General features: G+C 28.4%; 2 protein-coding genes across 4 annotated transcripts; one reads left to right on the forward strand and one right to left on the reverse strand.

The window, feature by feature from the left end:
* Positions 1-11,122: 11,122 nt before the first annotated feature.
* On the reverse strand, positions 11,123-30,763 carry LOC110283244 (uncharacterized). Of its 2 annotated transcripts, none has more exons than XM_043041620.3 (9): positions 30,633-30,763; positions 29,167-29,255; positions 24,524-24,737; positions 21,039-21,176; positions 18,984-19,052; positions 15,112-15,522; positions 13,944-14,150; positions 13,118-13,192; positions 11,123-12,158 (listed from the first exon to the last, which is right to left on the reverse strand). In XM_043041620.3, the coding sequence occupies exons 1-9, from the start codon at positions 30,654-30,656 to the stop codon at positions 12,060-12,062; spliced, it is 1,326 nt and encodes a 441-aa protein (XP_042897554.2). In that variant the 5' UTR covers positions 30,657-30,763; the 3' UTR covers positions 11,123-12,059. The 2 variants fall into 2 exon arrangements, with proteins under 2 accessions (XP_042897554.2, XP_042897555.2); XM_043041621.3 differs by lacking the exon at positions 30,633-30,763 and adding an exon at positions 30,194-30,331.
* A 255-nt stretch (positions 30,764-31,018) lies between these two features.
* Pgant7 (N-acetylgalactosaminyltransferase 7) lies at positions 31,019-55,929 on the forward strand. Of its 2 annotated transcripts, XM_043041618.3 has the most exons (13): positions 31,037-31,401; positions 32,276-32,422; positions 33,910-34,145; positions 37,693-37,859; positions 38,583-38,790; positions 43,208-43,384; positions 43,963-44,080; positions 44,532-44,657; positions 45,981-46,199; positions 47,802-47,900; positions 48,944-48,970; positions 50,671-50,796; positions 51,947-55,929. In XM_043041618.3, exons 2-13 carry the CDS (start codon positions 32,291-32,293, stop codon positions 52,082-52,084), a joined length of 1,773 nt encoding a protein of 590 aa, XP_042897552.2. In that variant the 5' UTR covers positions 31,037-31,401; positions 32,276-32,290; the 3' UTR covers positions 52,085-55,929. The 2 variants fall into 2 exon arrangements, with proteins under 2 accessions (XP_042897553.2, XP_042897552.2); XM_043041619.3 differs by lacking the exon at positions 48,944-48,970 and having other exon boundaries at positions 31,019-31,401.
* The last annotated feature ends 5,019 nt before the right edge of the window (positions 55,930-60,948 follow it).

Genomic DNA, 60,948 nt, shown 5'->3' on the forward strand with positions numbered 1-60,948 from the left:
TTGCGAGGGGGTAGCTTGGCAGCACGAATTTGGTTTTCCAAGTAGGACCACAAATGCTCTATTGGATTAAGGTCATGTGAAATTGGGCCAAGACATAACTTGAAAGTCACTGGAATGCTCCTCGAACCAATCCATGACGATTCGATCCTTATGACATGGTGCATTATCCTGTTGGTAAACACCATCCCCGTAGGAAAAACTGTTGCCATGAATGGGTGAACCTGATCTGCAACTATGTTCAAGTAGCTTACAGACGTCAGGGATTGTTCTATGAGAATTATGGGTCCTAATGTGCCCCGTGAAAACATTGTTCCTGGGAGAAAAACCATGAAAACCCGGGCGAGCCCATTGTTATTGATGGAGGGTGGTCATAATGTAATGGCTCTTCGGTATATATATATATATATATATATATATATATATATATATATATATATATATATATATATATATATATATATATATATATATATATATATATATATATATATATATATATACTATGAATGTAATACATTTGAATTTATTGTTTCGATTGCCCCTTGCCAATACCAGCAAGCCTGCTTGGGAAACCAAGTAAATTTAAGGCAAAGGGTGCGTTTCTTGTCTTTCAGTGGCACCATCTGTGGCCAATAATACGATTTCAGTCACTCGCACGACACACCCCGTTCTTACAGGACAGGACCATCCATTCTTTTATCCCCAGAGCGCAATTTTGACCTGAATCAGAGAGCGATCAATCAATCTCCAATTCAGTATCCCCAAGGTATTGATTTATTATGGGAACTTTGAGGACTTTGTGACCCCAACAGATTTACCGTGCACCAGTCACCATTTAATACACGGGGTTTCTTCGGGTGTGCAGGATTCGAACGCCCTTTCTCACGAACACGAGTTCAACGTCCTACCAACCAGATTATTCCCACCCACGTTTGAACGTAATAGGTTATATTGAATGAATATATATGAACGAAATTACGATAATATATATGTTACACGAAATTACTATTTAAGATTTTTAAAGTTTTGTCATGATTATTCCTTTCGATTTTTAAATAGTAAATTTAATTAATTTAGCAATTCAATGTCCTATTTTAGTTAATAAAATAAAATGAGAATACCGAAGAAGAAAAATTGCAAAAATATCGTGGAAAAATACCAGAATATTTTTCGCCAAGCTAGCAGAAACTGAGGAGAACACCTTTACGCTTCATCACGAGCCAGACAAACAAACCGTAAAACAAAAGTATTGTATAACACACATAGGAAGTGACTTAGTCGATAGTCACTAAGACTATCCTTATACTTCCAATCTATTATTCAACTGTTTAATTTAATTGCCGATAGTAAGGAACTCATCCATAAAATCGGAATAACTGAAACCAAATTAAAACTATAATTCTCTAGAGACTGGTGTAGGACAAGTCTGTGTTCCTATTTATATAGGAAATCGTATTATTTGGATAGATAAGTTTTTGTGGATATAGTGAAAAGGATTGTTCGGAGCATATTTTATTTTTATATTTTCAGTCATTATAAGTATTATTATTAGTTTTGTTTCTAAGTAACTCTGCGTTCCTATTTATGCAGGAATTGCATTATATGGATAGATAAGTTTTTGTGGGTATAGTGTAAAAGGATTGTTCAGGGCATATTTTATTTTTATATATTCAGTCATTATAAATGTGATTATTATAACTATGATTAGTTACGTTTCCTAGTAAATAATACGAATTTTAGGTCACACTCAATTTTGATTCCGAAATAAAATTTATAAAATTGCAACATCAAAAACACCTAAATTTGAGAAGTAATTGGTAGGATCAGGCTGTAACAGGACAACAACAAAAAACTTGCTGCTGATACTGTCAGTTTGGCTGTAACATTGAGGTGGGTGGCGACACTTTTATTTTTTAAGCATCCATTTCACTGTTATTTTACACATTTAAGTCTGATTTTACAGTAAAAGGAAAATTGTTTATCCTCAAAATGATAAAAAGCAATTGGTATTAACGAAATAATTATTAAAATAGTTCTTTGCTGTTTGGCAGCTCGTTAAGTGGGCGATTGACATTTTATAGCCGTCGATGAACAGCTGATCCAATTTTTGAGGTTTACGACTACTTATGTTCAACTTCGTAGTCTTGCAATTTTGCACTCTATCCAGAAGACAAGAAAACTCCAGGATCATGAGAGAAATTTTCCTTCGTGGAGGATTTATTGATGGAACAAATCCGCATTTGCATTACATAGAGAGGAAAATCACGAAAACTTTCCACGGTTAGTCTGACGGCGAGGAGACTCTAACTCATGATCTATTTGCTATGATGATGATCTATTTACCATTAAAGATGTTTTACATCAATACTGAGGTCAGTGCAAACCGGGTGCGGAATTCGTATCAACGAGCCATCTCTGGGATTCCAACCCGGTTCACGCCATTGGAATGCGAAAGCTCTATCCCCTGAGCCACCACAGCTCCTGCGAATGACATTAAAATTATAAAGGTTAAAAAAAAAAGCTAGATTCCAGATATTTTTTATTATATCGTCAAGCTACGCATCGTAACTTAGCAGGCTCACTCAAACTCGGAAGGATGAACGTTTTTTACGCACGCTTAAGTAACAAAAGGATAAGTAACAAAAGGAAATATAGACTATGCATAAACTATTATGTACTGCCACTTTTTCCAGCAGTTTACACTTATAGATCACTTTTGGTGTCTGAGGATTAATGGGTTAAGATGTTCTCACATTCTTTATAGATCTATACAAATAATTGGAAAATATTTTTTTGGATTTCAGTTCTTAAAAGCAAATGACAGTAGGATGACTGCAAATCAGCGAGACCATGCGTGGTTTTTACTGCTCCTAAATGCTTTTTATCTACATATTAATTTAAGGAGCGGAGAGTCTGTTGCTCGACTTCTACCACTCCAATGTTCACTTAAAATACCGATGCCATGGGTTCAAAACAATGCTGACAATTACCTGTTGGTTCAACGTGGCCTGGGACTTGAGAGGAAGGTCTAGAGCAAGGGTAGCCAAACTTTTTTGATCGTCGACCCCTATATAATTTTTCGAAATCTCCATCGACCCCCACAAAATTAATTTTCTGTTAATTAAAATAAAACTCTATTAGATACTGTGTTTGTACATTTATTTTATGATTTTAAACATTTATTAAAGTAATAGTACATTGTGTAACAATAGTTTTATGAAAAATATATTAACATTGAAATTTAAATACCTTATCATTAAATAATAAATAATAATGCATAAATAGATATACTAAGTAAAGTGACTAAAAATTTACTGCTTCTTGATCAATGAGATGGGTGTGCCTGGTGTTTTTTTGAAAGGTTCGCTATATTGGGTTCAAAATTGGTCAATTTTAATTTTCGTAAAAAAATACAAAGTGTGCTATAGTTTTGTCGCGGGCTGTACTAATCCATATTATTAATGCTTACCTTCTTTTTTGTGCATTGATAATTAAAATTGATATCTAAGCTAAACGAATGGTTTTATCGAAACAATAACTAATTATCCAAAACCATGTAAGTTTTAATAATGACACTGCAAATATTCAACACAGTTTGCAACGATAGCTGAAACTGCGTATGATATTTGCATTTGTAACGTCAATGCTCGTCACACGTGACATTTAGACAAGCGCACGTATGCATATGACTTATAAACTGCGCTGAGTTCGTGCCACTGCGCGGTGGTACGTAAATACTTGTTTTACCCCAATAAATATACGTTTATTAATTTATGTTTTATAAAGAAACTGATATTGAGTCAATTATAAAAAAAATTCACAAATTTTACATACTTAATTAGGTATTTGTGATTTGCGTATTGAAAACTGTTTTTTTTTTTTCGACCCACAATCGACCCTTCCGATTCGGATCGACCCCCATTCGCCCCCCTGGCTCAGATCGACCCCCGCTTTTGTTAAATAGACCCCTGGGGGTCTATATAGACCACTTTGGCGACCTCTGGTCTAGAGGGAGGCACATGTGGCCAAGTTAAGCCCAATTTCTACTAGTCTCGTTTACATTTAAAATACTAATAATAATAGCAGCACTAGCAATGTGGAGTAGTAAAACAGTGAGTTCGAGAACTTGAACAAACTGGTTGTCACAAACAGTTCATTCAACAAATAAATAAGAAATATTAATAAATTTATGCATAATGGTACATTTTACGGCTATATTTAGAGTACTTAGCAACAACTTTTTTCTAATAACTATTAGTACATGATATATTAATATAGGAGATGTTAAATCTTCCATGAAACATTAAAGTATAATCATATTACTCTTGTCATGCAAAAATATGCATAACATATTTCCGATATTATATTTAATCCTTTTCTAAATAAATAAAAATTATTAACAAATCGGGTTTTTTTTATACAATCTTTAATTGAGTACAGTGCAGATTCCCCCTACATCTGTCTAACAAAATAGAATAGAATTTGAAAACAGTTACATATTTGCTAAATATTTTTATATTATTACATATATTATTTCTCACACTTTTTTTTCCTCCAACACACATAAAAGCTTAAGACTAAGAAAAGGAGCCGCGGCATTAAATTTAAAGAGATTAATAGCCAATACATGAATTCCTTAACTTGGCAAATAACATTTTAACATGTAAGGTCCCCAAAATAAAAAACAGACCACCCTGAATAAATTTTGATCGAATCGTCACTTTCTAGGACTCAATCTAAATGGATCGAAGGGGTGACCTCAAATATGCTAAATAATTAGTGCAGACGATATGTTAAGCTGCGAAATTAGACACAAAAACGTACTTTCTCGGAATAAGCATACCCTTTTTTAGACAGATTAAGATTTCCAACTCCCAAAATATAGGGGGTAGTCACAATCTGGGAAATATGGTCCCCATAGTTTATTCAGGAACCGTTAATGTTAATTTTACTCTTTGCGTATTTCACCATATCTCGGGAACTTTTTAAGCAAATTTTGAAAAAAATTTGCACAAAATTATAAAATACGTTCATCCAAAGATAATTCCATGCAAAAAATAAATTTTTGTAAGTATATACTTCGTATTATTTTATTTAATAATAGTAAAAAAAATTTAATTGTAATGTGTACAATTGTTTGCATCATTTTAAATAATCAAATTTTACGTAACAAAATACAAAATTTGAACGGAATCGGTCGAGCAGTTCCTGAGAAATTGAATTTTAAAACTACGATTTTTTTAAAATTTGATTTCTCAGCTACTATTTGACTGAATTCGCACAGATTTTGTATTTTGCCATGTAAAATTTCATTCTTTAAACTAATAAAAAAATTACATACCTTACAATTCAAATTTTTTTATTATTATTAAATAAAATAATAAAAATTTACTAGAAGTTATATTTTGCATGGAATTATCGATGGATAAACAAATTTTAGAATTATGCAAAAAAAATTGCAAATCGCTTTTTGCGTCTGATTTCGTAACTTAAAATGTCGTCTGCATTAATTAATTAGCCTATATGAGGTCACCCCTTCGAAGCATTAAGATTGAATCCCACAAACGTGAAAATCAGATTATTAGGATCCCAAATTATTTAGGATAGTTTTCTTTCTTATTTTTTGCACTCAAAGCATTGTATTAACATTTTTGATTTCTTGAGGGACGTAGGCGTCTTGTTGGTCTTGCCCCTGCAGCCACCTTCTTTGAGCCATTTCCAAAATTAGTAATTTTATTGTTTAAATCTTCATTTTTATTATTATTAATCAAATTTGATTCTTCATTAAAGCAGTTCAAGATTTTTAATATAATTATCTGCCTCCAACACTTTGGCGTGGAAATATGGACAATTGAAAATAATCATCATCTTCAACAATTTTCATTAATATATTTCTTCCAGTACAATTTCCCACTAACAGACGCTTCTTCTTCAACTAATAATGGTAATGAACATCTATGGGATAAATAAATCTACTAATTCCTTCCAAACCCTCAATAACTTTCCTTTACTAATATATTATTTTATTCGTATCTCTAAAATATTTTTGTGTGTACATATTTATTTAGATTAACTACCTCAAACATTTCTTTCGCAATGATGATGTTTGAGTTACGTAAACAAGTTTTAAAAATATGAATTCTGATAAAAATAGTTACTAATATGGTAACAAAAAAATACTAATAAATTGAGCTTAGTATTTCTTATTGGTTTTAATCATAGTGTTTATCCCCCTCCCCCAATACCATCAAGCTACCGAATATTTAGTGTCTTTCCAGTGAGTTAGAATTGTATAAGCCTTTTAAATCTTAATATACTTTTTACATAAAAGTAAGTAGAAATAATGCAATGACTACAAAGATATTTTTCAAGCGTCAATGTTTATTGTACAAATAAATTCATGTATGATTATCACAACAATTTAACTAAATATTTGTAATCAAGGTAGACAAATAAGGTACTGTCTCTTTGTAACAGCAAAACCATTTCGATGTATGGACATTTTTTGTAAAACTTAAATGCGGATTCTCCATACAAGGTTGAAAATATTTTCTTCAATTCGAAGAACAAATACGATATACAAATTTTTAACTAGCCGAAAATTGGAACTGATAAGCTGGTTTGAACAATAAAAATCTGGTCACAATGGTGAAACAAAAAGATACCCAGTTCTAATAGACACTGTTCTATCGTTAGTAATGTAGAATAGTGAAGGAAAATATTTTAAACTTACTATGCGCATAATCATTGAGTCATATAAAACATGTTAGAGAATGCACAATGGAAGGAAAAAAATCTGATTTAAAAAATTCATCGCTAATAAAAAATTATTGAATAAAAAAGCAAGACCGAAAAAATAGAGGAAACGGGGACTCATGCTTTTGATGAGTACTAATATGCTGCACATTTGCAATCCTGCAAAAAGATAGAATTAATTGAGTAACTCAATTGACAATAGGTAGAAGAAACTAAAACATTGAGATATCCTTCAAAAAAAATTGTTGCAATCTTGTGTATCCACCGTTCGTAACCATTATAACAATCTGTGACCAATCATTCCTAACTGCATATCAGATAACTATATTTTGTATTCCCCACACATTTGGAGTAAACATTCGTTTTCTTTCCCCCAACAGATTCATAGCATTTTTCGGGCCTTGGAAAATGAGGAGCTCTTAAAAAAGAAGTGTTTCTTTTTTTTTCCTTCTTGAATATGGAATATTCCAGGTAGAGAGTGAAGACTTTGTCCAATCTCTGTTATTTCCAGTTGAGTTAGCAGTGGCGAATTTGTTAGTAAGTCGTGTTACCTTAAATAATTTAATTTTAACTACTATTTTATAAATAAGTAAAAACCGAAGTAATAATACGAAATTTTAAAATTGCTGATCTAAGTTGAAAATATGATAAATTTAGCAGATAAGTGTATTTTTTGAAATATTAGACACATTAAATACATCAAAATCGTTATACTGCTTTTTAAACAGTATTATACTGTTAAATTGGATTTACCTATGTTTTAAAATAAGACTAACATATGGTCATAGATATAAATTACTATCAAATAAATAAATCATTAATACTAACTGATAAATGGTAGAAAAACAGCTCAATCTTATAAAAGCTTAAACAAAATAGGCCTTAGAGCAAATTTCGAATAAGAAGCTAGTAAAATTGAGTAGATATTATAAATGTCAAAGGTTCAAAATGTTTTTTTCCTTCATAAGAATTGATAAAACTAGCAGGTAGAAACATTAATTCAAAAAAATATTTACTGAACTAGAAAAGGAAACTCAATTCATAAAAAGTACATGAATATAAAATACTTATGGCAATTATTGGGCTATTGACTATATGAAAAAACTTTTGACATAGACTAAATTCAGCTAAAAAAATTGGCACTTGAATGCAGGACATGTTTTCTTTTTTTTTTTTTTTTTTTTGGACATTTTGCAACGTTAAAGTATGGGATTTTTAAGCGTATATCGATCGTCAAGACCACTCTATTTTCCTGATATCAACACTTGTTATTTTGTTTGGGCAATAATAAAGACAAATACTGTGCCAATAGTCCAAAAAAAAATAGTTGTACACTAAATTGCCATTCAGGATGTCATTAAAAGCATTGATCTCTAATTACTTCAGCCTATTTTGCTGTTCGTCTGCTTAACATCATTGCTCTTGATAGCAAGCATATCAAACTAGTCAGTAACTAGATCTGAATATCTGCAGTTATTTTTATAATTTGCATTAAAAAAATTTAACTCAATATATTGTGATTTTTTTTCTGTTTCATGTAACTTTGTTACCATATAGGAAGTACTAACTTAAATCTTTAATTATATTTACTTCCTAATATAACAGGCTTACAACTCATATCATTAAAATACAGTATACACTATTGCATATTTAAGTAAAATATTGAGCATTCGAGTACGTAACCCATGAAAGAAAAAGTCATTCTTTTCTCTGTATGAAAAAATTATAATTGATATTAACTATGTATTCGTTGCATTTGTGACACAAGGCTTCTTCTCACACCATAGAATCTGACATGAGTAGAACTGATAAACACTGACCATCCTTAATGAACATCAATACCAAAAATTTTTTTTTTTTTTTTGAGCAATAATTGTTTTGACTAACAAAATTATTTTAATATAACTTTATCCTATAGTTCTTTTTGTTTGTACTCTAACAAGTGTATTTTAATGAACAGTTACTGTCTTAATGTGACAAGTAGAAGAAAATGTTGTACTTGGGACAAATGTAAACTTTTTCTTTCTAATACAGAATGCAATAATTTAAATGGATTAGAATTTTGTGAGAAATACATTAAACTTGCCTATTAATACTTTTGAGGGGCAACTATTACTATCATATGCTACTCCAAAAAAATTTCATTTGAAAATTTCATTGGTTAGAATATGCAGAAAAATAATTTTTAAAAAATTTTATTTTTAATTTATTTATTACAATTTAAGGCAGAAAGAAATCTTGCCACTTTGCTATAATTAGTTACACAATTACCCAAAAATCATAAGCATAGGAAGAATGGCATTCCTAGAAAATGACAGGAAAATGTCCTATTCGAATTTATTGAGCAATTTTGCATAAGAATAAATTTAGAACTTATTTTCACGCAGAGCAGCAGAATCTCCGCAACTAATGTTTTAAAAATTAACGAATTTACTCTAGAAACATTTGTTTCATGACACAAAATTAATCTGTTTCCAATGACATTTAAAAGAAAATGTATTTTATTCAGGAAAATAAAATTAAAACAGTGTTCATTAATATTGTTAGGTAGCAATCTAATATTTATTTTTCAAAAAATGCATTCCTAAAATAAATTAATACAGTCAAACATGTATATTCATATTTAAACCAAGTGCTATTTAATCATAAAATTTGATACTTTCAAAATGGTATAGTACAACCAACCTAATCTACCTTGCCTGTTTAAATAAAACTAAAAAATTGGATTATCTTAGATTCATATTTATACAATTCAGTCACTATAGTATTGATGCAAAATTATTTAATCTAAAAAAGTTGTATTAAAATGAAAATCAAATTAAAATTGATGAGCCAAAATAGGGTAGGGTAAAAATTAAAGGCTTTATTCATATATTATTAAAATTTAAAAAAAGCATATAGAAGATGTCCTTGAGTGGCAGAATGGTTAAGACATCTAAATCATAGCCGAAAGAATGGCAATTCTACCTCAGCTTAGGAAACTTTTCAATTTTCATTTCACAATACTAAAAAATTTATTATACTCTATTTATTTAAATTTTCAAACTATTTATTAAAAATTTTAGATCTTATATTTTTTGTAGGAATGGATGAATATTTTGAAAAATTAAAAACTGTCCTCACTGGGACAGAAAAGCTGTTCTCTCAACTAGAAGTCAGATAGCTTAACCATTCGGTCAGGCATGTATATCTTTTGTATACTTTTTAAATTTTAATAACAAATTAGCAAACTTTGACTCATTCTATCTTGACCTAGTGGCAGCAAATTTTTATCTAACCCTAAATTTTGTACAATTTTCTTTAAAGAAGCTTGGTCATATTTCAATAGGAATTTGTACCAACATTGTTGGGAACATCGACAATAGTTTCTTAATAACAAGAAGACCTGCATATTCACAGAATCTTTGTATTAGTCATTTGACAGTTTTGATTTCACTACATTGTGAGGCAAATTGATAAATTATTACTTTTTAACTTTATATTATTTAATTACATTTCAAATCTCATTCATGTTAAAAATAAAAAGTGCATTACACAAATGAATATCTTGACTTTCATAATGTTACCCTCCCTGTGGCAGAATTTTTTCGAGCTTTCTGCGACAATTCTTTCAAGTACTAATACCCTTCCGAAAGACATTTTTAATAGTAGCAAATATATATGTTACTAATTTAAAGTAACAGAAGCGCTTTCTGTTTACGAAAAAAGCCTTCATGTATAGAATAGAACAGTATATTATTTTTTTAAAATTATAAAAGTAAGAATTTTTTTTAAACCTAAATACAAAAGAATATATATTCTAATATTATTGGCGATATTCTCCTGTTCTAAAAAATATTTGTATAGTTAACCTTTTTAATATTTTTGCCATTTGGAAATTACTTTTTATAATATCAATCTGAAATTCTAGCTAAAGCCAGTCATTCTGGAATATTTTTATTTTTAAAAAAAAGTATAAAAAAAATCACGAGCATTTATTCCATCTCCTATGCACAAACTTCCTTGCTTCCAAAATAAAAAATCTTTCTCCTAGAACTCTGTAATCTTCTGCGCCCATGTCGCCACGATTCTGCCAAGGGGGATACTCTTATATTATAATATTTCCATACTGAGATTCAACTTGTTAAATTCCAACTGAGCTATATCACTTTTAATGATTTTTAGTTTACACATTTGAAAAATTTGTAATCAAGAAAGTTAATGAGAATTTAGTGTTTTATTGATCATTCTAAATGCCTTCAATTCAGTTTAAATTGTCCTTTAAACCCACATTTTGTCTTCCATTTATATTATCAACAATTTGGTTAGTTTTATGGAGACTTTTTATTTGTAATTTGTAGATAAATTTAAATAACTTTAAGAATAATTACAAAATTGTTAAGCATTTTTAATTCATTAACTGCATACATTGCATTTATATAAAACTTTGAAATATAACACTGATAGATATGTAGCAAATTTATCAACAATGTAAAAACACATGCAGAAAAATATCCTAAAAATATATTGTTTATAAAATCAACAGAAAGAAATCTGGTTAAAATATAATAATTCTCATCACATAACAATGGACTGCATACTAAAACTCTAAATAAAGTACTTGTGTCCTTTATTTTCTGTATTCTTCTGATTTAATAAATATAACGATTTCTCAAAAACAAAGGATTTTAGTGTCTTACTCACTTTCCCTACTTTTTATAACAAAAAATTGCATTACACTCATATTGCTAAAAAAAAATTTCAGCCATATTTCTTGGCATGAAAAGTAAGTTTCAGCATTCATGGACACATTCCTTCAAAATAATTCAAATTGATATTAGTAAAATATTTTCAGGGGAACATTATGAAGAACTTTTTGGCAACCAAAGCTATAAAAGAATGTAAAAACTTAACAATAAGACAACCTTATTTTTGTTTTTAAAATGTTTCCAGGAGCAATTGTCTCTGAGGTGAAAAGTGAAAGACACAACATTTTTTGTTCTAAATAGATGAAAAATGCCAACACTTCCATTTGCTGCATTACTTAGTCAGAATAATATAAGCATTAAAACTCAATATTTTAAAAGATTATACTTAGTCGCTAGCATTAAATATTAGTGCTGGCGAATAGAAATTTTGCACCCTGCTTACAAGGGCAAATATAAATCACACAATTAAACGAAAGTATATTTCTACATGAAGCTCTGAAGTAGTTTTTTGAAGTAGTTCATTTATCTTGTCTTTTTGCAATATATTATTCTATCAGAAAGAATACAGATTTTATATTTAAAATGTTCAAAAAGCAAATACTACAGAGAAATTAGTTATTCTTCATCAGAACTGCTACTACTACTACTCCATCCACCCCAACCTTTCTTGTGCTTATGCTTGAAAATCTTTTTTGGCTTCAACACTTTTCCCATCTAAAAATAAAAATAAACTACTGTGAAGCATGAAATTTCAGGGAAGTCTTTTCTTTTAAAGCCTAAGTAAAATAGATAAATAGTAGTTTTTCTTAAAGAACTAATAAACCAATTTTACAAACAAAGTGAGAAAAATTTAATACAGGACTGCTATGATTTTGGAAAACTTCTAGTGGTAGCTAAGTTAAGGATTTAATGCGTGCTTCTTTGAATTATAAATTGAATTTAAAAATATTTTCCACACCAGTAAGTAGAATAAATTATTGAAAAGTTATGTGAAATGCCATTTTCTTCCAGCTCTCGCATGGTGAAACTTTTAAAATGTTGGCAAAATTACCAAAATTTCTGAAAGTTTTTAGTTTTAATTGTCTACCACTCCATTACATAATTTTCAAAAAGTTAAGTACTTTGCAGCTCTGATAATAACATAATGGATTTTGGAAAAGGATTTGAAAAGTTTGCGAAGAAGAGCAATCAATAAAATATGGAGAAATTTTTTGCACAAATGCTTGCTTTTTCAAAAAAAAAAAAAGAGCAAAAGAGTACTAATATCTTTAACAATAGTGAAAGTAGATTTTAAAATAGAGTATTATTGCACATACTAGGTTAAAAAGACAGCATATAGCCGTAATATAGCAAAAAATTCAAACTTCAGAGAAAATGGGTGAAATTATATTAAAATAAACCTTCTGCTTCAACAATCCAAATATTACAACTACCCAAAGTAGACTGATCCAAATTACTTCTGATAATCAAGGTCCCACTATAGTTTAACATGGTGTAAAAATATTATATCTCACAGAATTTTTGTCATTACTACATTAAATAATGAAAAGAAATAATAAAAAGGGAAAAGGAATTTAGAAACTTATTTCTTATCATGAAATCATCTTTTGACAAATGAGTTTGACGATTATGAAAAGACTAACTACACTGTAACAAAAAAGGCTTTCACTTACCATATAAGCTCCAGCTAAACCAGCAGCTCCTCCAGCTAAAGCACCACCCATAGGAATTGGACTACTACTTGAATGCTAGAAATAAAATAAAAAAATAATTATTTTAAAGCTAAATTAAATCGATGAAAGAACTAAATGAAAATTCAAGATTCCCACCAACAAAATTTCCAAATTTGTATTTGCAATATTATATATCATCTTGAAGGTTTCAATAACGTAAATATGAGTAAACGTAATATATTTTGATTCAATTCATAGAATGTGGAGAACGATGTTTAGAAACAGTATTAATACTAATTATGCAAAAAGAATTATGATCTCTTACATAATAAATGGAAGAAATATGATTGATTTTGTAAAATCAAGGCAATTCAAACATAATAAAATTTCATTCAAATACCATAGCTTTACATTTATATCAATTGATTAGTATGTTTACATTATTAAAGAAAAACTTCCCAATATTAAAAAAGCTCAAAAGCTGCTGAAACATCAAAACACTAACATTTTTAAAAATTGTTTATTAAATTCAACTTATTATAGAGAGAAACTTTTTGCATGAAAATGAATATACAATTTTTTTACTTCAAGTCTTTGAAAATGCTTTTTTTTAATTATTGTTATTAAAAAAAATCGAACTATAAAATCTAGTTCATATTTTAAAGGAGTATGAAAAGACACACTTTTTATTTTTAGTAACGACCTTCTAAAACAAAATAAAATGCTATTTTCAAATAGGTACAATAATAAATAATGTAATTTTAAGATAACTGCAAACAAAAATGAAGTACAATAATTTCTAAAATCAATTTTACTTTGTACTCACGCCATGCTTATTTCCACTAACTAAGGATCCAACACCACTTAGCAATCCTGCTGGTCCCATACCATGTCCACCAAACCCATGTTTATTCTTCTTCTTTTTATGCTTTCCACCCAATAAGGCAGAACCAGCAGCTCCAGCTAAGGCAGCTGCCCCAGCAGCAGTTAAAGGACCAAGTAAGCCGCCACCATCACTCTTTTTTTCTTGACCCTAAAAATCACATATTAAGTGAGTTAAAACGTAAACCACTCAAATGACTATACTACTGAATAGTAAATATTCATGAATCATAGAATAGATCATAGATGATCATAGTCAAAGAGCCATAGAATAAAGCATAGCAATAAATATTCAATCCTAAGTGTTAAAACACAGATGCCATTAATAAGTTTATAGTTTTGAATTGTAAATACATAATGATAGAATTGTAATGAAAAGTTTATACAAGAATCATGCACACACTTAGCTATTTTAACTTATCTATAGTGTCAGATTCTTTTGGGGGAAAAAATTAAAACATGAAGTTTTTAATAATTTATATCATTTATTTGATATTATTATGATATTCATATATAAATTGAAAAATATTTATAATAGAATATTAAAAAAGATTATTTTTTTAACGAATACAAGTTTAGTATTTTGGTGAATTACAACAATTAGATGGTTGTACCATGATAAAAAAAAAATTAAAAAAGTTTTTATGTTTCAATAAATTATAAATGATGTTATATGGCAAAACGTTAGTTTAGAGAAAAGGCAAAAAACAATGAGAACTTGTAAAAAGTTAAGGTACCTTTATAGTTAAAAATTTAAATACTAATTTAAAAAATCCTGAAAATTTGATCCATACAGCTGTTATGATGCAGATGGTTTTCAGAACTTTAAATGATCAAAGGTGGTTAAATTAGATCTCTTCCAACAAATTGAATTAAATTAATTTTATATTCCTAATATCATTGATAATACTCTATTTAGCAATATTTCTCCATAAAACATCACTGACATAAATAACTAAAAAAGGAAAAATAAGTTCAAAATAATTTGAAATAAGACTGCTTTTCCCAGCATTTAACAGAATATCTGAACATATCTTTAACAACAAATTTCTTGAGTCATCAGTTTTAAAAATTTCATATAATACTTAAAAACAAATACTAAATATGCATACTGGATAAACAACAGAAGTTCCTGGATATGGACCTGGTTGTGACGGATATGGGTTGGATGGATATCCCTGAGGATTTGACGGATAACCATGAGAGGGGTTTGATGGATATCCCTGAGGATTTGATGGATAACCATGAGAAGGACTTGATGGGTATCCCCCTTGAGATGAAGGATATCCTGAACTAGGATATGGATTACTACCAGGTGGCGGACCGTAAGGAGATGGCGAAACTCTGCCAGATGCTGGAGCATAAGGATTATATCCACCTTGAGAATCATATGCACTTGGATACAAACCACCAGAGTTTGGAGGAGCATAAGGACTAGTTGGTGAAGGTCCAAATGAAGGATTAGGGGGATATGGTAATGATGGTGAAGCATAAGGTGAAGATGGCCTACCAGCTGTTGGTGGCTGTAGGAAAAAAAATAGTATTAACAGAATGAATTTCATGCAATGTGTCAAAATTTATGTTTGAAAAATGTAAGACAACAAAAAAAAAGCAGACATAATATCTTAATTTTTAATCAAGAATACATGCTCTTCCAAGAACAATAAACCAGTTTTCTTTTTTTAATTTATGTCATTAAGTATCTCCATTCATAGAAAGGAGAATTCATAGAACACAAAACTACTGAGAGAAATGTTTCATTGGCTTTTAATATATTAATATGAAATGGGAAAACAAAAGTGTATTAAAGTAATATACCCATTCAATATAACTATTGTATTTAATATATCAATGAGTTTGAAAACCTGGGTTAATAAAGAATTTAACTTTTCTCTATTCGGAAATTGTGGTAACCAATTCAATCAGGCGATTGAAGATGTGAAAAAGTTCATTAAGATTTTAAGGTTTCCTTGCCAACAATGTGTTTTCTATTTTAGGAATGAAATTAGCTACTCTTTTAATAATAGTCTGTATTTCCATTTTTATAAAGTGTTATTTTAATTAATTTAGACATTTTTTAACATCTAAAGAGAAATGTGTAAGGTATTAAAATAATTTAAAATGAAAGCAGGTCCTATATTTAAGTACGAGGGCGTTTCGAAAAGTAAAGATAAAATGGATCGCATTCCTTAAAAAAACATTTATTTAGAAAACGTCAGTTACATCTTATTAACTCGATTATTTATTATTTTTCGACATAATCACCCCCGTTATCCAAACATTTGTTAAGTCGGTGCACAAGCTTTCGTATCCCACAGTCATAGAAGGTTGCCGCCTGTTGTCGGAACCATATTTCAACTTCATCTTTGATCTCATCATCGTCGTGGAATGATTTTCCAACAAGATGTGACTTCAGGTAAAGGAATAAATGGAAGTCGCTGGGCGCAAGGTCCGGGCTGTATGGCGGATGGTCCAATACTTGCCATTTGAATTGTTTGAGTAGTGCTTTGGTTACGAGGGCTGTGTGAGGCCGAGCGTTGTCATGAAGCAAGCGGACTCCATTTGTTAGCATTCCCCAGCGTTTGTTTTGAATTGCCCTTCTAAGACGTTTCAAAGTCTGGCAATATGCAGCAGCATTAATTGTCGTTCCGGGAGGCATAAATTCCAATAGAAGAATGCCTTGTCTGTCCCAAAAAACAGAGACCATGATTTTTTTCGTTGAAATCGAAGTTTTGAATTTCTTGGCTTTGGGTGAATTCGAATGGCGCCATTGCATTGATTGTTGCTTGGATTCAGGCGTATGGTGATAAACCCATGTCTCGTCACCTGTCACAATGTGATCAAGGAACTCATCACCTGCTTGTGCATAGCGCGTGAGGAAGTCGAGTGCAAAGCCCATCCTTTTCTTTTTGTGTTCTTCTGTTAACATTTTTGGGAACCCAGCGCGCACACAATTTCCTGTACCCTAACTTGACAGTCACAACTTCATAAAGAGTTGTCATTGAAACTTCCGGTATGATCTGACGCAATTCTTTCAATTTGAGACGTCTATTCGCACGAATTGCTTCCTCCGTTCTCTGAAGAAGGGCATCACAGATCACAGATGGCTGACCTGTTCTTTGTTCGTCATGAATATCGGTCCTACCTTCAGAGAAATGACGACACCACTTCGTTACATTTTGTCTATTCATAACGTTCCCATAAACAGAAACAATTTCTTTGTGAATATCCGCTGGTCTCTGACCTTTTGCATGGAGAAAACGTATGACGGAGCGCACTTCGCATTTGGCGGGATTCTGAATCACCGCAGTCATTTTAAACACGATTTACTCCAACCAGAATCAACGTTGAAATGCCGAACGACCGCGAGGAGAAAGCTAACGGTTCAAGGTTAAAACCTGTGTTGCCAACTTGCTCGCCAAAACTTTTCTTTTCCTCTGGCGTACGGTGTATCTTTACTTTTCGAAACACCCTCGTACTTAATCAAAAAGAGAGAAACAAATGAGCCATCTTTATTTAAAATTATTTTTAGTAAAAACAATAATTTTTCTACCTGTTTGCTCATGAATTCTACCTGCTTGCCTACGGATATCTCAGGTATTCTTAAATTTCATAGATATTACAAAAAATAAAAAATAGGGTTAATAAGCGTAAAAAAATATAAAAAGGAAATACAGTAGAGCGCCGATTATCCGAACCCTACGTCCAATTATCCGAACCATGTCCGAATTAACTTTTTTTTTTCAAAGTTTAGAATACTTATTAACTTTTTGACAATTATTCTAAATTTAGAAGAATAAATAATATCCACTACATCTGAAGACCATATTTAATTTACAACCCTTTTTAGCAGTTTTCTTATGGTAGCCAATACATACATGTATTGTTATTCAGTTAAACCTACATACCCTTTTAGCCCTCTTTAACTGAAAATTATCTTCAAAGAATGCGAGCTTCAATTTGACAGTCTACAATGGTTAAAATGAGGAAGGAGTTCATGAATAGATATGTGCTGATGTTCTACAATTGGGGGATGGGTACTTGTCACTTATGGTTAATGATTAGTGATTACAGTGCTTGGAATCTTAAATCTTGGAATAAAATTCTTAACAAAAAAATTAACGAAACTGAAGTTTCTGAACCAGTAGATCTTCCAGATGAAAAGATGCCAGGTAATACAGCAGAAGAAATAGACACTGAGCAGAAGAAATGTCGAGACACTGAAAACAACCCAGGATTTTAAATGATGATGAAATTGTCGCTAAAATTTTAAATGAAAATCAGAACTCCGCAGACGAAGAGGAAGAAGTAGGTGATCAAATTCAAGATAGTGGACCTTCTCATATAGAAGCATGCAATTCATTAGATATTGCAATGAATTGGCTGAAACGTCAAAATGATGTTGATCCAGTTCAGTTAATTTATTTATAAAGAATAAGGGATATGGCTGCTCAAAAAAGATCATCTTCTTTGAAACAAAAGTAACTGCTTTATTTCGTTTAAAATGGAAAATAAAGAAAAATGTGGTAAAATCAGTAATTGATAAAAAAATATATATATAAAGCTGAAATATGATAAAAATAATACAAAATGTTTAAAAAAAAAGTTTAATAAAAATAAATAAATATTTAAAAATTGAAAAAAAAACTTTTAAACACGCCAGAGCTATTTTAGATAGTACTGCCAGTCCTAAGCCTAGAAAAAGTGTGAAGGGAAGTTAGTGCATAAATAATAATCATTTAAACTAGATTTTAAACAACTTCCCAATTATCCGAACTTTTCATTATCCGAACCACGTTCAGTTCCGAGCAGTTCGCATAATCGGCACTCTACTGTAATAAAAAAAAAAGGAGGGAAAATTTTACGTGTATTATCACATAAACTGCAATAAGAAGAAATAAAAGACACATAAAAATATTTTGTTAAGACTTTCCATTAAATTCAAACTTTCATTTACACAGAAAACATCTAAGATAATACTTACTCCATAATTTGGTGGTCCACTAGGGTCAATAACAAAACCTAAAGGCTTACCAACACTTTCTACAGGTCTCTAGAATAAATAATTAGAAATAAGGTAAGAAATACAGAAACTTCAATTAAATATATATATTATATAATATACTGTATACATTTAATTATTAATACATTAATAATAATTTTTAATGATAATTATATTATTCGATATAATGTATTATAATGCAGTTTTTGAGAAAAGTAATTTTTTCTCATTTTTTTTTTTGGAGAAGACGAAGGGAAAATTGAATAGTCCTTAATCATTTTAGTTAACTGAGCAGTTTTAATTGGTGCCTGGATAAACGGCACATTATAATTAAAAATCAAACGCTTAAAAGAAATAAAAACTAACACTTTAATAATTTTTTATGTTCCCAAAATTTCAGATCTGTAAACAAAATTAAATAAACAAAATTGATGAAAAAAATCAAATATAAACAATAAGAAACAGTGTAAATAATAAAGGGAGAAAACAATTGCAAAAGTAATGAAATTCAAAGATGGTTTCATGAGTTATCTTGTTTGTACTGACTTGTTGGGTTTAATTAAAACACTCTGAGGGACTCCCATGAGTAGTACAGACAGTATTTAAGTGAAACCGTCATTAAATACAAAAAGGATATAAGTTGATTTCATTTTATATAAAAATATCTTTAAAAAATCTTTTCCTACATGTAAATTAAAAAAGACAAAGTCAAAAATTTGAGTCTATCTAAAAAAAATCTCAAAATTAGAGCAAAGAGTGAAGGAAAAAAAAACATACATTTATAATCCCAACAAAGTTAACTTAAAAAAAGGTTAGTTTTTAAATTAGATTATGGAATGCTAAAATATATCAAATTTTTTTTTCTTTTTTTTTTTATATTGAGGGGTGATTGTGAGCCCAAGTCAAAATTCTGGAAAATTTCCTGAGTTTAAAAAAAACAACAAAAAAAAACAGTTTAAATTGAAAAATTAGAAAAAAAATTTAAACAAGGTTTTTCTCCTCTTTCTCAATATTTCTTAGTTTACTTAAAATATATTTAAAATTTTACACATACCTATACCATTTACACATATCTATGATGACCTGGAGAAGTAATTCAAATTTACAAACATGTCTTTCTTTTCTGAGTTTATGATTATAACAACTATTTACTGATAAAAAATTAATATTAATCATGAATATAAGCTTATAAAGTATCTCTCTGGCTCCCCCTTACAAACAAATAAAATAAACTGTGTTTTTAAGTTCCACCTTTGAAAATTTGATTTCCGGAAACTTCCGGATCACTGTTAAACAAAAATGAGGAAATCCGGATTTTTTTCTGGAACACAATCAGCCCTGTGTATTGATGTGAACCAGGTAGAAACACACTTGAAAGTTGAAAATGGACAAATAAATATTTTCAGATTCAACTGAACTTACAAAATCCTCATTATTCAATGTAAGATAGCTAAAGCATTACAGTAAATGTTTAAAGTTTTGAGCCATTCTGTTAAATACTTAAAAAATATATTGAAGATTGATTAAAAGTCACATCTGATAGTCCAATGTGATAGATTTAAGAATTTAATGTGCTTGTGTTCCAGATTAATATTCGTCAGCACTGTGTACAAACTATTTAAACAGAATTGTACAGAGCTTATTTTAAAAAATGTTGAGCAAAAGTTTATTTTTAAAAAAATGTTAAATGTAATTTTAAATTTTAAAAAAGCCATTATTGCATGCTATTTATGTATGGGAAAATAAATTTGTGATTTTTGTCTGAAAGGAACTCTAATTTCAAAGAGTAATTCATTTAACAAATAGAAATAACTAGGTTTAAAAAATTGCTAAGAATTGAATATTATTATCTATGATACTGCATTGATGTAAACCAGGTAGAAAGAATAGATTTATAATCATAAAGAATAGATTTATTATCTATTTGCTTGCTCTGTAATTAAAAAATATGCATCTAAACAAAAAAAATTCATAAACTATAGACATGCTTGTCAAATACATAACTTCTTTTAATTATATAACACAATATCAACTTACTGATGCCATAGTTTGTCTTGCTAAACCTTCAAAGATTATAGAACTAATTGTTACATCTCCATTTATCCCAATATGGGAAATTTTCTCTAAAGGAAGTCGATAGTTAAATTCAGTAAAATGTTGCCCATTTACTGCAATCTGAAATCAAGAAAAGAATTATTTTGCAAAAAACTATAGAAAAGCATTTTGTAGAGATAAACAAATCGGAAGATCATAAACAAGTACTAATGATAAACATGAAATATATAACATTAACATAAATAACGAATTATATGCTTTATGCACAAAAATATCTAATTTTAAATGCTGATTTTAATAGCAACTTCACATAATCTCAAAGTTTTAATTTTTTATTCATAAATATAGGTTTGTAAACATTTCAAAATTTTTTAGCTGAGACAAAATATGTTTTATAATGTTAGACAGTGAATAAAGAAATTATTCACTGTCTAACATAATTTACACTGTCACATAAAATGTAAGATGTACAATTTTGCATCATTTTAAGTAATGTAATTTTACATAACAAAATGCAAAAAATAACCATTCAAAAAATAACTTTTAGCAAATATTTATTATTTTCTATTATTTTATTTATATATTATATTATTTATATATTATATATTTTTATTTTTTATTATTTTATTTGGTCAAAAAATTTTAAACTGTAAGGTATGAAATTTTTTACGTAGCCTCAAAGAATATAATTTTACATCACGAAATAAAAAATGTAAGCGAAATTGGCCAAATAATTCCTAAGATATCAAATTTTAAATATTCGACTTTTTTGAAATTCATGTTCTCAGGGACTTTTCAATCGATTTTGCTAAAATTTTGTATTATCTGTAAAAATATGTTCTTTAAAATGATGCAAAAATATTTATACCTTACAATTCAAATTTTTATCGACCATTATTAAATAAAATAATATAACATAATTAATATTCACTGGAAGTTATTTTTTGCATGATAAAATTTTTTTTATTTGCTTAAAAAGCTCTCGAGATACAGCAAAATAAGAAAAAAGTAAAATTAACATTAAGGGTTCCAAACTTTGATGCACTCTCCTGACCAAGCTATGGGAACCCTATTTTGAGAGTCAGAAATCCGAATCTGTCGAAAAAATTTATGTTTATTGGGAGAAAGTGTTATTCATCGATCCATCTTTTTATGACGCCAACAGAATTGGCATTCCGCACTAAGAAAATAACAGACTAAAATTTAAATGTTTGCAAAAAATTATGCACCTTTGATAAGAATTTTGAATTCATTGGGGGTAACCTTTAAGAATGACCAACTTCCATCAATGACCATTTTACTTAGGAACGAAAAGTTGTCAAATTTTTTCCCCAAATCCCAAGAGGTTTCACTATACCTCACATTTTACAAGTCAAGAACTGCTGAGAATTCTTTATTCAAATGTCAGCTTCTAAATTGGCATTCATTGGGGGTAACCTTTAAGAATGACCAACTTCCATCAATGACCATTTTACTTAGGAACGAAAAGTTGTCAAATTTTTTCCCCAAACCACAAGAGGTTTCACTATACCTCACATTTTACAAGTCAAGAACTGCTGAGAATTCTTTATTCAAATGTCAGCTTCTAAATTCGTGAAGTTCAAATTTAAATGAAAAACAAATTCCCAGATTTTAGACAATTTGTAAATGAAAAATACTTTTTTGGTTTCATGTGATTTACCCCCAACAATTTAATTAATTTAATTTAACTTTTTATGTTCAATTTTCATAAAACAAATTGTTTGTTGATAGGTCATGATGTACTAAGTATTTGATGTAAAAAAATTTATAATTTTAAATTTAACTAACATTTAATGAGAGTTTTTCTGAGAAATTTAAATTCATTTTTTATGTCTGACACCATGGAATTGCTCAAATATGTTTGCTCATAAAACAAAACAAAGAATAATATAGAAAGATGAAAAACATTTTCAATTTGCATAAATTACATGCTGACGTCATAAAAGCACTATTCACAAGATTCTGTTTTAAATTAAAATACAGCAAAATCCAACAATAGGGTATATGTGCACCCTTCTTTTTCAAACAGAGTGTGATCATGCTTGTTCCAAGGTGGTCTACCACTTCAGAATTCAGTAATCGCCGTTTTACTTCTAGAGCAGTTTCCAAATCTGTGAGAGTTGCTGGAGGGGGAAAAATGAGTACACACAGCTCAACCGAGCGCATTTCAAAGATTTTCAATTAAATTAAGATACACATACGCACAATCAACCTCACTCTCCAAATAGTCATTGACAATGGCAGCTCTAAGAGGAAAAATGAAAGTAAAACCAATTGGTGTAACATACAGTTTCTTAATAGGGTCTAGGACTTCATCCCAATACTGTACAGCCATCATCCAACACTGTACAGCCAGAACCCCGTCAAGAGTTCTGCAGGTTGATGCAGTTATTGCAATACCTGCCCAGACCATCATGCTTTCTTCACAGAAAGCATGATGTTTTATTGTAACAGTATGGCAAACATGTTACCAATGTCGATATCATGTCCCAATGGCCACTATAATCATAAAAATCACACATAGGGAGGTAAATTTTTGACTCTGTTGGGCTATAACAGCAATATATTGATCATAACCCTTGGACGACCAGCTACAGGTCATCGGATAACTATTTGGCTGGTTTGGAGTTGATTCCATAATTGTGAAATAGCAGAGTGATAGACTCAGAAGAAAAGAGTAACATCTGAGATACTGTTTTGCTTCAATGCTTCCTACATTGCACCAATGTTCATAATCTTCCATTTGTTTACTGTAAGACGTAGAAACAAGCTTAGCTTGAAAAAAAATTTAAAGTATATTCTAAACACCTTATATCCAAACTTAAATGCAATTTCTGAAAAACCTAAAAAAGCCAGCTTCTTTTTCTGTTGCTTGATTTGCGTATTTGTTGACATGAAACCATGATAGGTTGAAATCTAACAAATTTGCTTACTTTCTTCCACCTCTGCAACATTTTACAGTTTCTTCATTTCATATTAGCTTCCAGAAATAAGCATCTTTCTCTCTGAATTCAACTTTTGGAAGTGAGTGTAGGATAGTCTGCATTCATAAAAATTTACATACCATAGATTGCACAAAAATTTATAATAAAATTTCTTTTTCTTTACACATCTAATAAAAATCCCTGTAAGACAACACACACTCATAAAATTTTTAAGTTCATATATTTCTCATAAGCTTCATAAACTTTTTTATCAATAAATCGTAAATGATTATTCTTTTTTATATCACAAATTGTTTATCTGCCTAAGAAATATTATCTGTGGAGGCAGCTTACACATCTATCTAAACTGTTCAAATATGCCAATCTCAATATGTAAAGTGAAAATAAAATCAAACAAAGAATATAAAAATTTAATTCGGCATATAATTGCATAAAGTTTTTATAACTTGTCAAATTTTATACAAGTAAAAAAAAAGAGAGAGATTAAAATATATAACTTACTTTAAAATGATCAGGCTCTACTAATATAAAAATTTCAAAACTTTGACAACTACTAAAAGGAAAAGGCGGTCCGTGACTTTCTTCAGGACCCCAATTTTGATTTTCTAAACTGTTCCGAACAACTCGTGGAGGAGAAGAGAAAACTGGGCTTAAATGCAGAGCAATATCATTCCTTTGAATCCCATTGGAACCATTTTGAAGATTAATAGAAAAACTAAAATTGAGGAAGAAATTTTCAACTAATTTTATTTATTCTAAATACCTAATATGTAGACAGAGGATTATAAGCACTAAAAAACGGACAAAATATGCATGCAAATATGCACTAAAAAACTTGAATATATGTTCTTAAAACTAGAAATATGCATTTAAAGTAGAAATTAAAAGTTCAACTTATTTAAATATTACTACTTACTTTTTCCAACAAACACAGCTAAAACATTTTTTTGTTAAAAGGAAGAAAATCAAAATATTTCTTACTTGAATCTACACATTTCTGAAGAAAAAGCCTAAAACTGAATTTTGATAAATGAGAGAAGAAAAATCATCGCATTTTCCGGAAAGATTTTATTAAACTGAATAATTTTTGTTGCAATACACAACTAAGTGTTTTTCCAAATTTTCAAGGGTGAATTGATGTCGCCGGTCATCAAAGATCATTTTGAAAGCAGAAAATGACCTCTCCACGTCAACCAATGTTATTGGACAAAACTTGTACAATTTCGTACTCATTGGTTTTACTTTCTCTGGAAGATCAGTTCCGTTTCCATTAAGAAAATCATTTATCTTCTTCACTGCTGCAAAACCCGAATTTTTGTTTTGAACAAAACACCATTTTTCTTTTACTTTCCTCCCAACCGAGTCTGGAAGAGCATTGATGCACTGTTGAATTTTTGCAATTTCGGATATGGCCTCAGCCAGGGGAAGACCTCGTGTTTCGAGATTTGTTATTGCTCCACTTAAGAAAGAAAAGTGTGTGTCAATTATGGCCAAGTCCTTCCGCAAAGAGATATCCTGTAGTAATTATTTTGTGACATAAACTGAAGAAGCACAGGAACTGTCAATTGCATCTACAACTGACTTTATTGCATCAAAATTATTAGCGTAAAAACGAGCAGCTTCAATCCATGTACCCCACCTAGTTATCACAGGCTGTGGAGGTAAGGGCAAATCAGGATACATTTCTTTATACAATTTTATGCGCACAGGTGCCTTGAGAAAAACTTTGATACTAGAAATTAAATCATTCACAGAGGAGAATACTTCTCGAACAGTCTCAGTCAGTCTGTGAACAGCATGAGCCAAACATGTAATATGAAGCATTCTGGGATAAAAAATTTCCAGTGCTGCTGCAGATTTGACCATATACGGAACGGCATCACTGACAAAAATCAAAACATCTTCAGAACCATCTCTATCAGGCCATAATAATCTGATATAATCATTGACAAACCTTGCTATGGTTGAATGATTGACTTTTTCAAGGGCTTTGCTTGCTAGAAGATGTGGTCAAGTAGGAATATTATCCATTTTTCCACAAATAAAATGAGCAATATAGCGACCGCACTTATCTGTCGTCTCATCGACTTCAATCCATATAGGGCCATCTCCAATATCTCGTCGAATATCAGTCAGTACTTCGTATATATCGGTTGAATGTAGTTCTTTCTTAAAGTCGATTCATCGGGAATGATCTGATTGGTACAATATTTTTTTAAAAACTGTCTTAAGTTTGGATTATTCAACTTTTTTTAAAGGAATATTGCTGCTTACTAAAGCTTTGCATAAATCACTAGAAAAATCACTTTCCTTTTTAGCTGCTTGAACAGGAATAGTTAATAAACTTTGAACAAATCCTTTTGTATTCTGCTTTTTCTTCGCGGAGTGAGCATTAGTCTTTATATGTTGATCGATTTGGTACTTTTTTTTCACAGGAAATGTGTTTTTGACAAATCACACAAAATACTATTTCCCCATCGGCCGTAAAGTCCTTCCCATAGTCCGAAATCCATGTCTTCATTAAATTTGATTTAGTCGACTTAATTTTTGGCATATTATAAAATTCAGCAGTCAAAAATCACGTTCGAAGCTTCACTAACTACGTATTCAACTGATGGATGTCGAAACTATCTATCGGATGGACTATCAAAATATGTTAGAATAGCAGCTCTCTCCGAAAATGTATTCACTCCACCTTTTAACTAATCAATCACAGGAAAGGGAGGTCATTTTCAACCTACCACAGAAGCCTTATTTTTCCTACACAGATTGACAATTATTTATTCCAGGAAAAGACATCCCTTCATAGAATATCTGACCATCCCTTTCTGAGGTTTCTATGACGACTGTCTGTTTGGGTGGGTCCTTTGTAAACCCCTTCCCGACACACACCTCATTTCTACATCTTTTTCATGTGATTGCAATCACCCCCAGCAACATCAATCCAGCTGACCCTTTCAGGTGATAAAGAATGACAAAACAAAATTTAAAGCATTCCTTATGCTAACATAAAAAGAATAGTGATATGGTTTTAGGAGGGAAAAGCCATAAAATGCTGAAAATATGCATTTATAAGAGCAAATATACCTTTTTATGCATTTATATGCACAAATGACAAAAAGTGCTAAAATATGCAATTGCATATGCACGTATGCAATTGCATATTATCTGCTGTCTACTAATAAGTATTAAAAAACTAAAGAAAATAAACAAACACTGCTAATAGTCATACCTACCTATAACAAAGAAACACTCTATGTGGTAAATTTGCTAGTGAATTTTTTCATTGCATAAAAATTATAAGGAAAAATCTGTTATCCACAGGATTAATTGAAGTTAAGTTTATAAATTCTTTATTTGTTGCCTAACAATATTAAGAAGTTTAATAAAATGAGTAAGTGTTAAAAATGGCTTGAACAAATTTAAATGTCTTACCAAAGCTGCCAACTTTTATGGTCATAAGAAAATCATTTTTAAATTGGTAGAATAATAGTAATTAAAGCATGAAATTTTTTTTTAAAAACTAAGCTATTTTACTATAGCAGATAGGTATAACTTGTTAACTTATCAATCTAAACATACATATTTAAATTATTGATTTGTTGTGGAAGGTAAAAAAAATTGCTTCACTTCAAAAATCAAGATTTATTGATTATCCCATCAACCATATAAAAAAAATCAGAATCGTTTAGGCGCTAATATTGGATTACCATAGGTTACAATGCCTATACTGTGAAAGCCTAACCTACTCTTTAATTTTAAAATAAACTTGCATTGAAGTGAGTGTCTTTGTTGAAAAAAGTTATTTATATTTGGCATATATTTATATCAGAAAAGATGATGCAGTGGCATATTTTCAAAATAATGGAATCATTGCATCAAAATGAATTTTGCTCAAAATTGATTCATGACAGTAGGAAAATGAGTTTTTCTTTTGAAATTTTTTCATTATTTAGAAGCATTTATATTTAGAAATAGTTCCAGTTTTATAAATTATAAATTTTCCAAGTTCCAGTATTATAAATTTAGAAATAGTTCCAGTTTAAATATTTGTCTTAAATTATGTTTGTATTTTGCCTGTTTCTTTATAATCGATTACTATGTGAAAGTGAATTTGGCTCGGTGTTGACAAAAATACAGATCAGAATAAACAGTTCGTAGAATGATATATAACTACCCATAATGTTGCTAATTCCTCATAAATTTTCCCCTCAAACTGCACATGTTGGCAGCTGTGTAGTTCTAAAAGTTGAATGATTTGTATTTGCATAACTGTTTTATGAATGAGAAGCTTAAGCGTGCTTAATTTGGTTATCAGACATTAGCTTAATTCCAATATTTTTCAGTTAAAGCATATTTTTAAAAAAATTAATGCAAAATAGGCAATTTGTGAACATACATTGCTAAAATTATACCTCTCATGCTAATAAATTTTGTTCACCTCTATATCACAATACATTTTTTTTTTTCTTTCTTTGCGCTTAAATTTTTACTTTTACATATAATACAACTGAATTCGTAATTTAGGCAAAAGTAAAAGCAAGTTGTTGCAACATTTGCACTAAAAGCTTTATAGATTTATTATTATTTTTATAGATTTTTAATGCTTAGAATTGTTTTCTTAAATCTTGGACCTAGCTATAGAAATTAAATATATGAGATATTCTTGCATACATGAAAACAAAAAGGTCTATTTAAAACGAAAAAAAAAGAGTAGCTTTTTTAAACTTTGCAATTTGATTGAATTTAACATAAGATTCATCTTTAAAATGACAATGTCATTCTCTTTGAAACCTAAAAGAGTTAATTTAATTAAATCATCAAGATTATTGTATCTTTAATTCGAATAGCATCTTTCTTATTTATATGAATTTTGAAAATTTTTAGGACAATGTTCTCACATGTGCTTCCATTATAGTTTGTCAAAAAAAAAATAATAATAATAATAAATAAAACAAAATAAAATACATAAAAAAACTATTTGCAATATTCAAAACAAGTAACCTTACAGTAACAAACATTAATTCAACCAACAGTTTCTATTTTCAAAAAAGTTTTGACTTAATAACTTATTATTTATAAAACAACTTTTTAAAAAATTAGTTAGTAAATTCTTAAATTAATTAAAAACTAATACAACATACCATGATGCACCACTTGGAACTGTTCCAGAAATTTTGATTAAGTTTCCACTTTGGAGGGAGCCTGGTAATGGACCAATAAAGGGTATGGACTATAAAAGTAAAAAATGTTTACATCAAGACAATATACTGAAATATCTGATAATTTTCAATTAACTTAGAAATTATAATTGCTCATAATATCTGTGATATTATGATGTTTGATAACTACATTTATTGATTTGTTATACTACAATAATTAAACAAAATTACTACAATAACAATAATAAAGATAAGGGATATTTCCATAGCCTGATCTGTTGTGCCAATAGGGTTTTAAACTTGCAATTTAAAAAAAAAAAAAATTGAGATTTCTGGGTGTTGGCTGTAAGGGGAGACTTCCATATCGTGATCTGTGGCAGAATAACCGCCAAGTCTTAGTAACTTCCGGGCAGTGGCCCGTGAGAAACTAGAAAAAACATCACAGAAAGGGATCAACTCGAAAGGTATAACTCATAGCCACCCCTGGGCAAACATCTACATGTTTTTTTTTTAAGAAAAGTGCAAGTTTAAAATCTATTTGGCATATTGGCGATTGAAGTTGGCGAGACAGATCACGATACAGAAATATCCCCGGCTATGAATTATACCCATCAAGTTGGACCCATTCCCATCAGTTTCAGGGATATTTCCTTATCGTGATCTGTCGCGCCAACTACAATCGCCAAGGTGCCAAATAGATTTTAAACTTACAAATTTAAGAAAAAAAACATTTTGATGTTTGCTCGGGGGTGGCTACGAGTTATACCTTTCGAGTTGGTCCCTTTCTGTGCTGTTTTTTTTTAGTTTCTCGCGGACCACTGCCCGGAAGATTTCAAGACTTAACGATTATTCTGCCACAGATCACGATACGGAAATCTCCCCTCAGTTTCCACGTGCCTAGAAGTTGAGAAGACTTGGCCATTATTTAGATAATTATAGACTTGGCGATATAAGTTTAAAAAGTTTCATCTCGACTTTCAGACAAAAATTTAAATTTTGAATTGCTTACCTGGACACACCTCATTCGCTACTCATTACAAGCGTCTAAAAAAGGTTGATATGCAAAAAAAAAATTACGAGTGATAATTTCGGACGTTCATTGTGGCATTTTAATTATATTGTTCATCACATAGAAATTAATATTTCAGTTGTAAAACTATTTATTCTTTATGCTTATTTAAATGTCTCTTGTTAAATAAAGCATTTTATAATATTGTAATATTTTTGTAACAGAAGGTAAACTTCAAGTAAAAATATTAACAAAAAAAGCACACATTTTTAAACCTAGTCTAAACAACTGTTTATATGAATATTTGGATTTGGAATTAATTTTTTCAAAAAAGCAGCAAAATATAAACAACTTATTAATAAAACTAAACTATAATTTTTAACAAAAACAAATTCCTATTAGTTTATTTTTCTAAATAATGCTTGAAATATTTCCTTACTGGGTTATATATGTTTGAATCCATATTTGATTTGACATGTATTACGTCACTTTGTTTATATTTGAGCTGTAAAACACGGTTAAAGAGGATTTCGCGTAAAACAAATATGAAAACTTAATACTTACTTGGATTATTTAATAAGGTAATATTAATCATGCAATGCCTGGCATAAATAAAAAATTACATGACCTTTTTAGGAAAATTCCAAAATGCGTAGGAAGTTAGAGATTTGACTAATTTTTCTTCATTTTTCTTTTCACGAAAAAAAATTTTAAAAATATTATTAGACCATATTTAAGATAATTATAACACGTGACTTTACTTAATCTATATTTTAATTAATTTTATATATGTAAAAAAAGTTTTTTTGCTCACCGTGATATTGTGTGATAACCGTGTCGGCTAAAGTTTCGTATTGTTTATTATTTTTATGAGGCTGACAGCACAGCTGTTATTTTTATTTCAGATTTATGTTCGATCATAATACTATTGTACAATTTTATGAGATATAAAATAAATTTAAGTTTCTAATTTTACATTGGGTGTGTGACATAATTTTCATATGCATTTAGGAGCATATGTTTTTTGTTTTACAGAATGAATTTAATCTGTGTTAGAGACCCTAAATATTCAAAAATTTAATTGTCTTAGTATATTTATTTTCGGTTGGAAGATTATTCTCTAAAAAAGTTTAATATTGAAATTAGTGTACCCACCTGCTGTAGCTACTCTTATTACATACCATTTTTTAAAAAAACGTGGAACTTCTGTAAGTTAATAACACATCATGATATTTCAATGGAAATATTTTAATTAAAGAATCTAATATTATTTGTATTGCTTTTGATTGCATTTATTATTTTTTTCTTTAATTTTCTCCGTGAGTGTTTCTTTGTTTAATATGCATCCTCTAATCTTAAAAGATTGTTTAATTTTCTAATTGTTTTGTGGTTTTTTTTTTAAACTTGCATTATTACTTGATATTTAAAATAGAATGGTTTTGTTTTGCTTTTATTTTTAATTTTTGGTATGCAATTTAATTTTTTGGTGTAAATTCATGGTTTAAACACAACTAAACTGAGTTTTTTATGTAATTATTTCTATATACACATTGTAACATTGCTCTGCCTGGAGATCAGTAGGCAATTCTTGTAAAGTTTTACCTAATATGTAAAATTATCAATAATTTTTAAATAAATTAAGTCTCTTTTTTTTTTGCAAAATATGTTCAATTTATAATCATGCATCCTTTGTTCAATTTTAGTTAGCATACGTTCTAAGAAATAAATTATTTGAACGCATTTGATAAATAATTGACTGGTCTTCAAAAAAAATAAAAAATTACTGATATCCTATCAATTACATTTTTGAGAAAGTTTTGTTAACTTTATAAAATCACTTTTTAAATTATGTTTTACATTGTAATAATCAATGACTTGAAGTTCTTAATAATTTAATGTACTTAGAAAATTTTTGTTCAGCTATTTTTAAAAATTTTTGTGATTTTATCTGTTTTCAAAATTATTTGATTTTATCTATTTTTAGAATTCTTTTATTATCAAACTGTTAGAAATATTTGTAATTTTATGTACCTACATTATTAGAAATTACGTACTTATCATTCTAAAAATATATTTCTTTAGATTTGAAAAGAAATTATGAAAGTGGTCAGCCTTCGAAAATCACGCTTACTGAAAGTTCTTTTAGTAATTGTAGTCTTTATTTTGCTTGTGGCTTTTTTCATTCCAAAACCTAAGGGTGTTGCACTATTGAGTGGAAAAGTATCTAAAGTAATAATTATTTTCTTTGTCTTTTTCTTATTTCTACTTAATTTCTGTTTATTCTTTAAATTTAACTTCGAAATAATGTACTTTATTAAATAATTTATTAATTGTTGTTGCTTCGAATATATTTATTTTGAATATTGTGACATTATTCTATTTAAGTATGTACTGAACAATGACTCAAGTTCTAAATTTTCTTTATTTTATTACACTAGAATTATTTTACAAATCTAAATTATTATAATTGCAGTATGTATAACCTTGAATTTCTGGACTTCACATGGTTTCAAAAAGTTAGAATTTTAGAAAATTCCAGATTTTAGATATTTTACCTAAGCAAATAGAGTTCTTAAAGTCATATATCTAAAATTGCCTGATTCCAAACGAATCCTACATTTTTTTTCCTGACAATTTTTTGAATTTCAATATGATTTTTTAGAACTTGTGTTTTAGTTCGATATTATGACACTTGAATTTTAAATTGTGCTATTGCGTAATTTAAATGTTTTTGAAGCTCTTGATTCATGACGATTAAAGCATAATTTCATAGTCTTGTTCGTTCTTTCAACAATTATCTTGCTGCATTTCTTCATGGTTTTTAAAATCACAATTTTTTTAGAAAAATATTATTGTGACACGAAAGAAACTTTTTGAAACATTAAGATGGTAATTAATTTTTGCATAAAATTTCGAAGTTGAATGTGAGGAATACTAACCTGAATTAAACTAATATGAGCCACCGAATAATGAAATAAAACTAAATTGCCAAAATAAACTATTCATTAAAAGCTTTAAAATGAAAACTAAATTAGAACATACTTCAGCTTCCAAAATAGCTGAGAAAAGGAACTATGCGCCCTGAAGCTCACATAAAGGCTAAAGTAAACACGTTGTTCAAAAATCGCTAATCCAACTGACAAGCAGGCAAAATATTCTAGTTAGCAAGAGTTTCAGAGCGCATGCGTTGCAAATCAATAAATAAGAAAAGATTTCTCCTAACGTGTCATTGTTAGATTATTCATCTACAGCTGAGCATTGAGAAATATTTTGTTTAATCTCAAGTTTAAATATCAAGTTTAAATATTTAAATATTAATTTTCTGTTCAACGAACTTAAACTTTCAGTTTTAGCTAATCACCCTATTGCATATAGTTACAAGTATAACTGATCTGCACATGATTGCAAAGTTACTTTTTATATTCTTCTTAAAAACTAATAAATAACTTATTAATAAAATTATTACTTGAGCTATATTATAAACAAACAAAACAAATTGACTTAAGCTTCAATATTGTTTAAATATTCACTCAACTTTAACTGTCTCCTTTATAAAGATGTATTAAAAAAACTTTTTAAAATATTATGGTGCCAATTAATTTAATTTTTTAGAGATAAATATATTATTAATGTATTTTATTTATTGAAATTATTATAATTTCAAAACTTTTTATGCTAGTAAAATATTGGTAAATATAAAAGAAAAATTTTTTTAGAGCAAATTAGTTCCACCACGTTTGGGACCCATCTTCAAAGAAGGTGTATTAGGAAATTTTGAACCTTCTCCTACAGAAACTATTCGAGAAGGACCTGGGGAAAATGGTATGGCTCATTATGCACGATCTGAAGACCAGAATGAAATATCAATTGCAATGATGGAGTATGGAATAAATATGGTAGTCAGTAATCAAATATCTCTTGATCGATCTATTCCTGACAAAAGGCTCCATGAGTAGGTTTTCTTTATTTCTTTTAATTCTCATCCTATTCTCTTTTTTTTAAGGGTTTCTTTTTAGGAATGTTGCTAGAAAAAAGAAAAGCAGTTCATAATTTTTATGTATACAGATAAAGATAAATCAAATATAATTGTAGCAAATTGATTGATTGTAATTGTTTGATATTTCTCTTTTTTATTTTGTTTTAGGTGTATTTATTTTCAATGCACAAAACAGAAGATTATGAGTGAGCTTTTTATTCTGGACATAGATCAAAATATGTGTTTAGGAAAATGGAGACAGATTTATGTGTTTTAATAAATGGTCTCAAATCAAAATGCGTGTTTGAAAAAATGGACATGGCATTTTGTTTTATTAAACTTTTCTTATGAAAATTGTTCTTTTTTTAAAAATAAACTAATGGATCCAAAAAATAAATCTTTTTTTTTAAAGTTAACAGTTTATTTCACAAGGTTATCACAGGTTCTATAAATTAATACTAATGGTATCAAATTGACATTATAAGACTAGATTTTTTTTTTCAAACAACTTTTATTGTTTTGTGCACTATTTAGTTACATCTGTAATATACCCAGCCACCCTGATCATTGTAATGATTTTGATTAGTGTTTTAAAAATGTTAGGAAAAGTCATTACAAAATTCTTTATTTTGTTATTAAACTTAATGAAACATTGAAAAGGTGCATTTTTTGCTGTTTCCATTTTCTCAAACACTCATTTTGAACTAAGTCCTTGCATGAATATGCATTTCAAGCTGTTTCAATTTTCTTAAACATGCATTTTGAGATGTATTCATTGTTTTAAATGCATGTTTTGAGTTGCACTTATTTTCCTAAACATGTATTTGGAGCTGTGTTCAAAATAAAAAAGCTCACCAATGAGATGTGTTTAAACTGCTAAAGAAATTTATAATTTTTTCTCAGCTATTTCAGTTTGTATAGAATACGTATTGTTAAATATTTTGACACATTAATGATAGAAGAAATAAAAGAAAAGAAAAATTGGAAGAGATTTTTCCTATTGATAACAATTTATACACTATCCTATTGATAACATTTGACTCTTAATATAATAAATTTAAACTCATTTTTACCACCATGACATAAATTACTTAAACATATCAAAATCCTTACAATGATGCTAATAGGTTCTGCAGAAGTTTAAAAAGTTCTGTTAACTTGTATTGAATTAATAAAACTTTATTAGTTGAGTAAGAACTAGATAATAGCTGTCACATTTTAAACTTTCTTGTACTCCATTAAAATTTTAAATATTATGTGTGTATGATAATTAATTTCTTTTTCTTTATTGACTATTTTATTTAAAAATTATTATATTTATTTTAATACAACTTTTATCCATTTAAACATAATATTTTAAAGTTTTTGATATTATGCATCATATAGCTTCAAGGTTGTTGCCTTTATTTCTTTCAAAAAACAATAAAACTTATTGTCTAAGAGCTATTGCGAGATTTTAGTAAAATATTTATTTTAAGGATGCAACAGATGATATTATTAAGTACTAGTTTGAAGACAAAATATTATAAACATAAAGTAGGTATCAAATTTTTATTTCCTGCAGCTGGATCTCCACACACAATAAGGAAAATTACTCAATATTCCAATTTTATTTAACAATTGACATTTTCAACAAAATGGATGGTAAATAAAGAAAATATTGAAATTTAGCTTGTCAGTAAAAATGCACAACTGGGAAGAAATTTGAGCCTTACGAGAGGCACATATTTCTAAATTTAGATGCTTCAAATTTTAGATGCTATCAAATAGTGAAAAATTCATAATTTGGTTATTAATTAATATAAATGATTGCCAAGACCATTTTTCTTAATGCTTTGAAATGTGTTGGCGAAAAAGAAAATTTTAAAAAATAGTAATGCCTTTTTATTATTAAAGACCAAAATATTTTAGCAACCATCCAACTGTGTCTGAATTCTAGGCAAATGTATTAGGCTGAGGTGGAGGTAATATTAAAAATTGATTGATTTCCACTAGCATGTTAATGTTGATTAATAAAAATATTATTGATTTACCAGTTCGTTTATTGGAAAAAAGAATGAAATGATAATTTAATTTTTAAATAATTGAAAATTTTATTCATAATTTCGCCTAAGATTTAAAAAAAAAAATAACCCTTCATGCATCAAAAGTTTGTTAAAAAGTTTTCGCCTCCCCCCCCCTTTTTTTTTGCATTGAACAGCTAGTTGAATTGTAATTTTGTGACATAGCTAAGTTAACTGTTAATCAAGATTAAAACCAGAACATAAAGTTTTTTCCTCATAAAACCTCATCTATGTTCTGAATATAAAGAAAAACCAATTCTGAATCTTGCATAGAGGTTTTTCTATTTTCAAACATACGTAAAGCAGAACTTGTTGCACAATAGGACCAGTCGAGCCTCTTTCTTTTGCTTTCCTCAATGAAGTAGATATCCTACAAAAACAAATTGAAAGAAATGTTACATTCCACAAGAACAAATTGTTAAGATAAGGCGTTCGACATTCTAACTCCTCATAAATCGATCACTCCTTATCCCCCCTTCTGCTGGCCCGACCGGTGGTCCTCTTGCTGTCCAAACCCTCATCCTCCAGCATCCACCATGTAAAAGGGGTCAATCACTAACGATTTGTAGCTTACAAATTTTCAATTTGTTTTTGTGGTATATCTATTTCATAGAGGAACGAAAAAGCTGTTAGTTCTCAGTCTTATGGGGTAAACATAAACATTGTAACGGAAAAAAAGTGAAGCTCTCTCCTCTATGCTTATCACATGTGGGCAGTCAGTTTAGTATCAGCTTAAACTTTTATAACTTAAGTTTTTCAGCTATGAGAATTTAATTAAAAAAATTATCTGAATATTTTCACAAGAGAAATAACTTTATAATCATGTACTTATGAAAAACAAAATTTGATATTTAGGAAGCATAGGGAAGGCAAGTTTTTTTCAACCAAAAACTAAACTCAGTGGCGCTGCAGCCCATAGAGGGCCTAGGCCTACTGTGCCCATCTCAGTTTTCATGACCTTGGGCTCCAGGACACAGGAGCAGATGTTTTGGTCCGGTGCTCAGCCGAACTCGAAACCCCCAGTGTTTAGTTCCCAAGCATACTTGGTACTCATTTATCGACCCACTGAAGGGCTGAGTCAATCCTGCCAGGCCCAAGGATCGAATCCAGGACCTATGGCAAGGGAGTGTGAAGCGCTACCACTCAGCCACCGGGCATCTTTTTTCAACCAAAGTTGAATAATTTATTTTTTAACATCAAACAATCTTTTTCAAAAGTATTAAAGCAGTTTATTATCACTATCAATATTTAAATGATATTATTTCAGAGTTATTTACTTAATTGAAAGTGAAAACTAACTAGCGAATATTGAAAATAAAAATTATTTTCTATTTGGTGATAGTTTGATGTTGAATTGTGGTAAATTTCGAACTCTCATGCAAAAGTAATATTTATTAAAATATTAGTTTATTGTATATGTTAACTTTTTGAATGTATTTCATTTGACATTTACTTTCCAGGTGTAAATATTGGCATTATCCGAAAGATTTACCCACAACTAGTGTCATTATTGTTTTTCATAATGAGGGATTTTCAACATTACTGAGAACTGTTCATAGTGTTATTAATCGATCACCTCCAGAATTTTTAAAGGAAGTTGTTTTGGTTGATGATTTTAGTGAAAAAGGTAATTTGCTGAAAAATAGTTATTTTTGTTGATTTATTAAAAATTTAGCTCAATGAATTCTTTTTATCTTGTCTAATAAAGCTTCTTTTTTCTTTTTTTTTTCTTTTTTTTTTTTTTTTTGTTATTACTAAAAAAAAAACTAAAGCAATGAAATATGATAGCTAAAGGTAACAAACATATTAAATAGTCACTTTAAAATGTAACAGTTTTTCTCAAGATAAATATCCAGTTCAATGTAAATTTGAACAATTAAGTCAATCAATTTTATGGCAAAGTAAAATTTAGTCTAATGATTTATGTATTTTTTTATTTCTATTTATTTATTTTATGTTAAATTAATATAAAAGCTGTTTGCAATTTTTTTCATAAAAATACTTAGTTTTAATGTTTTTTTAAAGACTTTTTCATGTTTTTTTTACTTATTACAGAATCTGATATTCACTCTTTAAGTTTTTGTTCATCCAAGTTTTAAACTAGTTGAGTTCCTAAGCTCTATTTACAGTATTTAGTGCATTTATTCAATCTTTTCAAATTTTAATAAATGAAATTTTCTTGAAAGAAGAAAGCAAAATTTTCAAATGAACACAAGTTTATTGATAATTTGTTTATTTCATAATTGGGAGACTATGATGTTAATATCATGAAGACAATATGATAACATTTGTTATTGCGCTATATTGGTTATCTTTTTATTATTATTATTATTGTTTAAATTTTCACTAGAAAACCTGAAAGGGGAATTGGAAGATTATATTCGACAGTTTGGACAAAAAGTACGCTTAACAAGAAATAAGCAAAGAGAAGGATTAATTAGATCAAGAACATATGGAGCAGAATTCTCAAAGGGTGAAGTTATTGTTTTCCTTGATGCTCATTGTGAAGTGAATGTTAATTGGTTGCCACCATTGTTAGCCCCCATCTATACAAATAGGTTAGTGATCATTTTTCATTTCTATGTTGTGCTTTTAATTGTAACTGAAGTGTGTTGTATTTAAAACATAAATTTTGTTTTTCTTTGAATTATTTTCTCCTTGTCTTTAAATTTTCCATTTCTTATTATTTACTATATTTTACTTAGTTTCTCGCAAGGCTTGAGTACGCCATTAGTGAAGGAAACCAGTTCCATGTCTTGACCCTTCCCTCTCCTTCTCTTCTCGGTTGTATGGGAATATTCTGCGATATTTTCCTCTTCCATAGAATTTTTTGTATTTAATGGTCAAAAATATTTTATAAAATTTCCATGACGCTTAAGAACTATATTTAATGCAGCATTGAGTTCCATATAGTTTCAAAACCTAAAAGTTTTTGACCTATTTAAAAATCAAATTGGAAACTAATGTACTTCCTTTCCCTATGACTGTCCATGAAAAGTTTTGTCATAGATACAGAGTTCTGCTCTGTGCCATCTATACCCCATTTCGATCACCAGTTCTAATGAACTATTGTGTTGTACTATTGCTGTTTATGCTTTCAGAGTCTAATGATTCATGATTGAGGCATTATTCATAAATGTTCTTAACAATGGCTTTGATTTATTCTATGCTTTGCATTCTGCTTCAACAAATTGCACATTTGCATTGCAGGTTTTTGTAGCATATATTATTTATATTTTAAAAAGCAAAAAAAACAACCCTGCAAGCAATTTTAAAAGCAGTATATGTTGTTTATTGAGAATTTGCCCTAGGATTGATCTTCACATCCCTGCGCAGTAGTGTATACTTCAAGTCTCGTGCATACACAGTATATCTGCCCAGTTCTGTGCACTTACAGATGATTACCCACTTCGGGAACCAGGAGAACCTGAAATTCTCAAGGAATTTGAAAATATTATTTAAAAAATTCTCAAAGAAATATATACTCAACTCTGGAATTTTTTGAAATATCATCAATTAACAGTATTGTTGATCATATTCACTTCAATGAATATGATATTATCATTATACGCAAACTGTTTTTCACGTTATGTAACTACTTTCAAAACTTATCTAGTAGTACTTTTGTTTGTTTTTCGTGTCATCAATGCTATTTGAATAAATAATTCATTTTCAAACAGTTCCTATTTAAAATTTAATTTTTTTTAAATGTTGGAGCAATAATTGCTTTTGAAAAACCGTTTATTTTTTTTTTTTCCATTTGAAGCCTGTAACTGGGATGAGATTTTTCCGCTTTTTTACTTTTGTCGCTTGAATTTCAGCCTTTTTATTGAAAACTCTGATTCTCTAAAAGTTTCACCTTTTTTTAATAAATATTCTGTTTTTACAGAAAATTCAGCCACTGAAATAAATTAATTATATAAAATTCAAACTACATAGCTGCCAACCCTTCTGCATTTTTGCTTATTTTAGCTATTTTCTCCACTTTTACGTGCAGAAGATAAGATTTTTGCACATTTTAGCTATTTTCTCCACTTTTACGTGCAGAAGATAAGATTTTTGCACATTTTTACCCTCCCACCAGATAGCTTGCATTTTCGTTATTCAGGCGTCGCTTCTTCAAACAGGCCTTTTAGATGTCCCAAACCCAGAATCTGCTAATATCTCGATTCTTATTCACAGGATTTTAATATCAAACATAGGTTTGTGTATTTACGTGATTTAGAAGTTGTGTGTTGCAATTCTTATTCACGCTATTTAAATATCGTACATTATGATTCTTATTGAGGTTTAAAAATCCACTATCACGATTTGTATTTATTCATTTTTAAAAACCTATGTATGGATTCATATTCACACGAGTTTAAAATCAAATGTCGTGATTCGTTCATACGGTTATAATATCAAACATCGATTTTCGTATTTATACGTGATTTAAGAATAAGGCATTTGGATTCTTATTTGTGCAATCTAAAAATTACTCATCGTGATTTGCATTTAGGGGATCTAAGAATTGTGAATCGTGATTTGTATTAACGCGATTTAAAAGTTAGATATCGCAGTTTGTATTTTCTCTTTTTTGAAATCAAATATCGAGTTTCATATTCGCGTCATTTCAAAATCCATTATCGTGATTCATACTCACGCGATTTTAAAATCTGAGATCAGTATTTGTATTCACGCGATTTTAAAATCAATTAGCTCAATTTTTGTAAGAAGTAAGTTTATCTCTTGAACTAGTTACTATAAAGGTGATTGTTTTTCGATCGATGATTATTAGTATATATAGGCATTGCAACATCAGAGGAACTGGAAGAGAATACATTCAAAACTTGCATTCTGTGCTTGCAAAGAAGAATGTTACACAGGCTGGTAAAGAATGAAAAAATAGGATTTGTCAAAAGATGTTCGAAGAAGGGCTAACGTCTAAATTAATCACCAATCTGTTTGTGTCAGTTTTGCTATTACCACAAAAATATATAAAACTTTTCCAAAGTGGAGCGCCTCTCATTCACAAGCTGCATTACAAGCAATTTGACCTTGTTAAAGGATTTTTTGCTTTTTTTGTGAAACATAAAGCATTTGCAGCAGTCGGATATTTAAAAAAACAAAGCAAAAAAACTGACATAAAGATATAGCAAACAAAAGCAATCATTTAAAAAGTGATTCACATTTTTTTTTTTTTTTTTTTTTTTGGAAAAAGAATTAACTCAGCTCCAAAATTTAAGAAAAAAAAAAAGCTGTTATTTATTCTATAAAATACAAAATTCATATCAAATAAAATATAATTATGTAACCAGTTGCTGATTATCATGCAATTTTTCAAACTAAAATAGCAATTTTTGTATGTTAAGGAGCTACTATATGTTTCTACTTCACAGTTATTGATATATTTTCTTTTCTAAATTATTTAAAAAGTCATGTTACTGATATATTTGCTATAAATCATCTAATAGCATTTATTAAGAGAAATGGAATGTAAATGTATGTTCTCAGTAGTTTTAATTTGCTAAACTAGTTAGTTTCTCAAGTAATATTTGTCTCCTTTATGTGAACTGAAGTAAAATATAATTTCTAGCTTTATTTTTTCAATTGATAATTTTACTTTTTACTAAATCTTAAGTATCGATGTTATCATTCATATATTAATAAATAAGTACACACTTTTATGTCAACACATACTTAATTATTATCTTAAATTGTCTGGAATTTATTATTAAACAATTGCACTCTCGTAAAATTTACTCACGTGGAAATTCAGCTTTTTTGTCTTTTGGCCAATCTCATCCCTGCTGTAATAAAATTAATAATAAAAGATTTTTATGGAAATCATAAATATTTTTGTTAAATAACAAAAATTTTAGGCTTGAAATTATGAACAATTTTAATTTGAAAAATTGAAATTTTAACTTAAATTTTTTTCTACTGTACTTAGAAACAAAGTCTTAATACATATTAAAATATTTGCAAACGTTTCAATTTCTTGAAAATTTATGTAATTTGAATCTTAACAATATGCAAAGCTTACTAATTTTACTCTAGAAATCTCAGAGAATTCGATTTTGTCTTGAGATTGCCACCTTCAGTTACCATAGTTTCATTCTGCTAAACTGGATGCAGAAATAATAACTGGATCAATTTGATGCAGAAATAATATATTAAAACAGCCGAAACCATTGACCTTTGAAATAGTTTTAGTACTGCAGATCATCGAATTGTTTTGTACAAGTTCAATTTTCATGAATTTAAAAATTTGATTATATGACCAAGGTTCAAAAGTAGGTATCGTCTTTCAGACTACTAGTTAAGCATTGTAAAAGACATGAAAATCTTGTAGCTTTTATAACAATAAGATTTTTTTTTTTATATTTGATGCATAAAAATTATTATTGCATAAAATATTATTAAATGAGGACAAAAACTTTCCAATTGTGAAATTGATTACCTGATAACTTACATTTCAAATGTAGACAACTATAAAAGTCTTTTGAGTGTCCTATTGTGTTGCTTTCATGAGCATGATTCTTGCATTTAAAAACTGTAATTTGTTCTCATCTAGCCCCACATAGTAGTGGGTTTTTATTTATTTATTTTTATTGTTTTTTTAATGAAAAGCATTCCTGTATAATGAAGAGCATTCCTGTATATTCCTGTCCTTTCTCAATTAATTTGACATATAAAATAATTTCTCATAACTATAATGCCAATAATATATATATAATACTAATGTAACGCTTTAATGTAAATAAATTTAGCAGAATTTAGAATTTTTTTTAGAATAAAAAATGTTTGAGTCAAAATCAAAAGGGCAATGAAAGTATAGCTATTTTCTGTTTAATTCTATTATCAATTTGCATGTACAGTGAAATTTTAGCTAGCTTACTCAAGGCAAGAAATATGTTGATATTTGCTCTCTCTTATATAGTGTTTCATTTTAAAAATCATAATTTTTAAAATTTGCTTGAATTCTTGCAGAACTGTAATGACTGTACCAGTGATTGATGGAATTGATAAAGATAGTTTTGAATACCGACCAGTCTATCAAGGAGAAAAACATTTTAGAGGCATATTCGAGTGGGGAATGCTCTACAAAGAAATCGAAATACCTAAAGAGGAAGAGCGAAGAAGAAGATATCATAGTGAACCTTACAAGTTTGTCATTGTTAACTATTTATTACAAAATTTATTAGTCATACATTTCCTTGTAATATAAGAAAACTATTATAACAACTTTTAAAAATAAATTACTGGAAAATTGGAATAAATTATTTCAAATGCTCAAAATTATTTTGAATAATAGTTTACCTATTGCTAAATTATTTTAATTTTTTATACATTTAAAAAAAAATATGGAACTACTCCATGGAGTATAAGATTATCCTTCTACTTAGCACCCAAAATATAAAAATGTTTCTTCAAATTTCCTCTCCAAACTATATTTTACACACTGATCGTAATTTTGAACTTCCTGTAGTATGTTACAAAATAATTATATTTTCCTGTAGATGCTGAGAAAGAAGCTTTGATTATTTGCTTTACATTATATGTTTTTTAGTATTTTATGAAATTTGTAATTAACTTTATATCGTTGTTTTATTAAGTCTTCATAATATATTAAAGCAAATAATAACTTTAATCTACTAATCATGTTTCTACACAATTCTACTAAAAATGTCAGAAATTGAATTTTCACTTGCATATCATTTATTTTACTTACTTGTTTATTTTAGGTCACCCACACATGCTGGGGGTTTGTTTGCAATCAATAGAGAATACTTTCTTGAACTTGGAGCTTATGATCCTGGTCTGCTTGTATGGGGTGGGGAAAATTTTGAATTATCTTTCAAGGTAAAGTTATTTCGTCTTCAAAATTGTATTTGTTTGTTATTTTTTCTTAATTCAAACTCTAAATTAATGTATTCATAAATATAAAAAAAAAAATTAGTTTTTACCAAAGTATAATAGTTTATAGAACCTTTAAACCAAATGCTATTCCCAGAAATAAGTTCTACAAGGAGCTCTCCTAAAATTCCAATTAGTCAGAATTTTTTTTTACAAACTTTTAACAAATAAGTTGAAATTAGTATTATCATTATTTAAGTTTTATGAATGCTTGAGCGATTATGAATCATAATTTCAGCTTAACTGTTGCGTTATTTTTCTTGGCGATGATTCATAAAATATGCAAAATATGTTCTGCTTTACTGTTTCCTAATTAAAAATAACTATACACAAAAAAAATTAATTCTTGTATAGCTATTGTAACATTAAAAATTTAAAAAAAATGTTTTATCTTCAGATATGGCAATGTGGTGGTAGTATTGAATGGGTGCCATGCTCAAGAGTTGGTCACATCTATCGTGGTTTTATGCCATATAGTTTTGGCAAGCTAGCTGAACAAAGAAAAGGACCTTTAGTTACTTTGGTAGGAATAATGTGTTGGTTTTTATTCTGTTATAATTGTTATTTTTTCTGTATCTTTCTATCTGTTATTTTTTTATCTGTTATTATTTTTTTAGTATCAAAACATTTTTTTAAATTTTAACGTTTGAACAAAGGAAATATTATCTGTCAATTATCTTAAATTTTCAACAAAAAAAAAGTTAAACATGTTCTTTTTAAATCTCATTGAATCAGGAATCACAAAGTTCAACTAAAGATAGACGACTAAAAATTATAATATACTAGACTAGGATCTCTTCTTCCTCCATCAAATGGTAGTTAATTTTAACTTTCTTCTTTTCATTTGACCAATGTCATCTTTCTTTCAGCTAAAGATAGATGAATAAAAATTATAATATATGAGACTTCTATCTCTTCCTCCCCCATTAAGTGGTAGTTAATTTTTCTTTTTAATTTAAAATTTCATCTTTTTATTCAGTCAATATCATCTTTCCAATAAACTTTCATTTTTATCATTCAAAGACTGCTAAATTTATTTTGTTTAAATCTTTTATTTCCCCACTTATCCTAAATTAAAGGTAATAATTTATTGTATACGTAAACCAGTTTGCATGATCTGTCTCCAAAATATATTTTTTATTAGAATAAGCTACTTTTTTTGAGATATTTATTTAAGAAACTTCCCTTTCAGGAAATTAGATGATCACATGTAAGATCACATAGTTAAAATAATTGCAAATTTAATAACTGAATCTATATGTTGTTTTGCAATTTTGGAATGTATACTCATAACCAATTATACTAATCAAGACATTTTTTATTAAATTTTAAAGATTGTTAGTCCTCCAATTTATGAGTTTAATGTATAAATTTATTTAAAATAAAGATAAAAACAATTTAAAGCTTATAAAACATACAAATTGTTTTATAAGCTTTGCATATTTTTTTCATGCCTTAATATGAAAAAATATGCATATTTTATTTAACTTGAAGCTGAAGTAAAATGTGTAAAAAATGATAATTCAAATTTATTTTATAATACAAAATGTTATTATGTTATACCATGTAATATTTAAACACAAAATTTAATTCCAATTAATCATTTTCTTTAATTTAGAACTTAAACCTATATTAAAATATATTTCATAAATTGCTTACAGAGTATTTAAATTCTTTTTCTTAAAAGTAGATAAAAGTGTCTTTCAGTGAATATTTATTTAATGTGTACAGTTATAAATTTAGGAAATTATATCTTTGATGTATAGTTACAAACGTATTTAAATTATTGTTATGAAAGAGCAGATGAAAAATATGTTTATAATTTTTATTGCTTTTTATGAAATAGAATTATAAACGAGTTGTGGAAGTTTGGATGGATGATTATAAAGATTATTTCTACATTCGAGAACCTATAGCTAAGCAATATGATCATGGTGATATTAGTGGGCAACTAGCCATAAAAGAACGTCTTCAGTGTAAATCCTTCAAGTGGTTTATGGATAATGTAGCATATGATGTGCTGTACAAATTCCCTCTATTACCAAAAAATTTGTTTTGGGGAGAAGTGAGTTATTTTAGCTTATAATCTAATCAAAACTAACATCTTTTTTTTTTTTTCTTTTTTTTTTTTTTTTTTGCTCTTATATTAATACTGCATAAAATTTCAAATTTATTTATTTTTTTAAAAATTAAATTTATTTTTACAATTTCAGCGTCCAGTAATTCTACTAGACTTTGGAATCCATGGGTCCTTAGGACCCATGGATTTTCTGGGTCCTTTTTTATTACTAAAAGTATATCCCTATTTTAAATAATACAAATCTCTGTTGTGAAAATATACATAAGGAATAAATATTTCCTAATTTAAAAGAAATACATGTTGATTTAGTAATAATAATTTAACAAAGAATTAAAATTCCTAAATCAATTATACTTAAAATTATTTTTATCTTTTTTTTTTTCATTTTTAATGCTGAAAAAAAAATTGAGTTTAATTTTCCATATATTAATCTGCTGGTGCACTAATTATTTTTTCTTTTATTTCCCCTGCTTTTTTGCCACAGAAAATTGTGCACTCCAGGGACACATTGTAACTTTTTACATGTCTCTCTTTCGATTTTCGTCGTATTTGATGCACTATAATACTTAAACAGAATCGCTTACATTTAATTACTTACTAAATTACATTACTTAATTGTATTACTTACTTAATTGTATTTAATCACTTACAGCTACTTTAACATAAGGCTGATATGGATCGGTGATAATTTACCTCAAAGGGCAATTTGCAAATATTTTTAATTTTTTTCGAATAAGGATAATAATAAATTAGACTTTTTTTAAAAAATAAAAACTTCGAAATTTTAAAAGTTAAGACAGATTGTTTTATTTAAAATATTTCATATCTCAAATTAGCTCAAAACCTTTTTTAAAGATGCCTCTACAGTTCTTTTAGGATTTTAGCTACTTTAATTATTTAGTCGAATTGTTTTTAAATAAAATTAATCCATAAAAGAGCCGATTTTGGGATGTGCACTTAATGAAACAGACAAATGTGAGCAATCAACTGCCATTATCAGTTATTAATGGCTGACATCTTTGTTGATGTGACCACCTTATTACTTTGAAAAATGTTAACTAAATGATATTTAAATTGTAATTTTTTCAAACCACTTTATTAATCTTTCAAATCTGTAACAATTTGTTTTTTATTCTTTATCTGAGATTAATTGAAAAAGTGAGAGAAAATGAGCAGTAACAATATTAAGCGGCTAGTTCACGCACTGTTTTTACCTTTACTGATTTACAGTTTAAATGCATATTCCTTTTTCATTCATTCTGTGAGGTTAATGAGAATTTAAGCATTCAGAATAATGCTGGGAATAATGTTTAATCTAGAGCTACTTAGCAAAAAGTTCATTTCCGACAGGAGATGAACAGACTTGAGTTTTAGTGGAATATAATGTGGATGTTTTAAATTACAATGTCTCAATTAAAAAATATCAGGACAAACTTTTAGAAAAGCCAAAAAATCTTCACATTAAACTAACTTTGAACAATACAATTTTTTAGCCCTGCATTTCAAATACAATCCTTCACTTTAGAACAATATTTAAAAGGAACATAATTTTAAAAATGTCTGATAAGTGATTTTAATTCTCTGTAGGTAAGGAGTATGCTTACTGGGCAGTGTATGGATACCATGAGCTCACAACCACCTTCTATTGTCGGCATGAGTCACTGCCATGGTTCTGGTGGCAATCAAGTATGTAATATTTTAATCAATTATTTATTAAAATTAAATTCTAAGTAATGTATATTTTTATATGTACTTATAAGTTTTAAAAGTTCCAAATTTTACTTATAAACTTAAAAATTAGATTAATTTTTTTTAATTTATCATTAAATTTATTTTATTTATCACATATAATAACTTACTTAAATAAGCTTAATATTCTTGACATAAAATGCTTTCCAACCACTTTTTACTCTTGTATTTCAGAAAACTCCACGATAAATTAAAATTTATGCAACAGTTTAAAAATTCCTGCCATTTATAGCAGTTTTTCAAAAGAGCCTATAGTTCAATAACAATGATCTCCCTGAAACAAAAATTGTACTTAGTACTTCAATTGGTGTGGATCAATTGTCATAAAAATTACTTTTTAAAATGCTCATTAGTGGTTAGTACCATCCTTCATTACAGCAACCTTACATATTATTTTTAACTGTTATTTCCTTTTATGTTATGCACATTAAATGTAAAACACCTCAAATCACCTTTGAATGAAGGAAGAATGAAATGACCCCTAAATTTTTATCTAAACCCTAGCCATGATATTTAATTTTTTTTAATCTGTATAACTTTCTTTTTGTAGGATGCAATTTATCGAACATGCACTTTTGTTTGAAAATTGTATTCCCTCTTTTTGTGAATGTCAGTCCCCATAAATTTGAAACACATTATTATTAAATCATGATGTAAATCCTCAAAAGTTTTATATTCTGACAGTAGCTTCTTTGAATTTAAATAATATTAAGTAAAAAAAAAATGGCAAATTATTTTGTTAGCATAATCTTGAAGCAGTCCTTGATAGTAGTATAATATAAAGCAGGTAGGAGGTAGAATGCTTAAGTGAGTTTTTACGAAAATAAAAAATAAATAAGTAAAAATTGGATTCTGGAAATATTACTTCTGTTTCTTTTATGAGTATTCATCTCGAAATGTATAAATATGTATATTATTATTATACTTTCACTAGTTTTTTATTAATGTGCTAAACATTATATCAATTACTAATTTTATAGGTTGTTTATTATGAAATTGAAACAAAGGTATGTTTAAAAAATATTTTGGTGGTTTTAGAATATCTAATACAGAAAATGTTTGGTCTGTGGCTTTTACGTTATGCTTTAGTGACTTAATAAGTTAATGTTTACCATATTCAGACTCATTTTTAGTTTTTTTCTCTTATCACTTTACAATTCAATTTCTATACCATTGTAATATCATTTAACTTGCTCTGCAGCAAAAAATTTACAGTATTTTATTAATGTTTTTTATTTTAAGAAAAATGTTATAAGCAATGTTCTCCCTAGGGGGAAAAAAAGGGGAAGAGCGCTTCGTCTCTGAAAATGACTCTTTAAGTTTTGAAAGGGCACTCACTTAACATCGTAAAAATTTATCAAAATTTGTAATATTTTATAATAACTGAATTTTATCCTCAATGATTTTTAAACTACCCTCTTATTCTATTTTATGTGTGTATTTCAAAAAGTAATTCTCTCCCATTATCAAAATTAGTGGAAAATTTGTAGTTTATGAAAAAAATTATAAGCAATTGCTGTGCAGATGTTTTTTTTTTTTTTTCAAAAAAAAATTTTATGATTATAATAAACGAACAAAAAATGATTAATTGAAAAACAAGTTGAAAGCTTTTTCTATAATTTAAATCTCCCCGAAAAGATACTCATAAAAATTTAACCATTTGAAAATAATCCTCACAAAGTAAATATTTGTAATTGTAATCAGAATTAAACCTAGAAACACGGATAATTTTACCAGAGTGTAACTATTATTTAAAGAGTGCATTAATTTCTTTCCAAATGGAATGTAAAAAAAAGGGGGGTATTTTTCAGGGATAGCCGCTTATTTTTACAAAAAGAGAGTGCATTTATTGGGTTCAAAGGGCAGGCAGAGCTAGCCGCCCTTTAAAAAGCGCTCAGGGAAAACACTGAAATTAAGTTTTATATCTTTAAACTTTACAAATCATATTTTTCATTTTGCCAATTATTCTTTATTTATTATGCTTGGGTTATTGTTGTAGAATTGTCAACTTCAAATTAATTAATTAATTTTTTATGAAGACAAAGCATTTTAGTGCTTTTAGAGTTGTTTCCAAACTAATCACAGACATTCTAACTAATGATTTTCACCAAAAAATAAAAAATTGACTGCTCAAGTCAAAAAAAAAATTTAAAAAATTCTCTAAAAAATATCAAAATTAAGGTAAACATGATCGTTTTGGCATGCTAAGTATTGTAACTCCATACTTGCTTGGAACTGGCTCCTTTAATCATCTGTTGTAACTGACAAATAAGCAACTTTATTGCAGTTGCATATAAGATATAGACAACAGAACTATTAATTATGTGGAACCACCAGTCTAATCTAATCAACTCAGAAATTAAAGATCTCTTTTCTTCGTTAAATATGTTTATTTTGTTAGTCTTGTCTTTACAGGAAAAGCTGTTTACTGCAAGTAAGTTGTAATTATAGTAACAATGAATGAATGTTTCTTTAAATAATTATGATTTACTACTTTTTGAAATATTAATAAATTTCTATATAATATTAATACCCTTAGTAATAATTAATAAATGTAATAGTGAGTAGTAAATATTATTAGTCATTTAGATGCATTTCAATTTAAAATGTTTTGAAAATACCCATTTTTCATTGCATTTCATTACAACTTCTGTTAAAGTGTTTGTTTGTTTGTTTCTTTTCATTAAAAGAATTATTTTTAAATTAGGTTTTCCGCTTAAATGCTGAAGGTCAGTTGGGTGTAGGTGAACGATGTGTCGATGCAGATACTGATCATGTTAAACTTGTATTTTGCTCACTGGGAACTGTGGATGGCCCATGGGAATATAATGAAGTAAAAAAATTCTTCTTAAATATGTTTGTATTTTTAAATATTTTCTCTTCTTTAAATATGTTTTTTTTTTTTTTACATAAGAAATAATCTAATCTCATGATTGATGTAACAAATTGTCCAAAAAAGGATCTTTTGACTCAAAATTATCCAAATTTGTTCTAATCTTATTCTAAACTACTGTGAAAAACTATGACGAAATATACAGTTTTTAAAATATTTTACACTAAAACTGCATTTTCATAAAATTGCACTAAAATCAATTTACGCAAAACAAAATTATTGTTGGGAACATGCAAATTTTTTAATTTTATTTAAGTTTACTCTTTATTATAATTTAGTCTATTTTGTTTGCATTTATTTTTTTCCTTGTTTACCAAGTATAGAAGATTAGTAACTTACAAAATATTTAACTGATCAATGCAAATAGGAAAAAGAAGCATTATCGCATTTTACATGAATTGAAGAATCCATTTAATCAATCTTCATAAATCATTTTATGTAGTTGAAATCAATTTTAATATGAGAAAAAAGGTGCAAATGACTGGTAGTACTTAATTTATGTCACACTAGAGCTTCACAATGGTCTATTGGCGACGATTTGGAAAACATCCCCGTGGATCATATTATGGCATGAAATCCAAATTTTAATTTTCAGCAGAAAGGATGGCCCCCCATTTTTATAGCCTGCTGACATGCGTGTATAGTCAAGCACTTTACCAGAGCTGCCACTAGCAACTAAAATGACTAGTTTGAAGAAAATGCTACAATTGAGACTATGTTTGCCAAAATCTAGCAAAAATCCCTTTTTTATTCAGCTCCTGAAATAAAAAATAAATAAACCTTCCTAAAACTAAAAATAAAATGGGGGACCAAATTAACCCCCATTTTAATGAGTCGGGCCAAAATAGCATCTGTTGATGGTATGTAAAAAAATTTATAAATGTAATATTTGCAATCTTAATGGTTGTTGAAGTCTTAACATCTCAAATTCATATAACTAGCAGAGGTGTATAGTCTTTTTGAATAATGCATATTAAGTTATCTTGGATTAATTATTTATTTAATTGTTACTCTTTCAGCCTCATTTTATAGACTGCTAAATTATTAATTATACATATATAAATGAGACTATTTTATTGTCTTTTAATAGACTAAAAAGATGTTATACCATAAACAACACAGAAAATGCTTGGAGCTAAGCCATTCAAGAGGAAGTCTTCATTTACAGTCCTGCAATGATAACTCTAATGGTCAGAAATGGATCTTTAAAGAACTTGTGGTTGCATAGTTCCTGATCATTATAGTGCTTGGTAATGGGTATAAAATAATTTCACTACCTATTTTTATATTCTGTGATCTTTGCATTTTCATATGAGGTTAAACGTTGTCTAAATATGTAGATAACATAAAAAATGGTGTCTGTTTCCATGTAAATATTTATAAAAGGTTGTAAGGTATTGTACTTATTAACTTCTCTTAAGGAACACACGCATCTTGCCATAACGAAAATTGATTCCTAGTTTTGTTATTTTGTAGAACAATATTTGGTATGAAGAAAAAATTATGCAAATTCAATTAGAATTTTAACTAGTGCATAAAAGGTCATCTGTATAACGAAAGAACACCCTTAATTTCATATAATTGTCTCTCTCTACACATACTATTTAATCTAATTTGTATAAATTTAAGTAGCGGTTTTTACAGCAGCAGATGTATTTTCTTATATTAGGGTCCATTTGTTGATTGCTGTTACTTCCTTAGCTTACTTTCTTGCAACGTTAATTTTTTAAATGTTAGTGTTGTTTCTAAAAATATTTACATATCTGACAATAGAGCCATATCAAAAATGCTATAGCATCAATTTCTTACCAACTAAAGGAATGCCATTCCTTTTTTAAAAAACAAAATGTCTTATTTAGAGAAATATTTTTTAGGAATTTATCAGAATCAACTTCTAGGATAATTATGAATCATGACAAATTTTGAGTTGAAACTTTTGCCTACTAGTTTTTCCCCCCTTTCTGAGCAAAATTAATTGTTTGTTAATAAATATTGTCTTGGATAACAGCCATAATTAGAAGTTGTTTTCTAACCTGAACAAACTTTTGGTGTTTCAGTTTTGCTTAATTTTGAAATGAAAATACCATTCCAATAGGTGATTATTTTTTTTATCTTTATCTATTAGTTATACAAATTTATAAAACCTACATATATTTTTAAGATTGCATGATGAATATACATTTCTATTTATTTCTAAGAAAGTGTCCCCAAGTCAAAAATTAATTTCTCGAGTGCAATGTACTCTGAACAGTTTGAAATCTAAATGGTATCAGAATACTAAAAAATGCTATATGAGCATTAAATTAATATTAATTATGTAATGTACAAAGTGGCACACAATATATTGCTTTCTCTAAACTAATGTGAGAAGTATTTCTTTAAAAATTACATATAGTAAATTAAATAAGCTTTCTCTATTTTTTTATTATTATTTTTTTTTTTTTTTGTGAAAGAGGGAGAAAAAATCTTGAACGACTTACCAGTGTATTTCCTTCTCAAATTGAACCTTACAAAAATCTTATGACAGAAAAAAGTCAGAATTGCAGAATAACTCTTTTTTTTTTAAGCAGTTACAGGAATGAATTTTATCATAATTTATATTTTAAAGATAAATTTGGGTCTGAAATAAGTAATATTTAAATATCAAAGAAAGCTTACTTTTGGTTTTCTAAGCAAATTTCATATTGAAATTAGTTTGTGTTTAGCCAACTGGCCCAATGGAACTGATTATAGCAATATTTTTAAAAGGTTTATTTTGAACAAAATATTAGTGTTGTATCCTTAAATGCTCCAAAGAACATATAATGCATTAATAGTTTTTAAATATAATATTTTGTATTAAAGTAAATACTGTCAATTAGTGAAAATAAAGAGATATTTAAAAATATACAAACATTCCATTTTATTGATTACTGGCTATGTGTGCTCATTCAGCAAGTTTGCATATGTTGCAATTTGTTAAGAGTTCTTAATCTTTGGTACAGTTTAATACAAAAGTTATTCCTGTTTTACCAAGCCATTTAAAATAAGAAAGTGGATAGAAAACCTTAAATATGATGCCATATTTTTTATTTTAAAGTATTTCAATAATAATTATTATGTGCTATCTTTTACCTACTTACAAATAGCATGGTAATCCCCTAAAACTAATTCTGCATGATTTCCAACATATTATTAGTTCTGGTATAACTTCAACAACAATATAGCTAAAAAAGTTACTTCACAATTTTCTTCATCTAACTAGTTATGTAACACTTCATTGTAGGTTTGTAGAGAGATCAATACACATTTTTGCCTCATTTTGGCAACATTTTTTAATATTTTAGTAAATATTTTTATTATCAAAAGTTAAGTATGAACTTGACTGCACACTTTTTCTTGTCCGTTGAAAATAATAATTTACAAAATCTTGGTGCTTTAATCATAGTTCAACAAAATCATAATGAAAAAAATTGTAATTCAAATTCAGTTATCATTTTGAAAAATAATTTCTACCTTAAATTAATTGTTTTTTATGTGCTCATGCCTGTGAAAATAGTTTAAATTATTTAAAAAGATATAAGAATAACTACAATTAGTGAACTAAATTACAATTTATTTTAATCACTCTAATGTTATAAAATTACAATATGCTTTAAAAATTACCATGTATGTAATTGGTACAATCAAATAAAAGATATTTTCATAAAAATCATTAGTTACTGAGAAAATGCTGTTGGAGTGTGAAAATATGCTGCAATGATTAAATTTATATTTCTTATCACATCATAAGCACTGCAAAATAACATAGGACTAGTTATTATTTTCTGTTTTTTTTCTCTTTCATATTTTTTACATTAACTAATCAAATATCTGATTAGTTGTGGTGTTTGTTAAATGAGTGAGGATATTTAAAGTTGCACTCTTTTGAAGAATTACATACTGTGTATTATTGGCATTTTTAAATTAGATAGTTTTTAAAATATTTAATTTGTTTTTTCAAAAAATTTTGTTATCTATCTGTAAAAATTTTGTTAATATTTTTGCAAGTTCCGGAATATGGATTCTGTTTCTTATTTGAAATTTTCATTTGTTGATGAACACTATTATGGAAAATTTAAATTATTGTTAGGTTAAAACATTTGAATTAGTATTCAACTTTTAATAATAAATACCTTTTGAATGTTTTAATATTTTGGGAATAATTTATTTTATATAACAGGTAGGATGAAAAATATTGTTTGAGAAATTTCATACAAATTGTTCTAAGTATTCTAAAAAAAATTAAACAGTATAAACTTTCAAATTAAAAATTTTGTGGTTATATAAAATGGATAAAGATTAGTAAAGCACTTGTAGAGCTTATTCACTATAGCTATATATTCAGGAACTAACTCACAAAACTATATTTATTGGGAAAATAAAATTTTAATGACAAAAAAAAATACTTGTTAGCAGAACATTATTATTTTTAAAGAAGATTTTATTCCCAACTATAATTTATTTTGTATGTATTATATGTAAATAATTTATAACATTTTGTAACATAAAAATTCTGTTGTAGAAAAAAATTGTTATTTCTTGCAAAAGGTGTAGTGTTTTTTTTTTTTTTTTTTTTTCTTTTTTACTTGTAATAAGGAATAATTGTAATTTGAAACAAGAACTGATGTATAGTATTCAATTTTACTACCTTGGATTAATAAGAATTAAACAGTTGATATTTTTGCAGAAAAGCTGTTGATCACTTTGCATTAAACAGTCTTTTAAAAATATTCTAAGAGCTTCTTGTGAAAGTTGATGTAATTAAAAAGATTATGTTATTGCAATTTTACTATCACTGTATTTTGCACAATTTGGTTTTTGTCTCTTGGTTACATTTAATTTTTTATTTCTTTTGAAAATTATGTTGTTAATATATTGTTTTTCTCCATAATGTCCAACAATTTATGTCACTATGAAAATTTGTTCTCTTGTTTTATTCAAGCAGTATTATTTTTGTTTCATAAAATTCTTAGTACACTTTTTAAAGGAGTTTTAACAATGTTTTTCATTAGAACTCTTTAAGAATTTATTAAATAAAAAGATTTTTTAAAATTGTATGTTTAATTTTTTTCATGTACATCTACATTAAAGAAATTAATGTTTGTTACATATGATTTAAAAGCCACAATGCGCAATAAATTTTGTAGCTGAGTATGGGGTGCTAGGCAAAAATGTATTTTTAAGAGTCTTTAAAAATCTGAAGATTTATAAAGATGATCTAATAATCTAACGAGTGAGCATTTCACGTCAAGAAGCTCAGGATTACAGCCTTAAGTTGTTAAATTTTCAGATTTGAAAGGGGGAAAAATCCTATTTGATCCTACACTCAAGTTTTTTTTTTTTAAAAAAAATACAAATCTTGAAACAAATACAATGTTCAATAAAAATTTTATATTAATTTGCATGTCTTTTTAGTAAGCAGAAAAAATAAATTTTAATTCAAAATGTTCATTCTCATAAACGTTACAAGATATGTGTTAGTTTACTAAAAGAGTTCCTCTTCTGTTTAACTTATAATCCTCAAAAATGATAAATTTCCTGATGCAAAATGAAATTAAAAAGAAGTCTTGGATGATCGAAAACTTAAAAATTAATGTTATTTTGTTGCTAGGATTAGTTTGAATCTAAATTGTTATGCGAAAAATAGCTGGACATCCTTATTATGGTCTGGGATAGCCTGGTTGGTAGGACACTGGGCCCTTGTCCAATAGGTCGTGGTTTCAATCCTCGCCGGCCGAAAACTCCCCGTGTAGTAAATTGTGACTGATGCACATTAAATCTGTCGAGTCTCAAAGTCCTCCATGTTCCCATAAGGACAGTGTTTCCCAAACTTATGACTTTGGTGTACCCTTTCTAAATTTTTCGTATCGCTGTGTATCACTAATAAGAAAATGAATGTATTTTTTACTATAAAAAATATGCACATAAGTTAAAAATCACAACTGGCTGTTGACACCACTAATTATTAACTGTTAACTCTGCAAAAAATAGCCAATAGAAAAATACGTAATCGCAAATCTTCATGGCTAGCTTTGTTTTTAAATAAAAAATTTTGAAATTTTCGCTTGTTGCAAGATATTTCGTCTAAGAACGCGAATCCCTGCTAAACTGTTTGCGTACCCCTGGGGGTACGCTTACGACACTTTGGGAAACAGTGCCATAACAAATCATACCTCTGGGGGTACTGATCCAGGAGTTTCCTTGTCTTCTGAATTGGTTCAAAATGACAAGGCTACGGAGTTGAACCCAAAATTGGGTTGGCTGTTCAACAACGGTTATAAAATAAGATAAAATCTATGTTCGGAATACCAGTTATTTGTCAAAAAATTATTCCGAAAGTTATGCAAAAGTGATATTAAACATGGAAGCATGATGAAAAATAAACAATATTGATCAGTTCTGGGCAAAGTAGAAATTGAGAACCATCTTATTTATGGGTGAATCTCACGAAATATGACAATTGACAGTCTTTTGCTCCAAGATCTAATACTATACTACTAAAAGAACTTTTTTTTTAAATTAAAGAGCATTGATGTTTGCGTTTTAAAATGATTTTGCATTAACATTGACTATTTTGTATATTTAAAAAAAATTTAGTGAATTTCAAAATCTCATTTTCCAAGCATGTCACAAACAATATTTCCAATAATAACTAGCTTCAGAACTGTTCATAAATTTTTCAATATCTATTTTTTTTTTTATTATTATTATCTCAACCGTTGTAAGCATTTCTAGAATACATGCAGAGGGTATTATTTCCAAAAACTTTGTTGAAAATAACTTTTTCTGTCAATAATTTGTTTGTCACATGAAAATCAGTCATTTCCCTGGCCACTTTTTTTTAGTAATTTATAACCAAAATAGATAGGGCCAGCAATCAATATCTTAGGTTAAGAGATTGGTTAAAATATCATCCTATTAGAACATGTCTTATTTCAGTAATAAAGAACCAACTTTCTGGTTCAAAATCTATTTCAAAAAATTTTACAAGGTGAGTAGGTTTTTATGTTGTCATTTTCCTGTTTTCTTGAAATCATTAATAACATAAACTACATAGATTTACCTGAGTTATTTCAAGAAATCCTGTTGTTTACTGCAGAAAGTAAACGTCTTAGGCCAAAATGTTAAATTAAAGTTAAATGCTGTAAAATGGCAAATTGTCATTATCCTGGCTGTCATTTTTCTGGCTAATGAATGCCAGTTACCAGAAAAAATTTTAAACTGTATATTGTCAATAGGGAAAGCAAATATTAACCTAATAGTACCCAGTATTTATGTAAGATTGTAATATGCTTATATGTAATCAAAGTTATTTATTTATTTAATGATTGATTATTATACGCAATTTTATTCTTTACGTATCAACAACAAAAACCTTTTTGATTCTTTCTACAGTAGATAAAAGAAATAATTTAATCAATTCATGGTCCATCTAACACAAAGATAACGTTTTAAAGGATAAGCTAAGAACATCACTGTACAATATAATTCTGTCATAGTCTTTAAACTCTATATTGGTGTATATTTTAAAAATGTAATAAAGTTGTAAAATAAAATTATTTGAAATATTTTATATTTAAATAATATTATAAAAAAATTTCAGATGCAAATTATTATTAAATTAATTTTACTAGGTTATTTTAAAGCATGGGGCCTAAAAACAATCAAGGAGAAATAAACTGAGGGGGGAGAAAAAAACGAGAAGAATGCATGTTCAAATTGTTCACAATAATTAGTTTTGGAATTTATTTACATAAAAAATTAAAATTAACTTTTCAACTTTGTCTTTTTGAGTTTCTTAAGTTGAGTTGCTTACTAATAGCTTAAAATGAATGTTTTCTTAACTTCTAAGCCAATATGTCATTTTCCTGTCATTCAGAATTTCATGAATTTCTTTTTTTTTTTTTTTTCTTCGTGAGAAAATGTCAATAAATAACACTGTGAGGTATTAATAAATGTAACTAAATAATTATTTAGCAAAACATTATTTGTACAAAAAAAAAAATTTTTTTTTGAAGACTTCGAATTTGAAGAAAAAAATTTTTACGAATTGTCATGTTTCCAAAGAGTCACTCTTACATGTACGTTGATTTTATTATCAATGCACTCAGAGTAAATTTCTCTTCCAATAATTAAATTATTGGATCTATATAGATGCGTATACGCACGGATCTCGGGTGCCAACAACTACAGGCCATAGTCTGCTATTCACCATGCATAAAATCTTTTGAAAAATATTAAATCAGAGAATATAAAGAAAATGAAGGAAATAAAAATGAAAATATGACCACCGAAGCCGACGTCTTCAGGGGGTACCGGCCCCGGTAGCCATAAAAACAAAACCATTTCTAATTGAGGGAAATAAGAGATTATCTGATTATCTTCACAATACATCTGAACAACAGTGTGGTTTTAGAACTCGACTATATAACTAATAAATTTGCTCGAAGTTATCAGTCAAGGCAAGTATAAAAAAGAAACTATGGCCCTTACCCTACTCAACGTTCACAAAGCATTCGATCAGGTATGAATAAGGGTCTCATAGTTAAGCTTCACAAAGCGAAGGAAATTCAGAGAAAAAAAATTAAAGGAACCTTCTCAGACTACAGGCCGCAGCTGTGTTGTTACAATTCCCAGTAAAAAATAACAGTATAACCGAAATAGTCGCATTATATGCGGACGACACGGCCGTCATTTCCAAATCTATGAGCTCTAAATAAGTTTTGAAACACGGAGCAGGAGCTCTACCTGGACAAACACCGGTTAAAACAGAGTTCGTCCACTTACATTACAGACGACCGCTTCGCTTTATCATTTCTTATTTTTATATTCTCCGCCTGTTCCTTTATTCCAAATTTTTGGCCAGGCCAAATAGCTACGAGTTGTGTAATGAGAACTCTTCATTGATTTATGAGAATAAATTTCTACATATGAAAAAACTACGATGAGATAAATACTATAGGCATTTACGTGGGTTAGTTGAGAGTTATCGAACATGGATAAAAAGTTCAGAAAATTTAAACAATCGTATAAAATTAATTGCCATGCTTAGCGTTTTTTTCTCCTTTTTTTTTGTGGGTGGGGGGAGGAGGACATGCGTCTTAAAAAGGTACTGGCAATAGAGAAAAAAATTCTTGAGTTAGAGTAAGTTTAAATGATAGCGACTGTTCCTGAACAAAGTTATTCTGTAAGCTGTATTCAATATAGTAGACCGATAAGCATAATTATTTAATTGCATTTCTGTCTGAATTTACCTAATACATTATGAACAAATAAAGCATATAGAGCAGCGTTTCTCAACCTTTCTGTATTCGCGGCCCAGTTTTCAATCATAATTTTCATCGCGCCCCCCCACTTGCAGTAAAATGTATACAACAATAATGTGTATTGAGTGTTTCGAATTCTGTCTTTAAATTATTATTAACTAACTGCCAAAACAAAAGTAAAGTAAAAGCCAGCAGCAATTGAGATTGTAGAAACTATGTTTGGAGTTAATTTTTCAGAACAATTGCAGTCCATACCTCTTTCAAATGGTACTGTTGCTTGTCGAATTGGTGATATAGCTGAAAATGTAGTGTCAGTTTTTCTCGATGTTACGTGACAAAATGTTTTCAATACAGTTTGATGAAGCATAATAAAGATGCTCATTTAATTGCCTATGTTTGATTTTGAGATAATATGTCAGTAATGGAACTACTTTTCAGCAAATCAATGGAACTCAAAACAACAGCGCTAGCATTATTTGCTATTTTAAGTCATGTTGTGAATGAGGCAAACATAGAATGCAAAAATTGCATCGGAATATGAACCGATGATGCTCGTTCAATATCCGAAAGGTTCGAAACTACACAAGCACTTGTAAAACAAAAATTGACTCAATGCACCTGGACACATTGCATAATCCACAGAGAAGCTTTGACTTTGAGAGAAATGCGTCCTGGTTTAAATATTGTGTTAACTACGGTTGTAACCATTGCAAATTATGTAAAAATGAGAACCCTCAGATCGAGAATCTTTTCCGCTCTTTGTAATGACATGGGTTCAGTACATTCAGAGTTACTATTTAAATGA

This window comes from Parasteatoda tepidariorum, chromosome 7, assembly GCF_982258835.1.
Source record: "Parasteatoda tepidariorum strain Cologne lab strain chromosome 7, Ptep-v5.0, whole genome shotgun sequence".
In the NCBI taxonomy this organism is placed as follows: Eukaryota; Metazoa; Arthropoda; class Arachnida; order Araneae; family Theridiidae; genus Parasteatoda; species Parasteatoda tepidariorum.

Coding starts and splice junctions, on each gene's coding strand:
- LOC110283244 (XM_043041620.3), bottom strand. CDS start 30,656: ATGGATTCAAACATATATAACCCA. Junction 13,193..13,943: donor TTAGTGGAAATAAGCATGGC/GTGAGTACAAAG, acceptor TTTTATTTCTAG/CATTCAAGTAGTAGTCCAAT. Junction 12,159..13,117: donor GTTTAGCTGGAGCTTATATG/GTAAGTGAAAGC, acceptor TTTTATTTTTAG/ATGGGAAAAGTGTTGAAGCC.
- Pgant7 (XM_043041618.3), top strand. CDS start 32,291: ATGAAAGTGGTCAGCCTTCGAAAATCACGCTTACTGAAAGTTCTTTTA. Junction 34,146..37,692: donor CCTGACAAAAGGCTCCATGA/GTAGGTTTTCTT, acceptor TTTACTTTCCAG/GTGTAAATATTGGCATTATC. Junction 44,081..44,531: donor ATTTTGAATTATCTTTCAAG/GTAAAGTTATTT, acceptor TTTTATCTTCAG/ATATGGCAATGTGGTGGTAG.